The following is a 72,089-nucleotide window of genomic DNA, read 5'->3' as shown; positions in this document are numbered from 1 at the left end:
GTTTATCTTTGCAAGTCGCTTCGAATTATCAGTTTGGTTTGGCCTACTAGATTGATCTTTCTTGCAATGGAAGAAGTGCAAGCTTTGGGTTCAATCTTGCGGTGCTCTATCCCAGTGACAGAAAGGGAACGACACGTATTGTATTGTTGCCATCGAGGATAAAAATATGGGGTTTATATCATATTGCATCCCTTTACATTATGTCATCTTGCTTAAGGCGTTACTCTATTCTTATGAACTTAATACTCTAGATGCATGCTGGATAGCGGTCGATGTGTGGAGTAATACTAGTAGATGCAAGCAGGAGTCGGTCTACTTGTCACGGTCGTGATGCCTATATTGATCATACCTAGATATTCTCATAATTATTCTCTTTTCTATCAATTGCTCGATAGTAATTTGTTCACCCACCGTAATACTTATGCTATCTTGAGAGAAGCCACTAGTGAAACCTATGGCCCCCGGGTCTATTCTCCATCATACAAGTTTCCAATCTATTTTATTTTGCAATCTTTACTTTCAATCTATATCATAAAAATACCAAAAATATTTATCTTATTATTATTATCTCTATCAGATCTCACTCTTGCAAGTGGCTGTGAGGGGATTGACAACCCCTTTATCGCGTTGGTTGCGAGGTTCTTATTTGTTTGTGTAGATACGAGGTGACTCGCGCATGGTCTCCTACTGGATTGATACCTTGGTTCTCAAAACCGAGGGAAATACTTACACTGCTTTGCTGCATCACCCTTTCCTCTTCAAGGGAAAACCAACGCCGTGCTCAAGAGGTAGCAGAAACCAGCATGATCTAAGAAACTACGAATACCTTTTATATCTTTAGGACATGGCATTTTCTCAATTGCATCAACCTTAGCTTGATCCACTTCAATACCTCTTTCAGAAATTTTATGACCCATGGCAATGCCTTCATTAACCATAAAGTGGCACTTCTCCCAATTCAAGACAAGATTTGTTTATTCACATCTCTACAAAACTCGATCAAGATTGCTTAAACAATCATCAAAAGACTTCCCATAAACAGAAAAATCATCCACGAAAACCTCAACAATCTTTTCACAAAAGTCAGAGAATATAGCAGTCATACATCTTTGAAAGGCAGCAGGTGCATTACATAAACCAAAAGGCATACGTATATAAGCATAGGTTCCAAAGGGACAAGTAAAAGTGGTCTTTTCTTGATCAGGCTAAGAAACAGGTATTTGCAAAAAACCAGAATATCCATCAAGGAAGCGAAAATGTGTGTGCTTAGATAATCTTTCAAGCATTTGATCAATAAAAGGCAAAGGGTAATGATCTTTTCTAGTTGCTTTGTTTAATTTTCTAAAATCAATTACCATTCTATAGCCTGTGACAATTCTTTGTGGAATAAGTTCATTCTTATCATTAGGAACAACAGTTGTACCTCCTTTCTTAGGAACACAATGAACAGGACTTACCCATCTACTATCAGCTATAGGATAGATTATACCTGCTTCCAGAAGCTTTAATATTTTAGTTCTTACCACTTCTTTCATCTTCGGATTTAACCAACGTTGGTGATCAACAACGGGTTTAGCATCAGGTTCCATATTAATTTTGTGCTGACATAGAGTGGGACTAATGCCATTTAAATCATCAAGAGTATATCCAATAGTAGCTTAGTGCTTCTTTAGAACTTTTAATAATCTTTGTTCTTCATGTTCTGAAAGGTTAGCACTAATAATAATAGGATATATCTTCTTTTCATTAAGATAAGCGTATTTCAAAGTGTCTGACAATTGTTTTAATTCAAACACATGATCACCTTTAGGTGGAGGAGGACCTCCCATAGTTTCAATAGGTAAATTGTGTTTAAGTAGAGGACGTTGTTCAAAGAATTTTTTTATCTATTTCATTTCTTTCATGCATATGAAAATCATTCTCATGGTCTAGCAAATATTGTTCTAAAGGATCAGTAGGTGGTACAGCAATAGAAGCAAGAACGATTAATTCATCCTTACTAGGCAATTCTTTTTCATGAAGATTTCTACTAATAATGGAAAAATTAAACTCAAGAGACTCATCACCAAAGCTAACACCAACAGTTTGTTTCTTACAGTCTATCTTAGCATTAACTGTATTCAGGAAAGGTCTACCAAATATAATGCGACAAAAGTCATCTTGTGGGAAACCAACAACAAGAAAATCAGTACGGTATTTTATTTTCCCACACAAGACTTCAGGCGCGCCCAGGTGGGTTGTGCCCACCTGGTGGCCCCCCTCTAGTAGTTATTTGCTCCAATAATTCTTATATATTCCATAAAAATTCCCCGTGAAGTTTCAGCTTGTTTGGAGTTGTGGAGAATAGGTAGCGTGACGTAGCTTTTTCAGGTCCAGATTTCAGGCTACCGGAATTCTCCCTCTTGGTGTGTACCTTGCAAATTATGAGAGAAAAGGCATTAGAATTACTCCAAAAAGCATTATTATGGATAAAAACATTATAAATAACAGTAAGAAAACATGATGCAAAATGGACGTATCAGGGACACGGTGTTTTGTCTATGTATCCACATGTATCAAGTTTCTGGTTAATACAATTCTAGCATGAATAATAAACATTTATCACGATATAAGGAAATATAAAATAACAACTTTATTCTTGCCTCTAGGGCATATTTCCTTCAGTCTCCCACTTGCACTAGAGTCAATAATCTAGTTCACATCGCCATGTGATTTAACACCAATAGTTCACATATTTATGTGATTAATACCCATAGTTCACATCGCCATGTGACCAACACCCAAAGGGTTTACTAGAGTCAATAATCTAGTTCACATCGCTATGTGATTAACACCCAAAGAGTACTAAGCTGTGATCATGTTTTGCTTGTGAGAGAAGTTTTGTCAACGGGTCTGCCACACTCAAATCCGTATGTATTTTGCAAATTTTCTATGTCTACAGTGCTCTGCACGGAGCTACTCTAGCTAATTTCTCCCACTTTCAATATGTATCCAGATCAAGACTCAGAGTCATCTGGATTAGTGTCAAAACTTGCATCGACGTAACTCTTTACGATGAACTCTTTATCTTTATCACCTCCATAACCGAGAAATATTTCCTTAGTCCTCTTAGGTAACTAAGGATAACTTTGACCGCTATCAAGTGATCCACTCCTGGATCACTATCGTACCCCCTTACCAAACTCATGGTAAGGTACAAAATAGGTCTGGTACACAACATAGCATAATTTATAGAACCTATGGCAGAGGCATAGGGAATGACTTTCATTCTCTCTATATATTCTGTTGTGGTCGAGTTTTGAGTCTTACTCAACTTCACACCTTGTAACACAGGTAAGAACCCTTTCTTTGACTAGTCCATTTTGAACTCCTTCAAAATCTTGTCAAGGTATGTGCTTTGTGAAAGTCCTATCAAGCGTCTTGATCTATCTCTATAGATCTTGATGCTCAATATATAAGCAGCTTCACCGAGGTCTTTTATTGAAAAAATCTTATTCAAGTATCCTTTTATGTTATCTAGAAATTCTATATCATTCCCGATCAACAATATGTCATCCGCATATAATATATCAGAAATGCTACATAGCTCCCACTCACTTTCTTGTAAATACAGGCTTCTCTGAAAATCTATATAAAACTATATGCTTTGATCACCTCATCAAAGCGTATATTCCAATTCCGAGATGCTTGCACCTGTCCATAAATGGATCACTGGAGCTTGCACACTTTGTTAGCACCTTTAGGATCGACAAAACCTTCTGGTTGCATCATATACAACTCTTCTTTAAGATATCCATTAAGGAATGTTGTTTTGACATCCATGTGCCAGATTTCATAAAATGCGGCAATTGCTAACATGATTCATACATACATAAGCATCGCTACAAGTGAGAAAATCTCATCGTAGTCAACAGCTTGAACTTGTCGAAGACATTTTTTGCGACAAGTCGAACTTCGTATATAGTAAAACTATCATCAGCGTCTATCTTCCTCTTGAAGATCCATTTATATATTCTCAATGGCTTCCCGATCATCGGGCAAGTCCACCAAAGTCCACACTTTGTTCTCATACATGGATCCTATCTTAGATTTCATGGCCTCAAGCCATTTATCGGAATCTTGGCTCATCATCGCTTCCTCATAGTTCGTAGGTTCGTCATGGTTTAGTAATGACTTCCAGAACAAGATTACCGTACCACTCTGGTGTGAAACATGCTCTGGTTGACCTACGAGGTTTGGTAGTAACTTAATCTGATGTTTCATGATCATTATCATTACCTTCCTCTCTAGTTGGTGTAGGCATCACTGGAACTGATTTCTATGATGAGCTACTTTCCAATTCGAGAGAAGGTACAATTACCTCATCAACTTCTACTTTTCTCCCACTCACTTCTTTCGAGAGAAACTCCTTCTCTAGAAAGGATCCATTCTTAGCAACAAAAATCTTGCCTTCGGATCTATGATAGAAGGTGTACCCAACAGTTTCTTTTGGGTATCCTATGAAGACGCACTTCTCCGATTTGGATTCGAGCTTATCAGTTTGAAACCTTTTCATATAAGCATCGCAACCCCAAACTTTAAGAAACAACATCTTTGGTTTCTTGCCAAACCATAGTTCATACGGTGTCGTCTCAACGGATTTAGATGGTGCCCTATTTAACGTGAATGCAACTGTCTCTAATGCATAACCCGAAAACGATAGTGGTAAATCGGTAAGAGACATCATATATGGCACCATATCTAATAAAGTACGGTTACAACGTTCGAACACACCATTACGCTGTGGTGTTCCAGGTGGCGTGAGTTGTGAAACTATTCCACATTGTTTTAAATGAAGGCCAAAGTCGTAACTCAAATATTTGCCTCCGTGATCATATCGCAGAAATTTTATTTTTTTGTTACGATGATTCTCCACTTCACTCTGAAATTCTTTGAACTTTTTCAAATGTTTTAGACTTGTGTTTCATTAAGTAGATATACCCATATCTGCTCAAATCATCTGTGAAGGTCAGAAAATAATGATATCCGCCGCGAGCATCAACACTCATCAGACCACATACATCAATATGTATTATTTCCAATAAGTCAGTGGCTCGCTCTATTGTTCCGGAGAACGGAGTTTTAGTCATCTTGCCCATGAGGCATGGTTTGCAAGCATCAAATGATTCATAATCAAGTGATTCAAAAAGTCCATCCGCATGGAGTTTCTTCATGCGCTTTACACCAATATGATCTAAACGGCAGTGTCACAAATATGTTGCACTATCATTATCAACTTTTCATCTTTTGACATCAATATTATGAATATGTGTATCACTATGATCGAGATTCAATAACCATTTACACTGGGTGTATGACCATAGAAGGTTTTATTCATGTAACAACAATTATTCGCTGACTTAAATGAATAATCGTATTTGCAATAAACATGATCCAATCATATTCATGCTCAACGCAAACACCAAATAACATTTATTTAGGTTCAACACTAATCCCGAAGGTAGAGGGAGTGTGCGGTGGTGATCTTATCAACCTTGGAATCACTTCCAACACACATCGTCACCTCGCCCTTAACTAGTCTTTGTTCATTTTGCAACTCCTATTTTGAGTTAGTAATCTTAGCAACTGAAACGATATCCAATACCCTGGGGTTACTATGAACACTAGTAAAGTACACATCAATAACATGCATATCAAATATACCTTTGTTCACTTTTCCATCCTTCTTATCTGCCAAGTATTTGGGGTAGTTCCGCATCCAGTGACCATTCCCTTTGCAGTGGAAGCACACAGTTTTAGGCTTAGGTCTAGCTTTGGGTTTCTTCACGGGAGTGGCAACTTGCTTGTCATTCTTCTTGAAGTTCCCTTTATTTTCCTTTGCCCTTTTTCTTGAAACTAGTGGTCTTGTCAACCATCAACACTTGATGTTTTTTCTTGATTTCTACCTGCGCTAATTTCAGTATCGCGGAGAGCTCGGGAATCGTATTCATCATCCCTTGCATATTGTAGTTCATCACGAAGTTCTAGTAGCTTGGTGATAGTGACTAGAGAACTCTGTCAATCACTATCTTATTTGGAAGATTAACTCCCACTTGATTCAAGCGATTGTACTACCCAGACATTCTGATTACATGCTCACTGGTTGAGCCATTCTCCTCCATCTTGTAGGCAAAGTACTTGTCACTGGTCTCAAACCTCTAGACATGGGCATGAGTCTAAAATACTAATTTCAACTCTTGGAACATCTCATATTCTCCGTGGCGTTCAAAACATTTTTGAAGTCCTGGTTCTAAGCCGTAAAGCATGGTGCACTAAACTATCAAGTAGTCATCATACTGAGTTTGTCAAACATTCATAACGTCTACATTTGCTCATGTAATAGGTCTGTCACCTAGCGGTGCATCAAGGACATAATTCTTCTATGCAACAACGAGGATAATCCTCAGATCATGTTCCTTTATCCAGCAGGGAAAGGTGGTTTATCAATATAAGGAGAAGGAACAACTGGATCAACATTATAAAGTATAGCTTCTTCTTTAACTGGTATCGGTTGTTTAATTTCTTCTTAAATAGGAGGGTGATATTTAAACCACTTATCTTTAGGGAGTTCGACATGAATAGCAAATGATTCCCAAAAGGAGGCTACTATCTCAGAGTCAAGTCCATATTTAGTGCTAAACTTTTGAAAAGCATAGGTATCCATAAAAGATTTAACACAATCATATTCAAGTTTAATACCTGACTCTTTACCTTTGTCGAGTTCCCAATCTTCAGAGTTGCATTTAATTCTTTCCAAAAGATCCTACCAGAATTCAATAGTATTCTTCATAAAGGAATCAACACAAGAAGTATCAAGCATGGTTTGATCATTACGAGAAAGACGAGCATAAAAATTTTGGGTAATAATTTCTCTTGAGAGCTCATGATTGGGGCATGAATATAACATTGATTTAAGCCTCCCCCAAGCTAGAGTGATACTTTCTCCTTCACGAGGCCAAAAATTATATATATAATTCCGATCACGATGAACTAGATGCATAGAATAAAAAATTTGGTGGAACTCCGATGTCAAACGATTCCAATTCCATGATCCAATATCATCGCATAGCCTATACCATGCCAATGCTTTTCCCTTAAAAGATAAAGGGAAAACCTTCTTCATAACTCTATCTCCGGGCAAACCGGCAAGCTTAAACAATCCACAAATTTGTTCTACATATATCAAGTGCATATCAGGATGTTCGGTTCCATCTCCTGCATAAGGATTAGCTAGCAGTTGTTCTAACGCTCCAAGCAAAACACATATCATGTGGCGAATAAAAATATAGCTCCAAGTAAAGTTACCGATGAACGAAGAAGAAAGAGGGGATGCCTTCCGGGGCATCCCCAAGCTTAGGCTCTTGTTTGTCCTTGAATATTACCTTGGGGTGCCTTGGGCATCCCCAAGATTAGGCTCTTTCCACTCTTTATTCCGTAGTCCATCGAATCTTTACCCAAAACTTGAAAACTTCACAACATAAAACTTAACAGAAAACTCGTAAGCTCCGTTAGTATAAGAAAGTAAATCTCCATCATAAGGTACTGTAATGAACTCATTATTTATTTATATTTGTGTTAAACCTAATGTATTCCAACTTATGTATGGTTTATAAAATATTTTACTAGCCATAGATTCATCAAAATAAGTAAACAACACATGAAAAACAGAATCTGTCAAAAATAGAACAGTTTGTAGTAATCTGGATCAAACATATACTTCTGGAACTCATAAAATTCTCAAATAAATTGCTGGACGTGAGGAATTTATCTATTAATCATCTGCAAAAATAATTAACTAAATGGTACTCTCGAAATAAAAATGGCAGCAATTCTCGTGAGCGCTAAAGTTTCTGTTTTTTACAGCATGATCAACAAGACTTTCCCCAAGTCTTCCCAAAGGTTCTACTTGGCACAAACACTAATAAAAAGCATAAATCCATATCTAAACAGAGTATAGATGAATTATTTATTACTAAACAGGAACAAAAAGCAAGGAACTAAAATAAAATTGGGTTGCCTCCCAACAAGCGCTATCGTTTAATGCCCCTAGCTAGGCATGATGATTTAAATGATGCTCACATAAAGGATAAGAATTGAAATATAAAGAGAGCATCATGAAGAATATGACTAGCACATTTAAGTCTAAAATACTACCTATGCATAGGGATTTTGTGAGCAAACAACTTATGGGAACAAGAATCAACTTGCATAGGAAGGTAAAGCAAGCAAAACTTCAAAAATTTAAGCACATAGAGAGGAAACTTGATATTATTGCAATTCCTACAAGCATATATTCCTCCCTCATAATAATTTTCAGTAGCATCATGAATGAATTCAACAATATAACCAGCACCTAAAGCATTCTTTTCATGATCTACAAGCATAGAAATTTTATTACTCTCCACATAAGCAAAATTCTTCTCATTCGGGATAGTGGGAGTATCATAAGAGACTTGGATACTATAAATTGTTTCCACATTAAAAGAGTAATGTTCAAAAAAGGGGTAACCATAATCATGACAGGTTTTATAAATATAATCCTCACTACTTTTTATAGCATATGTATCATCACAATAATTATCATAAGTAGGAGGCATGTTATTATTATTATAAATTTGCATATCAAAACTTGGGATACTAAAAATATCATCTTCATTAAACATAGCATCCCCAAGCTTGGTACAAACATTAATTGCAGCAAATATATTCTCAAATATGTCATCCTCATCAAAATAGCTTCCCCAAGCTTGGGCCTTTTCATATCATAAGCATAATCACTCTTATCATTAATAGTATGGATAGCACCAATAGTATAGCAATTATCATATTCTTCCAAGTAAGTGCCAAAAAGATTTTGAAGATCATAAGAAGTATCATTATCTTCCATAATTATATTTTCATGAGGCACAATAGTAATAGGAGCACCATTATTTGGGAGGGATACCTTTTTACCTCTCTTCCTTTTTCTTTTCTTCTTCTTCACCACATCATGTGTGGGTTCAATCCTCTTTTTGGAGCTCCTTATTAATGATATTGGTTGAATAGGAGGCTCCTCCTCATTACCTAATTCATCATAAGAAATAATAGGAGGATATTGGGAAGTCTCTTCCCTTTCATTAGTATTCTCTTCATCTTCTATTTGTTTTCTTTTCTTTATGTAGTTGGCAATATAAGGATTTTCAATGCAATTCACCGCACAATACATATAAATTTCCTCTAGGTCAAAATGAAGAACTCTATCAAGGGAAAATTTTGGAATATCCTTAGTTATACGTTTGATTTCTTCATATCACATAAGCAAACTAAGTTCATTATAATGTGCAAGGGAAATCAAGTCATCACAATTTTTTCACACGATTAGATCATGAAACAATTTGCATCGGATAATTAAATGACCATGTTCATTACAAAGCTCACAAGTATGGCCAAGAAAATTTAAATTTTCAGCACAATCATCTAGCTCTTCTTGCAACAATTTAGTTTCTAAGTACTTATGCTTCTTGCAATATCTATCTTCTCTATTTGTTGTGTACTTACAAACCCAATGCACTCCACAAAAATTGACATGTTTATAGGAGACATTTTCATCATAACTAGTGCAATCATTATTAGTGTCATGGATATTCAAAGAATTCGTACTAACAACATTGCAATCATGCTCATCATTCAAATATTTAGTGCCAAACATTTTATAGATTTCTTCTTCTAGCACTTGAGCACAATTATCCTTTCCATCATACTCACGAAAGATATTAAAAAGGTGAAGCGTATGAGACAAACTCAATTCCATTCTTTATAGTTTTCTTTTATAAACTAAACTAGTGATAAAACAAGAAACTAAAAGACTCGATTGCAAGATCTAAAGATATACCTTCAAGCACTCACCTCCCCGGCAACAGCGCCAGAAAAGAGCTTGATGTCTACTACACAACCTTCTTCTTGTAGACGTTGTTGGGCCTCAAATGTAGAGGTTTGTAGGACAGTAGAAAATTTCCCTCAACTGGATGACCTAAGGTTTATCAATCTGTAGGAGGCGTAGGATGAAGATGGTCTCTCTCAAGCAACCCTGCAACCAAATAACAAAAAGTCTCGTGTGTCCCCAACACACCCAATACAATGGTAAATTGTATAGGTGCACTAGTTCGGCGAAGAGATGGTGATACAAGTGGTATATGGATAATAGATAAAGGTATTTGTAATCTTAAATTATAAAACAGCAAGGTAACGAATGATAAAAGTGAGCGTAAACGGTAATGCAATGCGTGGAAATAAGGTCTAGGGTTCATACTTTCGCAAGTGCAAGTTCCCTCAACAATACTAACATAGTTGGATCACATAACTATCCCTAAAAATGCAACAAAGAGTCACTCCAAAGTCACTAATAGCGGAGAACGAATGAAGAGATTATGGTAGGGTACGAAACCACCTCAAAGTTATTCTTTCCAATCAATCCGTTGGGCTATTCCTATAGGTATCACAAACAACCCTAGAGTTCGTACTAGAATAACACCTTAAGACACAAATCAACCAAAACCCTAATGTCACCTAGATACTCCAATGTCACCTCAAGTATCCGTGGGTATGATTATACGATATGCGTCACACAATCTCAGATTCATGTATTCAACCAACACAAAGGACCTCAAAGAGTGCCCCAAAGTTTCTACCGGAGAATCACAACGAAAACGTGTGCCAACCCCTATGCATAGGTTCATGGGCGGAACCCGCAAGTTGATCACCAAAACATTCATCAAGTGAATCACGTGGTATCCCATTGTCACCACAGATACGCACGGCAAGACATACATCAAGTGTTCTCAAATCTTTAAAGACTCAATCCGATAAGATAACTTCAAAGGGGAAACTCAATTCATTACAAGAGAGTAGAGGGGGGAGAAAACATCATAGGATCCAAACATAATAGCAAAGCTCGCGATACATCAAGATCGTATCATCTCAAGAACACGAGAGAGAGAGAGAGATCAAACAAATAGCTACTAGTACATACCCTCAGCCCCGAGGGAGAACTACTCCCTTCTCATCATGGAGAGCACCGGGATGATGAAGATGGACACCGGAGAGGGATTGCCCCCTCCGGCAGGGTGCCGGAATGGGTCTAGATTGGCTTTCGGTGGCTACGGAGGCTTCTGGTGGCGGAACTCCTGATATATTGTATGTTCTGGAAGTTTTAGGGTACGTGAGTATATATGGGTGCAGGAAGTACGTCGGTGGAGCTTCGGGGGCCCCATGAGGCAGGGGGCGCGCCCTAGGGGGGTGGGCGCGCCCCCCACCCTCATGGGCACCTCCCTTCTCTCCTTATGTGGGGTCCAAGTCCATCCGGTAGCTTTCCTTCCAAAAATAACTTCTCGAGTTGATTTCATTCCGTTTCGACTCCATTTGATATTCCTTTTCTTCGAAACACTGAAATAGGCCAAAAACAGCAATTCTAGGCTGGGCCTCCGGTTAATAGGTTAGTCCCCAAAATAATATAAAAGTGGATAATAAAGCCCAATATTGCCCAAAACAGTAGATAACATAGCATGGAGCAATCAAAAATTATAGATACGTTGGAGACGTATCATGCACCAACTGACAGCTCCACCGTTAAATGTAAACACGTATCCGGTTTGCGATTTAGAATCGTCCGGATCAGTGTCAAATCTTGCATCAACGTAACCGTTTACGATGAGCTCTTTGTCACCTCCATAAATGAGATACATATCCTTAGTCTTTTTTAGGTATTTCAGGATGTTCTTGACTGCTGTCCAGTGATCCACTCCTGGATTACTTTGGTACCTCCCTGCTAGACTTATAGCAAGGCACACATCAGGTCTGGTACACAGCATTGCATACATGATAGAACCTATGGCTGAAGCATAGGGAACATCTTTCATTTTCTCTCTATCTTCTGAAGTGGTCGGGCATTGAGTCTTACTCAACTTCACACCTTGTAACACAGGCAAGAACCCTTTCTTTGCTTGATTCATTTTGAACTTCTTCAAAACTTTGTCAAGGTATGTGCTTTGTGAAAGTCCAATTAAGCGTCTTGATCTATCTCTATAGATCTTGTTGCCCAATATATAAGCAGCTTCACCGAGGTCTTTCATTGAAAAACTCTTATTCAAGTATCCCTTTATGCTATCCACAAATTCTATATCATTTCCAATCAACAATATGTCATCCACATATAATATCAGAAATGCTACAGAGCTCCCACTCACTTTCTTGTAAATACAGGCTTCTCCAAAAGTCTGTACAAAACCAAATGCTTTGATCACACTATCAAAGCAATTATTCCAACTCCGAGAGGCTTGCACCAGTCCATAAATGGATCGCTGGAGCTTGCACACTTTGTTATCTCCCTTTGGATCGACAAAACCTTCCGGTTGCATCATATACAACTCTTCTTCCAAAAATCCATTCAGGAATGCAGTTTTGACATCCATTTGCCAAATTTCATAATCATAAAATGCGGCAATTGCTAACATGATTCGGACAGACTTAAGCATCGCTACGGGTGAGAAGGTCTCATCGTAGTCAATCCCTTGAAATTGTCAAAAACCTTCCGCAACAAGTCGAGCTTTATATACAGTAACATTACCGTCAGCGTCAGTCTTCTTCTTGAAGATCCATTTATTCTCAATTGCTTGTCGATCATCGGGCAAGTCAACCAAAGTCCACACTTTGTTCTCATACATGGATCCCATCTCAGATTTCATGGCCTCAATCCATTTTGCGGAATCTGGGCTCACCATCGCTTCTTCATAGTTCGTAGGTTCATCATGGTCTAGTAACATAACTTCCAGAATAGGATTTCCATACCACTCTAGTGCGGATCTTACTCTGGTTGACCTACGAGGTTCAGTAACAACTTGATCTGAAGTTCCATGATCATCATCATTGACTTCCTCACTAATTGGTGTAGGTGTCGCAGAAACCGGTTTCTACGATGAACTACTTTCCAATAGGGGAGCAGGTATAGTTACCTCATCAAGTTCTACTTTCCTCCCACTCACTTCTTTCGAGAGAAACTCCTTCTCCAGAAAGATTCCGAATTTAGCAACAAAAGTTTTGCCTTCGGATCTGTGATAGAAGGTGTACCCAACAGTCTCCTTTGGGTATCCTATGAATACACATTTCTCCGATTTGGGTTCGAGCTTATCAGGTTGAAGCTTTTTCACATAAGCGTCGCAGCCCCAAACTTTCAGAAACGACAACTTTTGTTTCTTGCCAAACCACAGTTCATAAGGCGTCATCTCAACGGATTTCGATGGTGCCCTATTTAACGTGAATGCGGCCATCTCTAAAGCATAACCCCAAAAGGATAGCGGTAAATTAGTAAGAGACATCATAGATCGCACTATATCTAGTAGAGTATGATTACGACGTTCGGACACACCATTACACTGTGGTGTTTCGGGCGGCGTGAGTTGCGAAACTATTCCGCATTGTTTCAAATGAAGACCAAACTCATAACTCAAATATTCTCCTCCACGATCAGATCGTAGAAACTTTATTTTCTTGTTACGGTGATTTTCAACTTCACTCTGAAATTCTTTGAACTTTTCAAACGTTTCAGACTTATGTTTCATTAAGTAGATATACCCATATCTGCTTAGATCATCTATGAAGGTGAGAAAATAACGATATCCCCCACGAGCCTCAACATTCATCGGACCACATACATTTGTATGTATGATTTCCAACAAATCTGTTGCACTCTCCATAGTTCCGGAGAACGGCGTTTTAGTCATCTTGCCCATGAGGCACGGTTTGCATGTACCAAGTGATTCCAAAAGTCCATCAGTATGGAGTTTCTTCATGCGCTTTACACTGATATGACCTAAACGACAGTGCCACAAATAAGTTGCACTATCATTATCAACTCTGCATCTTTTGGCTTCAATATTATGAATATGTGTATCACTACTATCGAGATTTAACAAAAATAGACCACTCTTCAAGGGTGCATGACCATAAAAGATATTACTCATATAAATAGAACAACCATTATTCTTTGATTTAAATGAATAACCGTCTCGCATCAAACAAGATCCAGATATAATGTTCATGCTCAACGCTGGCACCAAATAACAATTATTTAGGCCTAATACTAATCCCGAAGGTAGATGTAGAGGTAGCGTGCCGACCGCGATCACATTGACTTTGGAACCATTTCCCACGCGCATTGTCACCTCGTCCTTAACCAATCTTCGCTTAATCTATAGCCCCTGTTTCGAGTTGCAAATATTAGCAACAGAACTAGTATCAAATACCCAGGTGCTACTGCGAGCATTAGTAAGGTACACATCAATAACATGTATATCACATATGTGACGCCCCGGGACCGATGTGCCAGGTGTCTTCCAGTTATTCGTTGTTGTTGCCTTTTCATTTGCTTGCATGTCATGCATTTCATATCATGTCATCATGTGCATCTCTTTTGTATACGTGTTCGTCTCATGCATCCGAGCTTTTTCCCCGTTATCCGTTTTGCATTCCGGCGCTCCTATGTCCTCCGGTGTCCCTTTCTACCTCTTTTTGTGTGCGTGTGTTAAACATTCTCGGATTGGACTGAGACTTGCCAAGCGGCCTTGTTTTACTACTGGTAGACCCCTGTCAAGTTTCGTGCCATTTGGACTTCGTTTGATACTCCAACGGTTAACCGATGAACCATAAAGGCCTCGTGTGTGTTGCAGCCCAACACCTCTCCAAAGTGGCCCAAAACCCACCTAAACCCCCTCCATCATCTTGGTCATTCGATCACGATCGCGTGGCCAAAAACTGTGCTCAATTTGGAGTCTCCTAGCTCCCTCTACCTATAAATATGTGATCCCCTCCAAAATTCGCGGACGAAACCCTAAAAATCCTTCCCCTCGCGCCGCCAGACGCGTCCACGCCGCGCCCAGACATGTCCGCGCCGCCGCCACGTCGCCCGGACCAATCCCGTCCCACCACGTCATCACCGCCGCCTCCCCAACCAATCCCGAGCCGCCACCTCACCTCCCCTGCGCCCACTTCGCCGCCATCCTCCCGGGGCCCAAATCCGGCCCGCCCCGGGCCGAACCGGGCCGCGCCGGGCTCTCCCTGCGCCGCCGCACCTCGCGCCTCACCTCACCTGCGCCGTCGCCTCCCGCCGGCCTCGGCTTTCGCGCACGCGCCACCGCCGCCTCCCGCCGGCGACCACGCCGCCCCGTCTCCGCCGGCGACCGAGCTCCGGCCTCTCCTTCCCCGCACTTCCGGCCACTTCCCCGGCGAGCTCCCGACGAAGTCCGGCCAGATCCGCCGCCACCTCGTAATCCGTGACGGGTCAACCCTAGACTTGAGGGTGAGATTTTGTCTAAGTCTTTTGCATCTGCCATATTATCTAGCTCTGTTCTTCATGTCATAACTTCATCACCGTGGCTCCGTTTTGGGCGTATAGCATATCAAATTGTTCGTCTCGATGAGCACTTGATTTCATTCCATTGCACCATGTTCATTTGAGTTCATCTTGATGCCCTAAATTCTGTTGCAAGAGTGCTATGCAATGCTAGTTTCAGATTCTTATCAGTAATTGGACATTTGTCATTTTTGCCATGATTAATGTGTGCCTCCTATGAACTTGAGCCCTACATGTGTTTTGAAGTATACCATGCCATCTTTACAGGGGTGTATGCCATGTATTTTTGTGATCTCTGTGGTGACTAGCACAAGCATGCAAAGTAGCTCTCGTGATGTTGTTGATTTCAGGGACTTAGAATTTCACTAAGTCCTTTTCCTGCTATATATTATTTTTATGCCATGTATTCATGTTGCTACAGAGTGATCCATGCCTCTTTTGAGCATGTTCAGTAAGGATGATTTTGAGATAATGTTATGCTCTATCCATCCATGTCTTTTTTTTGCAATTATGGAGCACCCTAGCTTGACTCAATCGAGCTCTACTTTTGCTATAAAATGTTCCTGGCAGATTGTTTACATGTTAAGCAATTTTGCCGAGGTTTTTGTAGTTGATCCGTGCATGCTATGAGGTTGTTCTTGCCATGTTTAGCTTCTATGCCATGTCTACTTGCTGGGGGTATGCTTAGTTTGACATGCAATGCCTTGTGGTGAGTGCATAGAGCTTGTAAACATGCCTTCGTGAATCTGTTTTGCCATGTTCCAGTTTTCTACTAAGTCTAAATCTGTTAACGAAACTTGCTATGTTCACATGGTTGCCATTGTATTTTCTGATCCCCTTTGGCTTATGGTCAGTAAGGGACTTTTGTTTTATGCTTTGAGTAGCTTCATGCCATGCCTTGCTTTGCCATGATATGTTCCTGTAGCATGTTGTTATCTTACTCTAAACATTGCTTCCTGATGTTAAATTCCTGACATGTTATTTTCACTAAGTCTGTAACCTGTTATCTTTTGCACTTTTGCCATGCTTGTTTGAACCTGCTTTTGAGTGAATTAGCCGTAGCTCAGTGTTCATCTTTTTTCAAGCATCTTGAGTGGATCCCTGCCATGTGCTTTTTTGCTATGTTAGAGTGCAGTAGCTTATTTTTCTTGATGCATTTAGATGGCCTCGTGCTGTTAATCGCAGCTTTTTGTGCCATTATTGTTTTGCTCGCCATTTGCAAACTGTGCATCCGTTTCCGGTGATCTTTATATCGATTTCGACCGAAATCAACTCTTCTTTCCAGTGGCACTCTTGGGTTGCCAAGTTGATGCCTTGATGAATATTTTCCTTCCGGAGCTCGCATCACATCCCGCATATCATGCCATATTTTGCATCATGTTGTTTGTGCATTGCACCGTGGTTGATTGTGCCCCCCTTTGCTTGTGTTCTTGCTTTGGGTAGAGCCGGGAGACGAGTTCGTGATCGAGGATCAAGCTAACGTCAACTCGGAGAACTTTGCAGGCAAGATGACCATACCCTCGAAATCACTTCTATCTTTGCTTGCTAGATGCTCGCTCTATTGCTATGCCTATGCTAAGATACCTACCACTTGCTTATCATGCCTCCCATATTGCCATGTCAAACCTCTAACCCACCTTGTCCTAGCAAACAGTTGTTTGGCTATGTTACCACTTTGCTCAGCCCCTCTTATAGCGTTGCTAGTTGCAGGTGAAGATTGGAGCTTGTTCCTTGTTTGGAACATGTTTATTGTTGGGATATCATTATTATATCTCTTATTTAATTAATGCATCTATATACTTGGTAAAGGGTGGAAGGCTCGGCCTTATGCCTGGTGTTTTGTTCCACTCTTGCCACCCTAGTTTCCGTCATACCAGTGTTATGTTCCATGATTTTGCGTTCTTTACGCAGTTGGGTTATAATGGGAACCCCTTGACAGTTCGCCTTGAATAAAACTCCTCCAGCAAGGCCCAACCTTGGTTTTACCATTGCACTAACAACCTATCACCTTCCCTTGGGTTCTGCAAACTCAAGGGTCATCTTTATTTAACCCCCCCCCCGGGCCAGTGCTTCTCTAAGTGTTGGTCCGAAACGGGCAGCCTGCGGGGCCACCTCAGGGTGACTCGAGGGTTGGTTTTACTCGTAGCTTGACCTATCCAGTGTGCCCTGAGAATGAGATACGTGCGACTCCTATCGGGATTTGTCGGCACATCGGGCGGCTTTGCTGATCTTGTTTTACCATTGTCGAGATGTCTTGTAACCGGGATTCCGAGCCTGATCGGGTCTTCCTAGGAGAAGGAATATCCTTCGTTGACCGTGAGAGCTTGTGATGGGCTAAGTTGGGACACCCCTGCAGGGTTTTGAACTTTCGAAAGCCGTGCCCGCGGTTATGGACAGATGGGAATTTGTTAATGTCCGGTTGTACAGAACTTGACACTTAACTTAATTAAAATGCATCAACCGCGTGTGTAGCCGTGATGGTCTCTTTCCGGTGGATTCCGGGAAGTGAACACGGTGTTGGAGTTATGCTTGAACGTAAGTAGTTTCAGGATCACTTCTTGATCACTTCTAGTTCACGACCACGCTTTGCCTCCTCTTCTCGCTCTCATTTCGGTAAGTTAGCCACCATATATGCTAGTGCTTACTGCAGCTCCACCTCATACCTTTTCCCTACCCATAAGCTTAAATAGTCTTGATCGCGAGGGTGTGAGATTGCTGAGTCCCCCTGACTCACAGATTACTCCAAAACCAGTTTGCAGGTGCCGATGATACCGTACAAGTGACGCTACCGAGCTCAAGGAGGAGCTTGATGAAGATCTCGTTCATTGTGTTGTTTCATTTCAGTTGATCAGTAGTGGAGCCCAGTCGGGACGATCGGGGATCTGTAGCTTTAAGGGTAGTCTTCTTCTATTTTGGTTCCGTAGTCGGACCTTGATTGTATCTGGATGATTGTAATGTTATATTTATGCTATTGTGTGACGTGGCGATTGTAAGCCAACTATGTATCTCTTTCCTTTATTCAGTACATGGGTTGTGTGAAGATTACCCCACTTGCGACATTGCTTACAATGCGGTTATGCCTCTAAGTCATGCTTCTACACGTGGGAGATATAGCCGCATCATGGGCATTACAACATATACCTTTGTTCACCTTGCCATCCTTCTTATCCGCCAAATACTTGGGGTAGTTCCGCTTCCAGTGACCAGTCTGCTTGCAGTAGAAGCACTCACTCTCAGGCTTAGGTCCAGACTTGGGTTTCTTCTCCTGAGCAGCAACTTGCTTGTTGTTCTTCTTGAAGTTCCCCTTCTTCTTCCCTTTGCCCTTTTTCTTGAAACTGGTGGTTTTATTGACCATCAACACTTGATGCTCCTTCTTGATTTCTATCTCCGCTGCCTTTAGCATTGCGAAGAGCTCGGGAATTATCTTATCCATCCCTTGCATATTATAGTTCATCACGAAGCTCTTTTCGCTTGGTGGCAGTGATTGGAGAATTCTATCAATGACGCTATCATCTGGAAGATTAACTCCCAGTTGAATCAAGTGATTGCAGTACCCAGACATCTTGAGTATATGCTCACTGACAGAACTATTCTCCTCCATCTTACAGCTATAGAACTTATTGGAGACTTCATATCTCTTAATTCGGGCATTCTTTTGAAATATTAACTTCAACTCCTGGAACATCTCATATGCTCCATGACGTTCAAAATGTCGTTGAAGTCTCGGTTCTAAGCCGTAAAGCATGGCACACTGAACTATCGAGTAGTCATCAACACGTGACTGCCAGGCATTCACAATGTCTGCAGTTGCTGGCGCAGGTGGTACACCTGGCGGTGCTTCCAGGATGTAACTCTTCTGTGCAGCAATGAGGATAATCCTCAAGTTACGGACCCAGTCCGTGTAATTGCTACCATCATCTTTCAACTTTGCTTTCTCAAGGAACGCATTAAAATTCAACGGAACAACAGCACGGGCCATCTATCTACAATCAACATAGACAAGCAAGATACTATCAGGTACTAAGTTCATGATAAATTTAAGTTCAATTAATCATATTACTTAAGAACTCCCACTTAGATAGACATCCCTCTAATCCTCTAAGTGATCACGTGATCCGGATCAACTAAACCATGTCCGATCATCACGTGAGATGGAGTAGTTTCAATGGTGAACATCACTATGTTGATCATATCTACTATATGATTCACGCTCGACCTTTCGGTCTCCGTGTTCCGAGGCCATATCTGTTATATGCTAGGCTCGTCAATTTAACCTGAGTACTCCGCGTGTGCAACTTTTTTGCACCCGTTGTATTTGAACGTAGAGCCTATCACACCCGATCATCACGTGGTGTCTCAGCACGAAGAACTTTCGCAACGGTGCATACTCAGGGAGAACACTTATACTTTGATAATTTAGTGAGGGATCATCTTATAATGATACCGTCAATCAAAGTAAGATAATATGCATAATAGATAAACATCACATGCAATCAATATAAGTGATATGATATGGCCATCATCATCTTGTGCTTGTGATCTCCATCTCCGAAGCACCGTCATGATCACCATCGTAATCGGCGCGACACCTTGATCTCCATCGTAGCATCGTTGCCGTCTCGTCAATCTTATGCTTCTATGACTATCGCTACTACTTAGTGATAAAGTAAAGAATTACAGGGCGATTGCATTGCATACAATAAAACGACAACCATATGGCTCCTGCCAGTTGCCGATAACTCGGTTACAAAACATGATCATCTCATACAATAAAATTTAGCATCATGTCTTGACCATATCACATCACAACATGCCCTGCAAAAACAAGTTAGACATCCTCTATTTTATTGTTGCAAATTTTACGTGGCTGCTACGGGCTTAGCAAGAACCGTTCTTACCTACGCATCAAAACCACAACGATAGTTTGTCAAGTTGGTGTTGTTTTAACCTTCGCAAGGACCGGGCGTAGCCACACTTGGTTCAACTAAAGTTGGAGAAACTGACACCCGCCAACCACGTGTGTGCAAAGCACGTCGGGTAGAACCAGTCTCGTGTAAGCGTACGCGTAATGTCGGTCCGGGCCGCTTCATCCAACAATACCGCTGAACCAAAGTATGACATGCTGATAAGCAGTATGACTTATATCGCCCACAACTCTCTTGTGTTCTACTCATGCATATGACATCTACGCATAAAACCTGGCTCTGATACCACTGTTGGGGAACGTAGTAATTTCAAAAAAATTCCTACGCACACGCAAGATCATGGTAATGCATAGCAACGAGAGGGGAGAGTGTTGTCCACGTACCCTCGTAGACCGAAAGCGGAAGCGTTAGCACACAACGCGGTTGATGTAGTCGTACGTCTTCACGATCCGACCAATCAAGTACCGAATGCACGGCACCTCCGAGTTTAGCACACGTTCAGCCCGATGACGTCCCTCGAACTCCGATCCAGCCGAGTGTTGAGGGAGAGTTTCGTCAGCACGACGGCGTGGGGACGATGATGATGTTCTACCGACGCAGGGCTTCGCCTAAGCACCGCTACAGTATTATCGAGGTGGACTATGGTGGAGGGGGGCACCGCACACGGCTAAAAGATCAAGAGATCAATTGTTGTGTGTCTAGGGTACCCCCTGCCCCAGTATATAAAGGGGCAAGGGGGGAGGTGGGGCCGGCCTAGAGGGGGCGCGCCAGGAGGAGTCCTACTCCTACCGGGAGTAGGACTCCCTCATTTTTCCTTGATGGACTAGGAGAGGAGGGGAGAGGAAGGAAAGGGGGGCGCCGCCCCCCTCTCCTTGTCCTATTCGGACTAAGGGGGAGGGGCATGTGGTCCAGCCCTGGCCGCCTCTCCTCTTCTCCACAAGGCCCACTATGGCCCATTAAGCTCTCGGGGTGTTCCAGTAACCTCCTGGTACTCCGGTAAAATCTCGATTTCACCCGGAACATTTCCGATATCCAAACATAGGCTTCCAATATATAAATCTTCATGTATCGACCATTTAAAGACTCCTCGTCATGTCTGTGATCACATCCGGGACTCCGAACAACTTTTGGCACATCAAAACATATAAACTCATAATATAACTGTCATTAAAACGTTAAGCGTGCGGACCCTACGGGTTCGAGAACTATGTAGACATGACCGAGACACGTCTCTGGTCAATAACCAATAGCAGAACCTGGATGCTCATATTGGTTCCCACATATTCTACGAAGATCTTTATCGGTCAGACCGCATAACAACATACGTTGTTCCCTTTGTCATCGGTATGTTACTTGCCCGAGATTCGATCGTCGGTATCTCAATACCTAGTTCAATCTCGTTACCGGAAAGTCTCTTTACTCGTTCTGTAACACATCACCCCGCAACTAACTCATTAGTTGCAATGCTTGCAAGGCTTAAGTGATGTGCATTACCGAGAGGGCCCAGAGATACCTCTCCGACAATCGGAGTGACAAATCCTAATCTTGAAATACGCCAACCAACAAGTACCTTCTGAGACACCTGTAGAGCACCTTTATAATCACCCAGTTACGTTGTGACGTTTGGTAGCACACAAAGTGTTCCTCCGATAAACGGGAGTTGCATAATCTCATAGTCATAGGAACATGTATAAGTCATGAAGAAAGCAATAGTAATATACTAAACGATCGAGTGCAAAGCTAATGGAATGGGTCAAGTCAATCACATCATTCTCCTAATGATGTGATCTCATTAATCAAATGACAACTCTTTGTATATGGTTAGGAAACATAACCATCTTAGATCAATGAGCTAGTCAAGTAGAGGCATACTAGTGACACTCTGTTTGTCTATGTATTCACACATGTATCATGTTTCCGGTTAATACTTGTAACGCCCACGATGCGGCTATATCTCCCACGTGTCGAAGCATGACTTAGAGGCATAACCGCATTGTAAGCAATGTCGCAAGTGGGGTAATCTTCACACAACCCATGTAATAAAATAAGGAAAAGAGGTACATAGTTGGCTTACAATCGCCACATCACACAATAGCATAAATAACATTACATTCATCCAGATACAATCAAGGTCCGACTACGGAACCAAAATAAAGACAACCCCAAAATGCAACAATGTCCCCGATCGCCCCAAATGGGCGCCACTACTGATCGTTTGGAAAGGAAACGTAGTATCATCCTGAGTCCTCATCGAACTCCCACTTGAGCTCAGTCAAATCTCCTGGAGCGGTATCATCGGTCCCTGCATCTGGTTTTGAAGTAATCTGTGAGTCACGGGACTCAGCAATCTCACACCCTCGCGATCAAGACTATTTAAGCTTATAGGTAGGGAAAAGGTATGAGGTGGAGCTGCAGCAAGCACTAGCATATATGGTGGCCAACATACGCAAAAGAGAGCGAGAAGAGAAGGCAAAGGCACGGTCGAGAAACTATGATCAAGAAGTGATCCTAGAACAACCTACGTTCAAGCATAACACGAGACCGTGTTCTCTTCCCGGACTCCGCCAAAAAGAGACCATCACGGCCACACACTCTGTTGATTCATTTTAATTAAGTTAAGATTCGGGTTATCTACAACCGGACATTAACAAATTCCCATATGCCCATAACCACGGGCACGGCTTTCGAAAGTTCATAACCCTGCAGGGGTGTCCCAACTTAGCCCATCAAAAGCTCTCATGGTCAACGAAGGATATTCCTTCTCCCAAGACAATCCGATCAGACTCGGAATCCCGGTTACAAGACATCTAACCAGCAAAGCCGCCCGATGTGCCAACAAATCCCGATAGGAGTCGCACGTATCTCGTTCTCAGGGCACACCGGATAGGTCAAGCTACGAGTAAAACCAACTCTCGAGTTGCCCCGAGGTGGCCCCGCAGGCTGCCCATTTCGGACCAACACTCAGAGGAGCACTGGCCCGGGGGGGTTTAAAATAAAGATGACCCTCAGGCTCCGGAAACCCAAGGGAAAAGAGGCTAGGTGGCAAATGGTAAAACCAAGGTTGGGCATTGCTAGAAGAGTTTTATACAAGGCGAACTGTCAAGGGGTTCCCATTATAACCCAACCGTGTAAGGAACGCAAAATCAAGGAACATAACACCGGTATGACGGAAACTAGGGCGGCAGGAGTGGAAGAAAACACCAGGCATAAGGCCGAGCCTTCCACCCTTTACCAAGTATATAGGTGCATTAAAATAGACAAGATATAATAATGATATCCCAACAATAAACATGTTCCAACAAGGAACAAACTCCAATCTTCACCTGCAACTAGCAACGCTATAAGAGGAGCTGAGCAAAGCGGTAACATAGCCAAACAACGGTTTGCTAGGACAAGGTGGGTTAGAGGTTTGACATGGAAATATGGGAGGCATGATAAGCAAGTGGTAGGTATCGTAGCATAGGCATGGCAAAAGAGCGAGCATCTACCAAGCAAAGATAGAAGTGATTTCGAGGGTATGGTCATCTTGCCTGCAACGTTCTCCAAGTTGACGTTAACTTGATCCTCGTAAACGTACTCAACGGGCTCCTCGATCACGTACTCATCTCCCGGCTCTACCCAAGCAAGAACACAAGCAAAGGAAGACACAATCAACCACGTGCAATGCACAAACAACATGATGCAAAACATGGCATGATATGCGGTATGTGATATGCGATGCATATGCATGTTCCGGAAAGGAAAGATTGAACATGGCCTCAACTTGGGAAACCAAGAGTGCCGCTGGAAACATGAGTTGATTTTGGTCGAAATCGATATGAAGATCACCGGAATCGGATGCACGGTTAGCAAATGGCAAGCAAAACAAATTTGGCACTGATCTGCGATTAACAGCACGAGGCCACCTAAATGCATCAAGAACAACAAGCTACTGCACTCTAACATAGCAAAAAAATACATGGCAGTGATCCACTCAAGATGCTTGACAAAAGCTGAACACTGAGCTACGGCTAATTCACTCAATAGCAGGTTCAAACAAGCATGGCAAAAGTGCAAAAGATATCAGCTTACAGACTTAGTGAAATTAACATGTCAGGAATTTAACATCAGGAAGCAATGTTTAGAGCACGATAACTACATGCTACAGGAACATATCATGGCAAAGCAAGGCATGGCATGAAGATACTCAAAGCATACCACAAAAGTCCCTTACTGACCATAAGCCAAAAGGGATCAGAAAATACAATGGCAACCATGTGAACATAGCAACTTTCGTTAACAGGTTCAGACTTAGTATAAAACTGGAACATGGCAAAACAGATATTAAGTAGGCATGTTTACGAGCTCGATGCACTCACCACAAGGCATTGCATGACAAACTAAGCATACACCCAGCAAGTAGACATGGCATAGAATCTAAACATGGCAAGAACAACAACATAGCATGCACGGATCAACTACAACAAGCTCGGCAAAAATGTTGAACACGTAAACATTCTGCCAGGAACATTTTATAGCAAAACTAGAGCTCGATTGAGTCAAGCTAGGGTGCTCCATAATTGAAAAAAAAGACATGTATGGAAAGAGCACAACAATATCTACAAAACATCCATACTGATCATACTCAAAAGAGGCATCGATCACGCTGTATCAACATGAATACATGGCATAAAAAATATTAAGAGGGCAAAGACTTGGAAGATTTCTAAGTCCCTGAAATTAGCAACATTACGAGAGCTACTTTGCATGCTTGTGCTAGTCAGAACAGAAATCACAAAAATACATGGCATACACCCCTATATAGATGACATGACATACTTCAAAACTCATGTAGGGCTCAAGTTCATAGGAGGCACACATTAATCATGGCAAAAATGACAAAAGTCCAAATACTGACAAGAAACTGAAACTACCATTGCATAGCACTCTTGCAACAGCATTTAGGGCATCAAGATGAACTCAAATGAACATGGTGCAATGGAATGAAATGAAGTACTCACCGAGACGAACAATTTGATATGCTACACGCCCAAAACGGAGCCACGGATGCAGAGTTATGGCTTGATGAAAATATGCAAAAATTACTGAAAAGGGGCAAAATTAGGTCAACCGTTAGGGTTTTCAGATCCAGATCCGGTGGCACGCGGATCGAGGTTGGCTGGAGAGTCACCGGAATCAGCGCCGGAGACGAGGGAGAGGCGGTGGAGGCCGGAGAAGGTGAGGAGGGGCGACGTCGGCGAGGAGGAGCGGCGGCGCGGGGCGGCGCGGGGACTTGAGCGGTGGAGGAGCTCGGCTCCGGCCGGCGACGGGGAGCTGCGGCCGGCGCGGAACTTGCGGCGGCACGATGAGGTCGCGGCGAGGCGACGCGGAGGTGCGGTGGTCTCGGGCGGCGGGGAAACTCCCAGGCGGCGGGGCGCGGTGACGGGCTTCGGGGGCCTCCCACGGGCCGAGCGGGCCGGCGCGGCAGCGGGGTACCACGTGGTGCGACATCACTGGTGCAGGGTGGCGGCGCGGTGTGTCCGGCGAGAAACGGACATGTCCGCCGGTGGAGGAGCGGATTTTTAGGGTTTGGGGAGGAAGAGATCCGGGATTTTCGAGGGAGTGGCCTTTTATAGGTAGAGGGAGCTAGGAGGCTCCAAATTGAGCACGGTTTTCGGCCACGCGATCGTGATCGAACGACCTAGATGATGGAGGGGTCTTAGGTGGGTTTTGGCCCACTTTGGAGGGGTGTTGGGCTGCAACACACACGGGGCCTTTACGGTCCCTCGGTTAACCGTTGGAGTATCAAACGAAGTCCAAATGGCACGAAACTTGACAAGCGGTCTACCGGTAATAAACCAAGGCCGCTTGTCAAGTCTCGGTCCAATCCGAGAATGTTTAATACCCGCACACGAAAAGAGGTAGAAAGGGACACTGGAGGACATAGCAGCGCCGGAATGCAAAACGGACAACGGGGAAAATGCTCGGATGCATGAGACGAACACGTATGCAAATGCGATGCACATGATGACATGATATGAGATGCAATGACAAAGGCAAAAGCACACGGAGACAAAAACTCGACAACGAGGAAATATCATAACTTAGTGCCAAAAATGGCAAGAGTTGGAATACAAATATGGCAGGTTACAAACGGGGTGTTACAACACTCCACCACTACGAAAGGATCTTGTCCCGAGATCTAGGACTGGAAAAACGCCGGGTACTCAGAACGGAGGTGGTCCTCGCGTTCCCAGGTGGCTTCACGGTCGGAATGATGTGATCACTTGACTTTCAGGAATTTGATAGACTTGTTGCGAGTCTTGCGCTCAGTTTCTTCAATAATCGCAATGGGATGCTCATGATAAGACAGGTCTTCTTAGAGATCAATCTCTTTGAAGTTGACGGTGTGGTCAGGAGTCTTGAAACACTTGCGGAGTTGAGACACATGAAACACGTCGTGCACGTTTGCAAAGTTGGATGGAAGCTCAAGTTGATAGGCTAGATCGCCTCTTTTGCCAATGATCTTGAAAGGACCCACGTATCTAGGGGCAAGCTACCCTTTGATACCGAAGCGACGAGTACCTTTCATTGGAGAGACGCGGAGGTAGACATGGTCTCCGATCTCGAAAGCCAAGTCACGATGTTTGCTATCATAGTAACTCTTCTGGCGCGATTGCGCGGCTTTGAGATTTTCACGAATGACTTTGCACATTTCTTCAGCCTCTGTGATCAAGTCATTGCCAAGAAGTTGACGCTCGCCAGTCTCTGACCAGTTAAGAGGAGTACGGCACTTTCTGCCATAGAGAATCTCGAAAGGGACCTTGCCCGAACTCGCTTGGAAGCTGTTGTTGTAGGAGAACTCGGCATATGGAAGACAATCTTCCCACTTTATACCGAAAGAAATGACACATGCCCTGAGCATATCTTCAAGAATTTGATTTACTCGCTCGACTTGGCCACTAGTTTGAGGATGGAAGGTTGTGCTGAAGCGAATGTTGGTGCCCATGGCCTTTTGAAAGGAATCCCAGAACTTCAAGGTGAAGATGCTGCCACGATCTGAAGATATCAACTGCGGAATGCCGTGCAGAGAGACAATCCTGGAGGTATATAGCTCTGCCAACTAAGCTGCTATGATAGATTCTTTGATATGGAGAAAATGAGCCACTTTAGTGAGCTTGTCGATGACAACAAAGATAGCATCATTGCCATGCTTGGACTTCGGAAATCCCGTCACAAAGTCCATCTCAATATGGTCAAACCTCCATTCTGGAATGGCAAGAGGTTGGAGGAGACTAGCTGGTCGTTGGTGTTCTGCTTCCACTCTTCTGCAGACATCACATTCATTCACGAACTGAGCAATCTTGCGCTTCATCCGAGTCCACCAATACGACTGCTTGAGGTCCTGGTACATCTTTGTACTTCCAGGGTGGATAGAGAGGAGTGAATTGTGAGCCTCATTCATAATGACTTTACGAAGGTCACCCTTAGGAAAAACAATGTGATGCTCGAAGAATAGAGTATCCTTGTCATCAAGACGATAGCACTTGTACTTGGGTTGACTCTTGGCAATCCCAATCTTCACCTTCTTCACCATAGCATCAAGAAGTTGAGCCTCGTGAATCTGATCTTCCAAAGTAGGAGAGACTTGGAGGTTGGCAAGGAATCCTTGAAGAACAACTTGGAGATTGAGTTTGTGGAAAGCTTCACAAAGCTCCGGTTGGTAAGGCTTGATAATCAAACTGTTGCAGTAATCCTTTCTGCTCAATGCGTCAGCAATTACATTGGCCTTGCCTGGAGTATATTCGATACTCGGATTATACTCTTGAATCATCTCGACCCAACGAGTCTGCCGGAGGTTGAGGTTTGGTTGAGTGAAGATGTACTTGAGACTCTTGTGATCAATGAAGATGTCCACTTTTCTTCCCAACAAGAGATGTCTCCAAGTTAAAAGAGCATGGACAACTGCTGCCAACTCGAGGTCATGAGTGGGGTAGTTCTTTTCATTGGGCTTCAACTGGCGAGAGGTATAGGCCACAACTTTCTTCTCTTGCATCAACACTGCACCGAGACCTTCAAGGGAAGCATCACAGAAGACCTCAAATGGTTTGGATTCATCAGGAGGAGTCAGAACTAGAGCAGTGACTAACTTCTTTTTCAGGGTGTTGAAAGCGATGTCACATTTAGGCGACCAAACATACTTCACATGCTTCTGCAGGAGGTTGGAAAGAGGCTTCACGATCTTAGAGAAGTTCTCAACGAACCTTCGATAATAGCTTGCGAGCCCAAGGAAGCTGTGGAGTTGCTTCACATTCTGAGGTGGTTCCCAATTCACAATTGCAGACACCTTCTCAGGATTAACAGCTATGCCCTTGGCGGAGATGATATGTCCAAGGTAGAGAACCTCATCGAGCCAAAACTCGCACTTTGAAAACTTCGCATAGAACTGATGTTCTCTGAGTTTATCCAGCACCAATCTCAAGTGTTTGGCATGGTCCTCCTTGTTCTTGGAAAAGACCAAAATGTCATCGAGGTAGACCAAGACAAAGTCATTTGTGTAGGCGTTGAAGATGAAGTTCATCATGCGAGAGAATGTTGGAGGAGCGTTGACAAGGCCGAAAGACATGACAGTGTACTCATATGAACCATAGCTTGTTCTGAATGCTGTCTTAGGGATATCTTCTTCACGAATGCGAATCTGATGATAACCCATACGGAGATCAAGCTTGGAGAATACTTGAGCACCTTTGAGTTGTTCGAAAATCTCATTGATGTTGGGAAGTGGGTACTTGTTCTTTATGGTCTTCTTGTTCAATGGACGGTAGTCGACACAAAGTCAGTATGTTCCATCCTTCTTCTTGATGAAAAGAACACCACAACCCCATGGAGAAGAACTTGGTCGGATGAGACCCATACGCTCTTGAATATCGAGTTGCTTCTTCAGCTCCTTCAACTCTTCAAGTCCAAGCTTGTAAGGACGTTTGCAAACAGGTTCCCTGCCAGGCTCAAGATCGATGACGAATTCAACTGGCCGGTGAGGAGGCATTCCTAGAAGCTCTTCTGGAAAGACGTCTTGATATTCGCAAATGACTGGAATCTGCCTGGCAGCACAATCAAGCTGAGCCTTGTGCTTAGAAAGCCAATCCATTCCGAGAATAAGATCAATATCCGAGTTACCAAGGACCATTTGAGAAGACAGAAACTTATAGTTGACCAACGTGATCGAAACATCTGGAACCACCAAACTGGCACTCAAGCGTTTACCCGGAGAAACGATATCCATTGATTTTCCCAAATGAGAAGAAGCGAATTCATTCTTGGCAAAAAATGGCTTTGACATGAAACAATGTGATGCACCAGTATCAAAAAGGACTTTTGCAGGAATATCGTTAACAGGAAGGTTACCCATTATCACATCTGACGAGTCCTCTGCCTGAGCTGCGTTCAACAAGTTGACCTTGGCGTGCTTGGGATTATGCTTGACCACTGCGGTACTGGCAGATCTCACAGGAGGAGGAGGAAGACGCCTCTAATTGAAGCATTTGTTGGCATAGTGACCCTTCTGCTGACACTTGTCGCACGTGACCTCCGAGAGCGGACGGTGATACGGAGCACTTGATCTTGGAGCATGAGACGAAATCTTGTTCTGAAAGCCTGGGTTGGGTGGGTGGGAAGATCCGTTGCCACCTTTGCTCTTCAGGCTGACGGAACAGAGGAGGAGGCAACCAATACTTTTGCTGCTTAGTTACCACTTGAGTTGAAGAAGAAGAAGGAGTTGCATCCCTGACTCGTTTCTTGGAAGCATCGCACTTGAGCTGAGCAGTCTCTTGTTTCAGTGCCATGTTGTAAAACTCATCGTACTTCTGCGGCTCAAAAAGCACGAGAGCTAGTTGGAGATCTTCTCCGAGGCCACCTCTGAACTGATAAATCATGCTCTTCTCGTCGGGGACGTCTTGCTTAGCAAAATGAGCGAGCTTCTGGAACATGATGTTGTACTAGTAAACAGACAAGCTGCCTTGCTTCAGGTTGCGGAACTCCTCACGCTTGCTCTCAACAACACTCTGAGGAATGTGGTGAGCTTTGAAGTCTTGACGGAATTCATCCCAGGTAATCGCACGACCTCCTCTGGAATCTTTGTATTGCTGATACCACTCTACAGCTTGGTCTTTGAGTTGGAACGAAGCAAACTTGACAAAGTCCTCAGGCCTGACGTTGCTGCACTCGAAATGCTTGTAGATATCCACGAGCCAATCATCAGCGTTTGTTGCCTCGACACAGTTACTGAAGGTCTTTGGCTGGTTTGCGAGGAACTGGTTGAGTGTAGCAAACTGATTTTGAAAGTTTCCATGGCCTTGATTCCCTTGGTTGCGCTCTTGCAAGAGTTGCATAAGCATCTGCGTGTTGGTAGCGGCCATCACAGCTTTCCATGCCTCTGGAGGTGGAGGTGGTGGTGGTGGTTCAGGATTCTGGCGTGTTGGAGGAGCCATCCTGAAGAGCGTGACATCCGTTAGCATCTTGACAAACATATATTCAAGCTGGATCAAATGGATCGAAAATTGCAACATATAGTCTTAACATCCGAACAAAATGAACGAATGAATTCCAATTGAAATGGTCACACTTCCATAAATTGAGAAGCCACTTAGATAGAGGTAGAAGAATAAAACAACAAGGTACGGACAAGAACAAATACTTGGTAAGGATTACCCAATCACAAACCAAATATTCGCGGAAGAAATACTAGAGCTACAAGAATTCCCACCTATGAAACTCCTGAAATTTTCCCGGTTATGCAATCAGGTGTTGGGGATACAGGGGAAGCATAATATCTCACCCAAAGCTAGCAAATCCTACATCCAGCTGTATCCATCCTTCAACACATAGCCAAGAAACCTTCAGAAATCATTTACCTCAACCTTTGAAAAGCATCCGTTATACGAGTTATGGCAATACTCCCGAACTCCCGCCCCAGTACTGGGTGGCGTCGAGGTTATCTCACCAACAACTGCATAAAAGAGATTTTCGATGTCGGCGAAACTCAGGTATTCCAGAATTGCAACGATAAAATTCTGACGACAACACCTCAGAGCTCAACTCCTCGGGACACTGCCACAACCCCTAAATGTCAGGAGGCACCAAGAACAATGTTCTCGTCACAAAACCATCGGAACGATTCCAAGATACCCGCGTGATCCTAAAAAAAATTAGTGGAATTTGAGAAGAGAAGAGTCAAAACTCTACGTCAGGATGCCTCACCAGAGCGACAAAGGGACTGAGGAGTAAAAAGAATCCTACTCTCCGATATATATAATCCTAAATGACTCAAAACATTTTTCTAGACTCAACAATGCCAGCGATTCGATCAAGCAGGGAGGCTCCTAAGTCGGGGAAGGCTCTGATTACCAACTTGTAATGCCCATGATGCGGTTATATCTCCCACGTGTCAAAGCACGACTTAGAGGCATAACCGCATTGTAAGCAATGTCGCAAGTGGGGTAATCTTCACACAACCCATGTAATAAAATAAGGAAAAGAGGTACATAGTTGGCTTACAATCGCCACGTCACACAATAGCATAAATAACATTACACTCATCCAGATACAATCAAGGTCCGACTACGAAACCAAAATAAAGACAACCCCAAAATGCAACAATGTCCCCGATCGCCCCAACTGGGCACCACTACTGATCGTCTGGAAAGGAAATGTAGTATCGTCCTGAGTCCTCATCAAACTCCCACTTGAGCTCAGTCAAATCTCCTGGAGCAGTATCATCGGTCCCTGCATCTGGTTTTGAAGTAATCTGTGAGTCACGGGGACTCAGCAATCTCACACCCTCGCGATCAAGACTATTTAAGCTTATAGGTAGGGAAAAGGTATGAGGTGGAGCTGCAGCAAGCACTAGCATATATGGTGGCTAACATACGCAAAAGAGAGCGAGAAGAGAAGGCAAAGGCGCGGTCGAGAAACTGTGATCAAGAAGTGATCCTAGAACTGAAGGAAATATGCCCTAGAGGCAATAATAAAGTTATTATTTATTTCCTTATTTCATGATAAATGTTTATTATTCATGCTAGAATTGTATTAACCGGAAACATAATACATGTGTGAATACATAGACAAACAGAGTGTCACTAGTATGCCTCTACTTGACTAGCTCGTTGAATCAAAGATGGTTAAGTTTCCTAGCCATAGACATGAGTTATCATTTGATTAACGGGGTCACATCATTAGAGAATGATGTGATTGACTTGACCCATTATGTTAGCATAGCATTTGATCGTTTAGTTTGTTGCTATTGCTTTCTTCATGATTTATACATGTTCCTATGACTATGAGATTATGCAACTCCCGTTTACCGGAGGAACACTTTGTGTGCTTCCAAACGTCACAACGTAACTTGGTGATTATAAAGGTGCTCTACAGGTGTCTCCAAAGGTACTTGTTGGGTTGGCGTATTTTGAGATTAGGATTTCTCACTCCGATTGTCGGAGAGGTATCTCTGGGCCCTCTCGGTAATGCACATCACTTAAAGCCTTGCAAGCATTGCAACTAATGAGTTAGTTGCGGGATGATGTATTACGGAACGAGTAAAGAGGCTTGCCGGTAACGAGATTGAACTAGGTATTGAGATACCGACGATCGAATCTCGGGCAAGTAACATACCGATGACAAAGGGAACAACGTATGTTGTTATGCGGTTTGACCGATAAAGATCCATACAATATGTGGGAACCAATATGATCATCCAGGTTCCGCTATTGGTTATTGGCCGGAGACGTGTCTCAGTCATGTCTACATAGTTCTCGAACCCGTAGGGTCCTCACGCTTAAAGTTTTGGTGACGATTGTATTATGAGTTTATGTGATTTGATGTACCGAAGGTAGTTCGGAGTCCTGGATGAGATCGGGGACATGACGAGGAGTCTCGAAATGGTCGAGACGTAAAGATCCATATATTGGACGACTATATTCGGACATCGGAATGGTTCCGAGTGATTCGGGTATTTTGGGGGGTACCGGGGAGTTAAGGGAATACGAGGAAGAAGTAGTGGGCCTCATGGGCCAAGTGGTGGAAGAGAGGAGGCAGGGTGCGCGGCCCCCTAGCCCAAACCAAATTGGACTAGGGGGCCGGCCCCCCTTTCCTCTTTTTCCTCCCTCTCCTTCCTTCTCCTTCTCCTCCTTCCTTTACTCCTCCTAGTAGGAGTAGGAAAGGGGAGTCCTACTCCTACAAGGAGGAGGACTCCTCCTCATGGCGCGCCCATAGAGGGCCGGCCGGCCTCCCCCCCTTTGCTCCTTTATATACGGGGGCAGGGGGCACCTCTAGACACACAAGTTGATCTGTTGATCTCTCCCAGCCATGTGCGGAGCCCCCCTCCACCATATTCCATCTCGGTCATATCGTAGCGGTGCTTAGGCGAAGCCCTGCGTCTGTAGCAACATCATCACGCCGTCGTGCTGACGGAACTCTCCCGTGAAGCTCTGCTGGATCGGAGTTCGCGGGACGTCATCGAGCTGAACATGTGCTGAACTCGGAGGTGCTGTGCGTTCGGTACTTGGATCGGTTGGATCATGAAGACGTACGACTACATCAACCGCGTTGTGCTAACGCTTCCGCTTTCGGTCTACGAGGGTACGTGGACAACACTCTCCCCTCTCGTTGTTGTGCATCACCATGATCTTGCGTGTGCGTAGGAAATTTTTGAAATTACTACGTTCCCAACAGTGGCATCCGAGCCTGTTTTTATGCGTAGATGTCATATGCACGAGTAGAACACAAGTGAGTTGTGGGCGATATAAGTCATACTGCTTACCAGCATGTCATACTTTGGTTCGGCGGTATTGTTGGATGAAGCGGCCCGGACCGACATTACGCGTACGCTTACGCGAGACTGGTTCTACCTACGTGCTTTGCACACAGGTCACTGGCGGGTGTCAGTTTCTCCAACTTTAGTTGAACCGAGTGTGGCTACGCCCGGTCCTTGCGAAGGTTAAAACAGCACCAACTTGACAAACTATCGTTGTGGTTTTGATGCGTAGGTAAGAACGGTTCTTGCTAAGCCTAGTAGCAGCCACGTAAAACTTGCAACAACAAAGTAGAGGACTTCTAACTTGTTTTTGCAGGGCATGTTGTGATGTGATATGGTCAAGACGTGATGAGATATAAGTTGTTGTATGAGATGATCATGTTTTGTTGAAGTTATCGGCAACTGGCAAAAGCCTTATGGTTGTCTCTCTATTGCATAAAATGCAAGCGCCAAATAATTGCTTTACTTTATCGCTATGCGATAGCAATTGTTGCAAGAGCAATAGTTGGCGAGACGACCATGTGACGACACATTGATATAGATCAAGATGATGGAGATCATGGTGTCATGCCGGTGACGATGGAGATCATGATGATGCTTTGGAGATAGAGATCAAAGGCACAAGATGATGATGGCCATATCATGTCACATATTTTGATTGCATGAGATGTTTATCTTTTATACATCTTACTTTGCTTAGTTATGACGGTAGCATTATAAGATGATCTCTCACTAAATTTCAAGATAAAAGTGTTCTCCCTAAGTATGCACCGTTGCCAAAGTTCGTCATGCCCAGACACCATGTGATGATCGAGTGTGATAAGCTCTACGTCCATCTACAACGGGTGCAAGCCAGTTTTGCACACGTAGAATACTCAGGTTAAAATTGACGAGCCTAGCATATGCAGATATGGCCTCGGAACACTGAGACCGAAAGGTCGAGCGTGAATCATATAGTAGATATGATCAACATAGTGATGTTCACCATTGAAAACTACTCCATTTCACGTGATGATCGGTTATGGTTTAGTTGATTTGGATCACGTGATCACTTAGAAGATTAGAGGGATGTCTTTCTAAGTGGGAGTTCTTAAGTAATATGATTAATTGAACTTTAATTTATCATGAACTTAGTCCTGATAGTATTTGCATATCTATGTTCTAGATCAATAGCCCGTGTTATTGCTTCCCTATGTTTTATATGTGTTCCTAGAGAAAACTAAGTTGAAAGATGATAGTAGCAATGATGCGGACTGGGTCCGAGATCTGAGGTTTATCCTCATTGCTGCATAGAAGAATTATGTCCTTGATGCACCGCTAGGTGACTGACCTATTGCAGGAGCAGATGCAGACGTTATGAATGTTTGGCTAGCTCAATATGATGACTACTTGATAGTTTAGTGCACCATGCTTAACAGCTTAGAATGGGGACTTCAAAGACATTTTGAACGTCATGGACCATATGAGATGTTCCAGGAGTTGAAGTTAACACTACTGGAATCAGCTAGTTTGCCATCTGCCAGTTCTTTGCCGTCTGCTAGCGGACGGCAAAGAAGCTCTTTGCCATCAGCTTCCAAAAAGCAGGCGGCAAAGAACTGGCTGATGGCAAAGACCAAGTTTGCCATCAGCCAGTTCTTTGCCGTCTGCTAGCGGACGACAAAGATTCTTTACCGTCGGCTAGCGGACGGCAAAGAGGGAGGGGCCCCACTGACGAACTGCAAAAAAAAACCTAACGGGCCCCCTCTTTGCCGTCCGCTGGCGGACGGCAAAGAGCAAGAAGGCGGACGGCAAAGTGCCGCGGACGGCAAAGAGGGAGGCCCCACGTAACGTTAACGGGGCCGCGCCCCACACCCCTCTCTCTCTCTTTCTCTCCCACCTCTCGCCACCCCGTCGCACCACGCCCCGCCGCCGCCCCAGCGCCCCCCGCCGCCGCCCCGGCACCCCCCCGCCCCGTCGCCCCCGCCGCCCCCGCCGCCCTGCCATCTGGGCGCCGGCACCTCCGCGCCCCGCCGCCCCGGCCGGGCCCGGCGCCGCCGCCCCAGGCCGCCCCGCCCCCCTCCTCCGCCGCCCCAGGCCGCCCCGCCCCGCTCCTCCGCCGCCCCAGGCCGCACCGCCCCCCTCCTCCACCCTGCAGGTGAGCTTCTTCCTTTTTTTCCTTTTTTCTGTTTTTTTAGTTTTAGGTTTATGTTTAATTTAGATTTAGTTTTAGTTTTAGGATTAGTTTTTAGGTTTATAGGTTTAGTTTTAGTTTAGTTTTAGGTTTAGATTTAGTTTTTTTCTTTTTCTGTTTTTTTAATTTTAGGTTTAGGTTTAGTTTAGTTTTAGGAAAGAAGAAAAATAGGAAAAAGAAGAGATCAGGATAAGAAGAAGAAGAGGAGGAGGAGGAGAAGAAAAAAGAAGAAGAGGAAGAAGAAGAAGAAAAAAGAGGAGAGGAGGAGAAGAAGAAGAGGAAAAAGGAAAGGAGGAAGAAGAAGAAGAAAAAAGAGGAGAGGAGGAGAAGAAGAAGAGGAAAAAGGAAAGGAGGAGGAAGAAGAAGAAGAAGAAGAAGAAGAAGAAGAAGGAAAAAAGGAAGAAAAGGAAAAAGAGGAAGAAGAAGAAAAGGAAAAAAAAAACCGACCCGACACGGTACCCTGACCCCGACCCGGCACCCTGACACGACACCCCGACCCCGAGACCCCAACCCCGACAGCCCGACTCCGACCCCGACCCCGACCCCGACACCCCGACCCCGACCCCAACACCCCGACCCCCCAAGCCTGACCCGACACCCCGACCCCGACCCCGACACCCCGACCCCGACCCCGACCCCGACACCCCGACCCCGACCCCGACCCGACACGGTACCCAGACCCCGACCCAGCACCCCGACCCCGAGACCCCGACCCCGACCCGACCCCGACACCCCGACCCCGACACCCCGACCCCGACCCCGACACCCCGACCCCGACCCCGACACCCCGACCCCGACCCCGACCCCGACACCCCGACCCCGACCCCGACCCCCCAAGCCTGACCCGACACCCCGACCCCGACCCCGACACCCCGACCCCCCGAGCCTGACCCGACACCCCGACCCCGAGCCTGACCCGACACCACACCCCGACCCCAAAACAACACCCCGACACCGACACGGCACTACCCCGACATCGACACGACACCCCGACCCCCCGACCCCGAAACAGCACCCCGACCCCGACACGGCACCCCGACACCGACAGGACACCCCGACCACCGACACCTCCCGAAAAGGTGTTCTTTGGCCTTCCAGAGGCCGACGGGGTCATATATTTGTGAATTATTAGTTAGGTCATATATTTTTCGATTTTGTTATGAAAAACATCATATATAATTGTGTTGATCGTGTAGTTTTAAATGTGCAGTTGTTTCATCGCTGCGAGGTTTGGTGTTCGACGACCTCGCCGTGCGTTTGACGAGCTCTGCCCCTTCGTTCGTGGGTGAGCACAAATGACAAGTCCTCCTCCCCCATTAATTATTTGATCTATTCCTATGAAACTTGATAGCTAGCTATATATGTGTCTTGAATCATCAGTATGCGTAACCAATATGTGTCTCCCGTTCGAAAGCGTCATAGTTATAAATATGCATGCATTTGCATATTTATAACCTTGATTCTTTCGAATTGTCCAACGCTATACATGGACATCCCGAGTATGTGTAGATTGGGTTCGTTTTTCCATATGCTTTGCTCCGGATCCGACGCATATATTTCGTCAATGCCTCCCCTGTTGTTCTCCGGGTACACATCCTCTCTGTTTATTGCAGAGACGTGTATCAGGAGAATAGCGGGGAGGTGCTGCCGAAATTTTGCGTCGGATCCGGAGCATAGCATGGGGAAATAAACCCAATCTACACATACACGGGTGGGATTAGGACCTATCATTACCTATTAGAGTGTAGGTTGCATGGACGTAATAAAATTGACAAAGTAGATCAACTGATGAATATATACATGGTGAATTACATATATAATTGTTGTGTGTCCAGTAGCTCTGAAAGTCAAGATGAGTGACCGTGCTTGGATGTATACCGGTCACACTGGTCAGAACAAATGGAGCGCTGAATGGTTCACAAAAACTAAGGGGTTTGTGCAAGCCGCATTTGCAAATGGCCAAAAGAAAACCTGGTGCCCCTGTTTCCGGTGCGGCAATTGGGAAAAGAAGACAGAGGCTGAAATGGGCAAACACCTGCAGAAGAGTGGTTTTACGCCCGATTATACGGTGTGGACATTTCATGGTGAGTCTGCCCAACGTGACCGAGCTGAGGTGGATCGTCGTCGTACCGGGATGGAAAACATGGTGCAAGGCTATGATGATGCTCGGGATTTGGACGAGGAGATGGAGGAATCTACAAAGGCCTTCAATGAAATGTTGGAGTCTTCGAAACGTCCGCTCCACGAGCACACTGAGCTTTGTCAGTTGGATGCCATCTCACAAGTAATGGCTCTGAAGGCTCAGTTCAACTTGGGCAGAGAATGCTATGACGCAATTATGACAGTATTTGGACGCTTTCTACCCAAAGGCCATGTAATGCCTGCAAACCTGAACCAGTCGGACAAAATCCTCCGTGCACTGAAGATGCCCTATGAGAAGATACATGCCTGTGAGAAAGGATGTGCCTTATTTAGGCTTGACTATGCGGACTTGAACTATTGTCCCATTTGCAAGTCTTCCAGGTATATTGTGGTAGACAACGGTATGGGTGAGAAGACACAGACCAAAATCCCCGTTAGTGTTCTTCGGTATATGCCAATCGTACCAAGACTTCAACGTCTTTTCATGGTCGAAGAGACGGCCAGACAGATGACATGGCACAAAACAGGCAAAAGAACCGAACTAGATGCAGATGGGAATCTGATGATGGTACACACATCGGATGGTGTTGCGTGGAAAAAGTTTGATGAATTACATGCTGGCAAAGCGGCAGATCCGAGGCATCCTCGAGTCGGCATCAGCACGGATGGGTTCAGTGTGTTTAGTATGACGGCAGCCCAATACAGTTGTTGGCCCGTATTTGTCTTTCCACTCAATCTCCCCCCCCCCCCCCGAACAGATTATGCAAAGAAAGAACATTTTCCTGACGTTGATAATTCCAGGACCCAACTATCCGGGCAAAAATATGAATGTGTACATGCAGCCGCTTAAGGACGAATTGCAAGAAGCCTGGGATAATGGGTTCAAGACATACGACGCCTTTAGCAAACGGAACTTCATAATGCGTGTCTGGTACATGTACTCGACGCATGACTTGCCGGCGTATGCGCTATTCGTTGGCTGGTGTGTGCATGGAAGGTTCCCGTGCCCCACATGCAAGGGAGCTCTTGAGTTTTGTTGGCTTCAGGCCGGTCGCAAGTTTTCTTGCTTCGACATGCATAGACAGTTCCTGGATCCTCGCCATAAGTTCAGGAAAGACAAGAAGAACTTCATCAGGGGTAGAGTTGTCAAAAACTCTGCACCACCTGCATTGACAGGCCAACAGACCCTGGATCAGTTAAACGCTCTCGAGCTAGATCCACAACGTCCAGGGTACTTCAAGGGGTATAATACTAAGCATGCGTGGACTCACAAAACATGCTTATGGGATCTGCCTTACTTCAAAGACCTCCTTTTCCCACACAACATCGACGTGATGCACACTGAGAAGAATATCGCCGAGGCACTTTTTGGTACATTGTTCGGCATAGATGGGAAGTCAAAGGATAATACTAAGGCTAGAGTCGATCTGGAGGCGCTATGTGATAGGCCGTTACAAAACATGAAAGAACCGAAAGGAAAGCAGAACTGGACGAAGCCAAAGGCATGGTTCAATCTTGGAAGGCCAGCTATGAGGGAAATTCTCTTGTGGGTGCAACAGCAGTTGATGTTCCCCGATGGGTATGCAGCGAATCTAAAGAGGGGAGCGAATCTTGATAAACTGAAGATATTTGGTCTCAAGAGTCATGATTGGCACATATGGATTGAGCGGGTAATGCCGGTGATGTTGCGTGGCTTCATCCCTGAGGATGAATGGCTAGTACTGGCAGAACTCGGCTATTTCTTCCGTGTTCTTTGTGCGAAAGAACTATCGCCTGGCGTGCTAGAAGAAATGGAAGAGTTGGCGCCGGAGTTGATCTGCAAGTTAGAGAAGATCTTTCCACCGGGCTTCTTTAATCCAATGCAGCATTTGATTTTGCATCTCCCGACCGAGGCCACACCGCCGGGCCCTTCTTCGTCGACCGCGGTGCCCAGCAGGGGACGAGGTAGGAAGAGAGGAGGTGGGGCACGTGGTCGTGGGAGAGGAGGTAGGGTGACTGCTACGGCGCCTTCCTCGCCGCCACCCCCAGCCGTTTCACCCGAGCACGTGACTGCTAGGGTGGACTCGTCCGAGGAGGAGGCTACACGGACTCCGGTCCACGAGCCTCCGGTCCACGGGTCTTGGGCCCACGAGCCTCGGGTTGATTTTCCCTGATGGGGAGAGGTACGTAAGTGCATTTAATATTTTTGTACCTTGTGCATTCACGTTTTTTTTACCTTGTGCATTTAATATTTTTGTACCTTGTGCATTTAATATTTTTGTACCTTGTGCATTTAATATTTTTGTACCTTGTGCATTTAATATTTTTGTACCTTGTGCATTCACGTTTTTTCAAATAACTAATGCGTTGGCCTTGTCATGCTGCAGGGGTTGGGACCACCATCATAGTGTCCGCCGGCCCAACTCCGTCCTTGGAGTTCTTTGCCGGCAAAACTTCCCGGGGTTTGTCACGTTGCCTGGTGAGGGTCGGCTTCCAGAGCTTGGACTGAGCTGGGAGCACTACGTGGCTGCCCCGGCCCCGCCGGATGAGATTATCGACGGTGTCGTGTGCAATACGAGGGCAGACCTGGTGATCAGAAAGTTTTGGGTAATTTCTCCTTTACACATTTAAAAATCTTCAACTAGCTAGTTATTAATTGTACTAATCAATATTGTCTCATTTGATTGCAGATATTCTACAGGTGTGAGGAGGGATACGAGGAGGACGCGGCACATGTTATCGAGAACGTCTACAAGCGCCTACTCCAGAACTTACGGCACGAGGCTCGGGTGCAGGCTGTTCGAGACTACTACGCCTTGCGTGGTATCAAGAAGACCAAGCCGGCGTGCCGCGATAAGTTCCTGAGTAAGGAGCAGTACATGAAGGTAATTCTTAAGGCCTTCTCTACTTAAGTTCCTTCATTTAGTAATTCTTAGCCGTAGCGCTCAAGTTTCTATTTGCTAACTTAGGCGCCTCCGAGATGGTGTGCGGATCGGATGGATTGTTGGGAGGTGTTGGTCGATGAGTGGTGCTCACAACGATGGCTAGCCCTCCACAACGAGGCCAAGGACAAACGTGCCCAAATGGAAGGTGTGCCACACCATCAAGGCAGCTCCAACTTATATCAGTTCGGGCGCAACTGGGTATGTGGTTTGCTTCATGATTCATGCAATTCATTCATCATGCTAGCTTGAGCCCTTTAATTACTAATTTTCATTGTTTCTCTCTTTCAGGCACGCTACAATAAGGCGGATAAGGTGCCAGAGGTGTATGACCTGTATGCCATGGCCCACACTGCCTCTTTCAAGAAAGTCAAGGCTTTCTCTCAGTCTGACCTCCATGATGCAAACAACTTCACCAACATCTCCTCCCACAACAAGCTCGTGAGATATAGAGATGAGGGGAAGGCGAGGAAAGGGGAGGACTTTAACCCGAGCCAGGGTCCCATTGATCCAGAGCTGTTGATGATATCTGGTGGCGGGAGGTCCCATGGCTCCATAGCCATTGGAGATGGACTTATCCGTTGTCCTAGCACTCTCCCGGAGATCAAGGCGCGCCAGTCGAGCTCCGCTCCTAAGATAAGGCCTCATGAACGGCCAGTGCAACTCGCCATCAAGGTTAGTGATACGTACTCAGTTATCTTTCTCCATTACATTGTGTGCGCTTCCATCAATGATTACAAATGGTCATGTGAGTGGTGTTGCAGGCTGCTATACAGAGTGAGAGAGATAGAACGGAGAAACTTCTGGCGGAGGCGGCGGAGAGGCAGCGGGAGTTGGAGGAGAGGACGACAAAGATGATGGAGGAGGAGAGGGCACGGAATGACATGCAGGCAAGGGCCATGTACGAGCTCCTTGTGGTAAGTTTCTTCTGCAGATTAGCCAAAACATTCATGTAGTGTTTGTCTCATTACTAACTAGTATGACTGAGTCGTCAAAACCAAATGTGCAGCCTGTGTGCGAGAAGACAGGTCAGACCGCTCCGCCGATGCCGGTGATTGCTCCTGGGACCACGGTGAGTTTTATTGAATGGACATTACTTGCTAGTCTTAACATTTGAGTGTCATCATGCTAACAAGACATTGGAAATGATCTTTGGTGCAGCGTAACTCCAGACAAGCATCGCACGATCCTTCTCCAGCTACCGACACGAGCCACCCCGCTCCTACACCTCCTACATCTTGGTAAGTTTATCTAGTGTTTTGCTTAACACATGCATAAAGACCTAGACTTAGCTTTATTTCCTCCAATGCTTACCATAATGACCTAGACTTAGCTTCTTCACCTCCAAAATGACTTAACAAGCATACTGACCTCCAAAACCATCCATTTTAGCTAAGTTAGCTCTAAAACGATCTGTACTTAGCTTACTTATGTCAAAAATTGCATAATTAGCTTAGTTAGCTTATAGACGATCCATTTTACCTAAGTTAGCTCTAAAATGACCCATTTTACCTAGGTTAGCTTATAAATGATCCAGTTCATCCAAGTTAGCTCAAAAATGACCCATTTTACCTAGATTAGCTCCTAAATGATCCATTTTACCTACGTTAGCTTTAAAATGACCCATTTCACCTAGGTTAACTCCAAAATGACCAATCTTACCTAGGTTATCTCATAAATGATCCATTTCAATAATTTAGCGCATAAACGATCCATTTCACCTAGGTTACCTAAAAAACGATCCATTTCACCTAAATTAGCTCTTAAATGATCCATTTCACCTAAGTTAGCTCAAAAAGATCCATTTCAACTAAATTAGCTCATAAATGATCCATTTCACCTAAGTTAGCTCAAAAACGATCCATTTCAACTAAGTTAGCTCATAAATGATCCACTTCATCTAAGTTAGCTAAAAAAGATCCATTTCACCTTAGTTACCTGAAAAACGATCCATTTGACCTTAGTTAGCTCATAAACGACCCATTTCAACTAAGTTAGCTCATAAATGATCCATTTCACCTTAGCTAGCTCATAAACGACCCATTTCAACTTAGTTAGCTCATATATGATCCATTTCACGTAAGTTAGCTCATAAATGACATACTCTTCTTGTTCTAGTCTCCTTCTTGTTCTACTCTTCTTGTTCTAGTCTTCTTGTTCTACTCTTCTTGTTCTAACTTTCTTATTTTTCATTTTGCAGAGTTCATTCACTTGACGAAAGCTTGCATAGATGGAGTGCTCCTTATCCCTTTCTCTGTTTCTTTTGTATCGTTGAACTATGCATGTATCGTTGGATGAAACTATTGTAATATATATGGTTGGATGCCTCTATGTTGAACTTGTTATGTATGATGGAACTATGCATGTAATATATATGGTTGGATGATGAAGTTATGTGTTGGATATCTTATATGTTTGCTCTGTAATGGCCTGAAATATATCTATATATGTCATCTATATTTGTGATGAAAATTGTTGGATGTAATAAAAAACAGATAAAAGAGCCAATATGCAGGCTCTTTGCCGTCTGCCACCGATGGCAACGGGCTCTTTGCCGTCTGCCGCGGACGGCAAAGAAGGCACGTGGCATCCAGCTGTGCTTCCTGGGAGCTGACCCGTTTGGTCAGTTTGCCTACAGTGGCAGACGGCAAAGACTTTGCCATCAGTGGCAGACGGCAAAGAACCTGCCATGTAGTGACGTGTAGATGACATCATAAGGCGGACGGCAAAGACACTAGAAAGTTTGCCGTCAGCGGCGGACGGCAAAGGCCTGCCATTAGCCACTTAACGGACTGACAACGCAATTATTGCCGTCCGCCTTCTTTGCCGTCTGCCGCGCTCTCTTTGCCGTCTGCGGCGGACGGCAAAGACTTTGCCATCAGTAGCAGACGGCAAAGTAGCTGTTTACTGAAGCCTACTTTGCCGGAGCCTTTTGCCGTCCGCGGCTGACGGCAAAGGCCTTTGCCGTCCGCCGTTCATGCCTTTGCCGTCCGCCGTGGCAGACGGCAAAGAACCTGATTCCTGTAGTGTAATATTTCAAGTAAATACCCAAGTTGAGAGATATGAAGTCTCCAACAAGTTCTATAGCTAAAAGATGGAGGAGAATAGCTCAAGCAGTGAGCATGTGCTCAGATTATCTGGGTACTACAATCACTTGAATCAAGTGGGAGTTAATCTTCCAGATAAAATAGTGATTGACAGAATTCTCTAGTCACCATCACCAAGTTAGTAGAACTTCGTGATGAACTATAATATGCAAGGGATAACGGAAACGATTCCCAAGTTCTTCGTGATGCAAAAATCAGCGAAGGTAGAAATCAAGAAAAACATCAAGTGTTGATGGTTGACAAGACCACTAGTTTCAAGAGAAAGGGAAAAGGGAAGAAGGGGAACTTCAAGAAGAACGGCAAACAAGTTGATGCTCAAGTGAAGAAACCCAAGTCTAGACCTAAGCCTGAGACTAAGTGCTTCTACTGCAAAGGGACTGGTCACTAGAAGCGGAACTACCCCAAGTATTTGGTGGATAAGAAGGATGGCAAAGTGAACAAAGCTATATTTGATATACATGTTATTGATGTGTACTTTACTAGTGTTTATAGCAACCCCTCGGTATTTGATACTGGTTCAGTTGCTAAGAGTAGTAACTCGAAATGGGAGTTGCAAAATAAACAAAGACTAGTTAAGGGTGAAGTGACGATGTGTGTTGGAAGTGGTTCCAAGATTGATATGATCATCATCGCACACTCCCTATACTTTCGGGATTAGTGTTAAACCTGAATAAATGTTATTTGGTGTTTGCATTGAGCATAAATATGATTGGATCATGTTTATTGCAATACGGTTATTCATGTAAGTTAGAGAATAATTGTTGTTCTGTTTACATGAATAAAACCTTCTATGGTCATACACCCAATGAAAATGGTTTGTTGGATCTCGATCGTGGTGATACCCATTTTCATAATATTGAAGCCAAAAGATGCAAAGTTAATAATGATAGTGCAACTTATATGTGACACTGCCGTTTAGGTCATATTGGTGTAAAGCGCATGAACAAAATCCATGCTGATGGGCTTTTGGAATCACTTGATTATGAATCAGTTGATGCTTGCGAACCATGCCTCATGGGCAAGATGACTAAGACTCCGTTCTCCGGAACAATGGAGCGAGCAACAGATTTGTTGGAAATCATACATACTGATGTATGTGGTCCGATGAATATTGAGGCTCGCGGCAGGTATCATTATTTTCTGATCTTCACAGATGATTTGAGCAGATATAAGTATATCTACTTGATGAAACACAAGTCTGAAATATTTGAAAAGTTCAAAGAATTTCAGAGTGAAGTGGAGAATCATCGTAACAAAAATAAAATTTTCTACAATATGATCGCAGAAGTAAAATATTTGAGTTACGAGTTTGGCCTTCAGTTAAAACAATGTGAAATAGTTTCACTACTCACGCCACCTGGAACACCACAGTGTAATGGTGTGTCCGAACGTCGTAACCGTGATTTATTAGATATGGTGCAATCTATGATGTATCTTACCGATTACCACTATCGTTTTGGGGTTATGCATTAGAGATAGCTACATTCACGTTAAATAGGGCACCATCTAAATCCGTTGAGACGACACCGTATGAACTGTGGTTTGGCGAGAAACCTAAGCTGTCGTTTCTTAAAGTTTGGGACTGCGATGCTTATATGAAAAAGTTTCAACATGATAAGCTCGAACCCAAATCGGAGAAGTAAATCTTCATAGGATACCCAAAAGAAAATGTCGGGTACACCTTCTATCACAGATCCAAAGGAAAGATATCAGGAGTTTCTCTCAAAAGAAGTGAGTGGGAGGAAAGTGGAACTTGATAAGGTAATTGTACCTTCTCCCTTATTGGAAAGTAGTTCATCACAGAAATCTGTTCCTGTGACTACTACACCAATTAGTGAGGAAGCTAATGATGATGATCATGTAAGTTCAGATCAAGTTACTACCGAACCTTGTAGGTAAACCAGAGTGAGATCCGCACCAGAGTGGTACGGTAATCTTGTTCTGGAGGTCATGTTACTTGACCATGATGAACCTACGAACTATGAGGAAGCGATGATGAGCCCAGATTCCGCAAAATGGCTTGAGGCCATGAAATCTGAGATGAGATCCATGTATGAGAACAAAGTATGGACTTTGATTGACTTGCCCAATGATCGGTGAGCCATTGAGATTAAATGGATCTTCAAGAGGAAGACAAACGCTGATAGTAGTGTTACTATCTACAAAGCTAGAATTGTCGCAAAAAGGTTTTCGACAAGTTCAAGGTGTTGACTACGATGAGAGTTTCTCACTCGTATCTATGCTTAAGTCTATCCGAATCATGTTAGCAATTACCGCATTTTATGAAATCTGGCAAATAGATAAACAAAACTGCATTCCTTAATGGATTTATGAAAGAAGAGTTGTATATGATGCAACCAGAAGGTTTTGTCAATCCTAAAGGTGCTAACAAAATATGCAAGCTCCAGCGATCCATCTATGGACTGGTGCAAGCATCTCGGAGTTGGAATATACGCTTTGATAAGTTGATCAAAGCATATAGTTTTATACAGACTTGAGGCGAAGCCTGTATTTACAAGAAAGTGAGTGGGAGCACTACAGCATTTCTGATAAGTATATGTGTATGACATATTGTTGATCAGAGATAATGTAGAATTTTTCTGCAAAGCATAAAGGAATGTTTGAAAGGAGTTTTTCAAAGAAAGACCTCGGTGAAGCTTCTTACATATTGAGCATCAAGATCTATAGAGATAGATCAAGACGCTTGATAAGTTTTTCAATGAGTACATACCTTGATAAGATTTTGAAGTAGTTCAAAATGGAACAGTCAAAGAAGGATTTCCTGCCTGTGTTACAAAGGTGTGAAGTTGAGTAAGACTCAAAACCCGACCACGGCAGAAGATAGAGAGAGAATGAAAGTCATTCCCTATGCCTCAGCCATAGGTTCTATAAAGTATGCCATGATGTGTACCAGACCTATTGTATACCCCGCCCTGAGTTTGGCAAGGGAGTACAATAGTGATCTAGGAGTAGATCACTGGACATTGGTCAAAATTATCCTTAGTGAAATAAGGATATAGTTCTCGATTATGGAGGTGACAAAAGGTTCGTCGTAAAAGGTTACGGCGATGCAAGTTTTGAAACTGATCCAGATGACTCAAAGTCTCAATCTGGATACATATTGAAAGTGGGATCAATTAGCTAGAGTATCTTAGTGCAGAGCATTGTTGACATAGAAATTTGCAAAATACTTACGGATCTGAATGTGGCAGACCCGTTGACTAAACTTCTCTCACAAGCAAAATATGAACACACCTTAGTACTCTTTGGGCGTTAATCACATAGCGATGTGAACTAGATTATTGAATCTAGTAAACCCTTTGGGTGTTGGTCACATGACGATGTGAACTATGGATGTTAATCACATGGTGATGTGAACTATTGATGTTAAATCACATGGCGATGTGAACTAGATTATTGACTCTGGTGCAAGTGGGAGACTGAAGGAAATATGCCCTAGAGGCAATAATAAAGTTATTATTTATTTCCTTATTTCATGATAAATGTTTATTATTCATGCTAGAATTGTATTAACCAGAAACATAATACATGTGTGAATACATAGACAAACAGAGTGTCACTAGTATGCCTCTACTTGACTAGCTCGTTGAATCAAAGATGGTTAAGTTTCCTAGCCATAGACATGAGTTATCATTTGATTAACGGGGTCACATCATTAGAGAATGATGTGATTGACTTGACCCATTCCGTTAGCATAGGACTTGATCGTTTAGTTTGTTGTTATTGCTTTCTTCATGACTTATACATGTTCCTATGACTATGAGATTATGCAACTCCCATTTACCGGAGGAACACTTTGTGTGCTACCAAACGTCACAACATAACTGGGTGATTATAAAGGTGCTCTACAAGTGTCTTCAAAGGTACTTGTTGGGTTGGCGTATTTCGAGATTAGGATTTGTCACTCCGATTATCGGAGAGGTATTTCCGGGCCCTCTCGGTAATGCACATCACTTAAAGCCTTGCAAGCATTGCAACTAATGAGTTAGTTGCGGGATGATGTATTACGGAACGATTAAAGAGACTTGCCGGTAACGAGATTGAACTAGGTATTGAGATACCGACGATCGAATCTCGGGCAAGTAACATACTGATGACAAAGGGAACAACGTATGTTGTTATGTGGTTTGACCGATAAAGATCTTCGTAGAATATGTGGGAACCAATATGAGCATCCAGGTTCCCCTATTGGTTATTGGCCGGAGACGTGTCTCGGTCATGTCTACATAGTTCTCGAACCCGTAGGGTCCGCACGCTTAAAGTTTCGGTGACGATTGTATTATGAGTTTATGTGATTTGATGTACCGAAGGTAGTTCGGAGTCCCGGCTGAGATCGGGGACATGACGAGGAGTCTCGAAATGGTTGAGACATAAAGATCGATATATTGGACGACTATATTCGGACATCGAAAAGGTTCCGAGTGATTCGGGTATTTTCGGGGGTACCGGGGAGTTATGGGAATACGAGGAAGAAGTAATGAGCCTCATGGGCCAAGTGGTGGAAGAGAGGAGGCAGGGCGCGCGGCCCCCCTAGCCCAAACTGAATTGGACTAGGGGGTCGGCCCCCCTTTCCTCTTTTTCCTCCCTCTCCTTCCTTCTCCTTCTCCTCCTTCCTTTCCTCCTCCTAGTAGGAGTCGGAAAGGGGAGTCCTACTCCTATTAGGAGGAGGACTCCTCCTCCTGGCGCACCCATAGAGGGTCGGCCGGCCTCCCCCCTTGCTCCTTTATATACGGGGGCAGGGGGCACCTCTAGACACACAAGTTGATCTGTTGATCTCTCCCAGCCGTGTGCGGTGCCCCCCTCCACCATATTCCACCTCGGTCATATCGTAGCGGTGCTTAGGCGAAGCCCTGCATCGGTAGCAACATCATCACCGTCATCACGCCGTCGTGCTGACGGAACTCTCCCGTGAAGCTCTGCTGGATCGGAGTTCGCGGGACGTCATCGAGCTGAACGTGTGCTGAACTCGGAGGTGACGTGCGTTCGGTACTTGGATCGGTCGGATCGTGAAGACGTACGACTACATCAACCGCGTTGTGCTAACGCTTCCGCTTTCGGTCTACGAGGGTACGTGGACAACACTCTCCCCTCTCGTTGTTGTGCATCACCATGATCTTGCGTGTGCGTAGGAAAATTTTGAAATTACTACGTTCCCAACAAGAACAACCTACGTTCAAGCATAACACGAGACCGTGTTCTCTTCCCGGACTCCGCCGAAAAGAGACCATCACGGCCACACACTTTGTTAATTCATTTTAATTAAGTTAAGTTTCGGGTTATCTAACCGGACATTAACAAATTCCCATCTGCCCATAACTGCGGGCACGGCTTTCGAAAGTTCATAACCCTGCAGGGGTGTCCCAACTTATCCCATCACAAGCTCTCACGGTCAACGAAGGATATTCCTTCTCCCAAGACAATCCGATCAGACTCGAAATCCCGGTTACAAGACATCTCAACAATGGTAAAACTAAACCAGCAAAGCTGCCCGATGTGCCGATAAATCTCGATAGGAGTCGCACGTATCTCGTTCTCAGGGCACACCGGATAGGTCAAGCTACGAGTAAAACCAACCCTCGAGTTGCCCCGAGGTGGCCCCGCAGGCTGCCCATTTCGGACCAACACTCAGAGGAGCACTGGCCCGGGGGGTTTAAAATAAAGATGACCCTCGGGCTCTGGAAACCCAAGGGAAAAGAGGCTAGGTGGCAAATGGTAAAACCAAGGTTGGGCATTGCTGGAAGAGTTTTATTTAAGGCAAACTGTCAAGGGGTTCCCATTATAACCCAACCGTGTAAGGAACGCAAAATCAAGGAACATAACACCGGTATGACGGAAACTAGGGCGGCAAGAGTGGAACAAACACCAGGCATAAGGCCGAGCCTTCCACCCTTTACCAAGTATATAGGTGCATTAAAATAGACAAGATATAATAATGATATCCCAACAATAAACATGTTCCAACAAGGAACAAACTCCAATCTTCACCTGCAACTAGCAACGCTATAAGAGGAGCTGAGCAAAGCGGTAACATAGCCAAACAACGGTTTGCTAGGACAAGGTGGGTTAGAGGTTTGACATGGAAATATGGGAGGCATGATAAGCAAGTGGTAGGTATCGTAGCATAGGCATGGCAAAAGAGCGAGCATCTACCAAGCAAAGATAGAAGTGATTTCGAGGGTATGGTCATCTTGCCTGCAACGTTCTCCAAGTTGACGTTAACTTGATCCTCGTAAACGTACTCAACGGGCTCCTCGATCACGTACTCGTCTCCCGGCTCTACCCAAGCAAGAACACAAGCAAAGGAAGACACAATCAACCACGTGCAATGCACAAACAACATGATGCAAAACATGGCATGATATGCGGGATGTGATATGCGATGCATATGCATGTTCCGGAAAGGAAAGATTGAACCTGGCCTCAACTTGGAAAACCAAGAGTGCCGCTGGAAACATCAGTTGATTTCGGTCGAAATCGATATAAAGATCACCGGAATCGGATGCACGGTTAGCAAATAGCAAGCAAAACAAATATGACACCGATCCGCGATTAACAGCACGAGGCCACCTAAATGCATCAAGAACAACAAGCTACTGCACTCTAACATAGCAACAAAATACATGGCAGTGATCCACTCAAGATGCGTGACAAAAGATGAACACTGAGCTACGGCTAATTCACTCAATAGCATGTTCAAACAAGCATGGCAAAAGTGCAAAAGATATCAGGTTACAGACTTAGTGAAATTAACATGTCAGGAATTTAACATCAGGAAGCAATGTTTAGAGCACGATAACTACATGCTACAGGAACATATCATGGCAAAGAAAGGCATGGCATGAAGCTACTCAAAGCATACAACAAAAGTCACTTACTGACCATAAGCCAAAAGGGATCAGAAAATACAATGGCAACCATGTGAATATAGCAACTTTCGTTAACAGATTCAGACTTAGTAGAAAACTGGAACATGGCAAAACAGATATTAAGTAGGCATGTTTACGAGCTCGATGCACTCACCACAAGGCATTGCATGACAAACTAAGCATACACCCAGCAAGTAGACATGCATAGAAGCTAAACATGGCAAGAACAACAACATAGCATGCACGGATCAACTACAACAAGCTCGGCAAAAATGCTTAACACGTAAACATTCTGCCAGGAACATTTTATAGCAAAAGTAGAGCTCGATTGAGTCAAGCTAGGGTGCTCCATAATTGCAAACAAAGACATGGATGGAAATAGCACAACAATATCTACAAAACATCCTTACTGATCATGCTCAAAAGAGGCATGGATCACTCTGTATCAACATGAATACATGGCATAAAAAATATTAATAGGGCAAAGACTTAGAAGATGTCTAAGTCCCTGAAATTAGCAACATTACGAGAGCTACTTTGCATGCTTGTGCTAGTCACCACAGAGATCACAAAAATACATGGCATACACCCCTATAAAGATGACATGACATACTTCAAAACTCATGTAGGGCTCAAGTTCATAGCAGGCACACATTAATCATGGCAAAAATGACAAAAGTCCAATTACTGACAAGAAACTAAAACTAACATTGCATAGCACTCTTGCAACAATATTTATGGCATCAATATGAACTCAAATGAATATGGTGCACTGGAATGAAATGAAGTACTCGTCGAGACGAACAATTTGATATGCTACACGCCCAAAACGGAGCCACGGATGCAGAGTTATGGCATGATGAAAATATGCAAAAATTACTGAAACGTGGCAAAATTAGGTCAACCGTTAGGGTTTTCAGATCCAGATCCGGCGGCACGCGGATCGAGGTTGGCTGGAGAGTCGCCGGAATCAGCGCCGGAGACGAGGGAGAGGCGGTGGAGGCCGGAGAAGGTGAGGAGGGGCGACGTCGGCGAGGAGGAGCGGCGGCTCGGGGCGGCGCGGGGACTTGAGCGACGGAGGAGCTCGGCTCCGGCCGGCGACGGGGAGCTGCGGCCGGTGCGGAACTTGCGGCGGCGTGGCGAGGTCGCGGCGAGGCGGCGCGGAGGCGCGGTGGTCTCGGGCGGCGGGGAAACTCCCAGGCGGCGGGGCGCGGGGACGGGCTTCGGGGGCCTCCTGCGGGCCGAGCGGGCCGGCGCGGCGGCGAGAGGCGGGGTGCCACATGGCGCGACGTCATTGGTGCGGGGCGGAGGCGCGGTGTGTCCGGCAAGAAACGGACATGTCCGGTCGGCGGAGGAGCAGATTTTTAGGGTTTGGGGAGGAAGAGATCCGGGATTTTCAGGGGAGTGGCCTTTTTATAGGTAGAGGGAGCTAGGAGGCTCCAAATTGAGTACGGTTTTCGGCCACGCGATCGTGATCGAATGACCTAGATGATGAAGGGGTCTTAGGTGGGTTTTGGCCCACTTTGGAGGGGTGTTGGGCTGCAACACACACGAGGCCTTTATGGTCCCTCGGTTAACCGTTGGAGTATCAAACGAAGTCCAAATGGTACGAAACTTGATAGGCGGTCTACCGGTAGTAAACCAAGGCCGCTTGGCAAGTCTCGGTCCAATCCAAAAACGTTTAATACCCACACACGAAAAGAGGTAGAAAGGGACACCGGAGGACATAGGAGTGCTGGAATGCAAAACGGACAACGGGGAAAATGCTCGGATGCATGATACGAACACGTATGCAAATGCGATGCACATGATGACATGATATGAGATGCAATGATAAAGGCAAAAGCACAAGGAGACAAAAAAACCCGACAACGAGGAAATATCATAACTTAGTGCCGAAAATGGCAAGAGTTGGAATACAAATATGGCAGGTTACAAACGGGGTGTTACAATACAATTCTAGCATGAATAATAAACATTTATCATGATATAAGGAAATAAATAATAACTTTATTATTGACTCTAGGGCATATTTTCTTCACAAATATATAGTGGGCTCTTGGGTTTAGAATAAAGAGGAGTAAAAGGCTCGGTTAGACATTTTAAATTAGAAATATTTGTTGTTATAAATAGCTAAAGGGCTCGCGTATTTAATGGTTCGAGTATTAAACAGACTCCGAATACGACAAAACTTGAAAGGTGGCCTACCTATAATATAACATGGTCACACGCAAAGTTTCAACCCATTCCGGCTTCTTCAAACACCCGTTAGGAAAATAGCTCCACTTTCTATATGAAATGGGGTTCTACATTTGAATGATATTTAGGTTTGTGCAAACTTAATGAATTAAGTTGGGTAACTCCCAAATGTCACAATGAGATCATGTCGGATGGTTCGTGGTTAAGCCTCGATCTGAAATGCAGGAGAGCGAAGGATTTATCTATTCACCATTTGCAAAATGGCAAAAATAATCCAAGGTAATTGTTAATTAATGAAATCAAATTTTAACTGGGGAAAAGTTCTAGTGCGTTACACTAGCCTCTCACATACTCTCGCAAGCATATCATATGGATTGTACACTAAAAGAATTTATACACTAAGATAACTGACTTTAAATAACATACCATGACATGCAATTATCAAAAAAGCATACACAAGTTCAATTCGCATCTGCATTCAATTACAAAATTACTAGCTATTGGGGGCAACAAAGCAATCAAGCATACCAGTATATATACACTAACATATACAAAATTATCAATCCATACAAATCATATCAATCAGATTACTAATACTTAAAAAATTACACTAAGCATATCAATCGGATTCTACACTGAAATAATTAGACATTAACTGATTTTAAGTAACATACCATGGCATGGCCAACAAGATTGGTCCTTATCAGACAGCTCACGAATGGCACCCTAATGTAGTCCTCACATGACGGAAGTATGTCGAAGAGGTGGTCGGTCTCATCATCGTTGAGCCTCATTCTTTGGGCGAAGACGGCATTGTCAAATGGGTCGTCATCATTGTCATCAGTGTTGACAAAGATAATAAAAATCCTGGGTCTTTATCCTCTTAAGGAGAAAGACATCATTTCACCCCCAGTGAGATGATTGTGGGTGATGAAACGATCACATCCTTCTCCTCCCATGTGGGTCATTTTGGTCCTTTCTTGAGCTCAATAGTGTAGGGCCCTGGGACTCTAAGATCATGCTATTTTCTATAAGCTAGTTGGATTCCAACCTTACGTAGCATGGGATGATCTGTGTGACAAAAAACACATCATAAATTAATGTTAAAAGCACTAAAAGAAAAATGAATAAATGACATAACCTGTTGGAGAAGAATCTTTGTTACCACTGAACGTACAAAACCCTGTCTGAAATAGACATAGAACAATGTCAGTTGTAAAGCTGATGGCACACCTTGACTTGCAAACTTGACATGCCACCATTTTCCTATTACAGAAGAAAGTACAATGGTGCATCAAGCTGTTTGTTTACACACATCCATGCATCGCAAGATTAATTTCTAACTAAAAGTAGCTTGAACGATTCATTACTCCTAACAAGCTCTAAGTATCAATCCAACTTTTCTACACTAAACATATCAATCAGATTTTACACTAAGCATTTCAATCCACACAAAGCAAATCATCCATGGTGGCAACTATATCAATCAATCATTACGTACTTAAAAAATTGTGCACAAAAAAATTCTACACAATCAATCCATGGTGGCATATCATCCATGGTGGCAAATCATCCCCGGTGGCAAATCGTATTCTACCACACTAAAAATTCCATGGATTCTACACTAAAAAATCCATCGGATTCTACACTAAAAATTCCATTGGGTTCTACACTAAAAATTGGATTCATTCCTATAACATACCCAAAAACAATTCTTCCTAGACTATATAAATCGGATTCTACACTAAAAAAATCGTCCTAGACTATATACATCGGATTCTACACTAAAAATGCTTTCCGTCGGATTGTAGACGAGGGTGGCGCGAGGGGAAGGAGAGGGGCTTTTGTCGAACCTTCCACGGCGACGAGTGAAGGGGTCTGACAAGGGCGGCGCACGGGGCGAGCTCCAGCAATGGTAATGCGGGGGCGAGCTCCAGCGATGGTACTGCGGGGGCAAGCTCCGGCGGCGGCGGGTCGACAAGGAGGGAGAGGAGTGAGTGGAGATAGAGTGAGTAGTGTGAGGCTAAGCCCTAGCTAGATAAATATTGTCGATGTACCAGCATGCGAAAGGCAACCCACACCATAGATATTCAGCCTTCACGTAGTAACACAAGCACGGCCACACACTGGAGGGCCGCGACAATCACTCGCCACAGCTCCGTCGCGACGACCCCGCATGACGCCGCCCAAGACCTAGACAGACGCCGCACACCACTTCGCCTGAATTTCCAGCGACCACCACAAAGTTGAGACCACTCCGCCTAGTAGCACGCCGCCCCGGCAGGCAACAACCAGCCAACCGATGACTTCACTCAGATCCAAATCACTGAGCACGACGCTGTTGTCTCTTGCGTGCTGGTCGCCGCCGATACTCACAAACCGTTCGGAGAAACAGCTCTCTTTTTTTCAAAAAAAAGGACGGGTAAGGAGGTACATTCGAGTCAACGCACAAACGTAAAATTACTTGCATCCCATTGTTTGTTTTTTTAGGGGTACTTGCATCCCATTGTAATTTTACAACCTGGAACTGCTGGCCTATTTCCCAAACGCAAAACGATGGCCTGGTTGGACGGACGAAACATCTGGCTCGCTCAATCGACCAGGGTGAAGAATAAGTAATTCCTCACTCTAGGTATTAAATAGACTTTATATATATATATATATATACATAAACACTATTCTGATCACGGGATCAGAATAATATTCTGATTACAACATGAACTTCCCGAGTAACGCGCCTGACCTTCCCCGAGTACTAGGTTGAACTTCAGCTAAAAGGTGTCCAAATGGGGCTTGCGATATACCGTTGGATAGCTATGGACATCAGTATCATGACCCAAGTTAAAATTTTGGCAAAATGTAAGCGGTTTAAGAGCAGTTTTGAAAACCATTTTTTCTTCATACAAAAACGTGAATCGTATTTTTGATCGCATTTTTAAACCGTTTATCGGAATAAGGCAAATAATATGGCGTTGTAAAGCTGCTGCAAAACCGCTCCTTCCACATGTTGAAAGTTTTCTCTAGTTCCCTACGGTTAAAGAGTAATTTGGAAAATCGTAAAATTTCGTAAACCGAACACCCGAGTTCGTATTTTTGACGTCATTTCTAAACGGCTAATCCAATTGAGGCAAATAATATGGCGTTGGAAAGCTTATGAAAATGCGCTACTTTTTTATGTTAAAAGTTTTTTCTAATTTTGAATGGTTTAAAAGTAATTTAGAAAATGGTACAAGTTCCACCGAGTTCGTATTTTTGAGCTAATTTTTTAACCGTACGTCCAAATGCAGCAAATGATATGGCGTTGGAAAGCTTGAAGAAATGCGAAACTTTTTTGTATATACTGTTTCTCCTTATTCACTACGGTTTTATGTCAGTTTTGACATTGGTTAAAAACGTATTTTTGCCGTAATTTCTACAAACTTTATCGGAATGGGGCAAATAATATACCGCTGAAAAGCTACGGAAAATGCGAAACTTTTTCATGTTGATGGTTTTCTCTGATTCCTAGCCGTTTTCAAGTAATTTCGAAAACGGCCGGATCATGCGTTCTGCCTTTATCGCGAAACAGATTCTTCGAAAATGCACCGCGTGAAGAACCTGGACTTCTCGGCGCGTGTACCTGAACTTCACTCTGTTTTCACATGATTTTTTTGCTCGTAGGTCTTTATCCACTGCTCGTAACTCTCCATCCATTCACCGGAATTGAGCAAGTGATTGTCGGCGTACTGATCCACGGGCACCTATGGGACCGGCGGACCGGGTCCCTTTCGGTTCAGCGGGGGCGGAGATCGTGCAAAGAGCGGATCGAGGCGATGCACGCGAGCGATTTACCCAGGTTCGGGCCGCACGGATGCGTAAAACCCTACTCCTGCTTTGTGGTTTGTATTGATTTCTTGCTCGGGAGCGCGGAGTGCTACAGTACACACCCGCAGCTAACAAGACCGAGCGTGAGAGTTCGAACTAGCTAACCCCCCTCCATGTTGCACAGGGCCTCCTTTTATATGCTCAAGAGGTTACCGACAGGTGGCAACGGAGGTAAAGGGCAAAAATGGAAAGGTGCTGTGGTAGGCACAGCTACCTGCTACAGTGTATCATACCTAACCCTGACGGCAGGGGACAAGGGCCTTAAATGCCCGTCTGTGTCGCCTAAATAGTGCGAAAAGGGACCGCCAGGGACGCCACCGTTCGCCACGACGGCGATCTTGTCAGCGCCGCTTGCCACCGCATGCCGCTGGCTACACAGCCTCCCGCCACGTACGCCTGGAAGGGCCCCAGAGCGACACGTTGGTGGACGTGCTGGAGCGCGGGCCCAGGGAGGTTGCTTGCCGCGGCAAGCGCCTTGCCGCTGTCGTTGTCTTGTCGAGTCCGGGAGCTTGTCGCTCACCGGGCCTTGCCGGGGCGCGTGGTGCGCCGTGGCAAGTTCCTTGCAATGCCTTGGGTGGCCTTCCCGGCAAGCTCCTCTTGCCGGGGTCTTGGGATGCTTTCGTTAGCCTTCCCGGCAAGCTCCTCTTGCCGGGGTCTTGTCTTCTTGGCTTGGACACTTTGTTCTTGAATGGCTCCAAAGGAACCACGGAGGACCTTGGCGGTCACCCGGCAAGCCTTGCCGCGGGATGCTGCGACTGCCCGTGCACAAGTTCGGGATACTAGGGTACCCCTACTCTAGTACACCAACAGGAGCCCCCGGGCCTGGGCCATACACGGTGCCGAGCGCTATTGGGCCAGGCCCAAAACAGGGCACGGGCACGCGCGGCCTAGGTTACGCCGTATCTTACTCCGTATCCACCGCGCCCTCCCCGAACGGCACGCGTTGAATGCGGCGTCGTGGGCGAGATCGTGGGTGGTTATTTTATTCGGAAATGCGGAACGTCCGCCCCCTCCCCCTTTATAAGCAGGGGAAACAGGGGCAGTTCGCACATTTGCCCGTTGCTGCTTCCAATCTCAGAAATCTCCGCCGCTCCCTCGCCTTCCCAGAGCAGAGAGAGAGCAGCGCCCCGCCCCCCATCGCCGCCAGCATCACCAACACCGTCGACCTCCTCCACTGCTTCCGCCATGGCTCCAAAAGCCGACAAGGGGAAGGCCGTGAAGTCGACCGAGGCGCAGCGGCTCGCGGTGCTGCGGAAGGAGCGGGCAGTTTCCCCCCCAAGCTTGCCGCGAAGGAGCTGAGGGAGAACTACTACCTCTTCTGGTCGGCGGAGACACGAGCGCATCCGCGCACAAAGGTACTCCCCGCCGTCGCTTGGAAGAAGGCCCCGAATGGATACCCCTTCTTCGCTCTGTTCTTCTACTGCGGGCTCTGCCCGCCTTTCTCTGATTTCTTCTGTGACATTATGAATACCTATGGATTCCATCTCCTTGACTTCACCCCCAATGTCGTCCTGACCATGGCAGTTTTCGCACATCTCTGCGAAAACTTTGTCGGAGTCCTTCCCAACGTAGCCCTCTTCCGCCATTTCTTCATACCCCGAGTAGAGAGAGGAGAGCCTCTATCCGGCGGAATAGCCTGGATCTCAAGGGCCGGCAAGAAGGAAACCTATCTGGAGGGAGAGTTCCGCGGCAAGTGGGAGGAGTGGAGAGCAGATTGGTGCTGGATTGACGAGGAGAATCCGTAGCCATTCACCACCCGGCGCCAAACCCCAGTAGCACGCGGCAGCGATTGGAGCGACGTGGCCCCGGAAGACGACAGGCTGAGGATTGCTGTCACCAGGATCTTGCGCCTCAGGCTTGCCGGGCTTACTGTTGGCGCTGTTGGCGCAGACTTCCTTCGCCGCCGCATCGCCCCCCTGCAGGAACGGGGGAGGCCCACTTGGGAATTCAAGAACGCGGCAGACATTATGAGGCTGCGGCCGGGCCTCAACTACAACTTCACAGTCCTGGAGCTCAACGCAATGCTGCAGGAGCTGTTCAAATATGACCCCCAACATCCCGAGGTGTTTAGGTTGCCGGGGGGCGTCGTCCCATTGTGCAACAATTCCGCGCTCGACCGCATCCGTGCAATGATGCCGGAGTGCGACTCGCACGGGATTGTGCCAACTTGGCAGGAGCCTGCCGACGAGGTCGTGCAGCAGTTCTTCGACGACTTGGTGGAAGTGCCAGTCCACCCCGACGAGAAGGACGGCCTCACCCGCGACACCACAGATGCGGAGTTGGCGCTCATCGCCACTAGGCTGGAGGAGGCAGCGGCAGCCGCAGCCGCGGGCGAGTTCGGATTCACTGTGGAGGAGGCTGATGCAGCGGAAGTGGCAGGCTGTGCCGAGCGAGGGGAGCCCGCCGGCAAGAAGGAGCTTGCCGGACGTGACGCCGAGCCGAGCGAGCCCGCCAAGGACACAAGTGGCTCGTTGGAAATCAACTCTTCTTCCTCATCATCTTCGAGCAGCTTGCCGCAAGCAGAGCCTCCGTCCCCACCAAGAAGGCGTCTCCGCAAAGCCGGTGATGTGGCGGAGCGGCAAGCGGGTCAACAGTCGCCGCGTCGCGTGACACGCTCTACCGCGGCAAACACCATTGCCGCGGGAGCGCCTCATGCTGCGACGGTAACTGGAGCGGAGTCTAGCCGGACCACCGCTTCAGTCCCTGCCGCTACTCACGCTGCGCCGACAGCCGGAGCGGGGTCGTCTCAGCCCACCGCCACCGCTCCCGCCAAGCGGCCAAGGGAAGCTACCCCTCCGCCTCCTCACGCCGGGCGTGCGCCGGACTTCGACTTCTCCGCGTTCAGCTCCGACGAGGAAGAAGAAGAAGAAGAGTAAGCTTCTCTTGTTGTACCTATAGTTCTTCAATTCTTGTTGTTTTGTCTTGTTTCTCACTTGCTTTTCCCTGAACCTGTTCCTCTTCAGGACTCTGGCCCAGAGAGCGGCTAAGAGAGCTAAGGCCCCGGTGATCATCATCGAGGACGAGCCCACTGCAATAGCAGGTGGCGCGCCCGAGACAACCTTGCCGAACCCGGCGACTTTTCTCCAGGGCAGCCCCCAGCGTAAGTGTATGATTTACTTTCTGCTGCGAGGCGCGCTTGGGTACTTGTCTTTGCTGATATCTGCTTGTTGACTTGTGTAGGAGCCGAGCAGCCTCACCAGGAACCAAGGGAGAATCCCCTGACAAGGGAGAATTCTCCGGCAAGGGAGGGCTTTCCGGCAAGGGACAGCACCAGCGGCCCCCCGACGGCGGAGACCACAACTGCAGAACCTGGTGCAGGTACTCCTCTTGCTTCAAAACTTCCCTTGGGTTCTTATTCTGATCTTCTTGAGTTTTTGCTGGATTTTGTTTGACTCTTCCCCCTTTTCCGGCCGTCAGATCCATCCGCTGCAGAGCAGATGGAGACCGAGGTCGCCGCCGACGAAGCAGCCGGTGGTGGCGATGCCGCCGGCGCAGGGGCCGGCAAGGCTGCCGACGCGGCAACTGGCGAGGGATCTGGCGATCGTACTGACGGCCCAGAGGCCGCAGGAGCGCCAGGCGCTACGCCGACCGCCGACCCGTCCGTCAAAGGGCGTCTACTTGAAGGCCGGCGATGACGTCTTCATCAATCTTCCCTGGGCATCAAGCTCCAGAGCGCCGGTCGAGGGGGAAATCTTCGATGGAGAAGTGCTTGCCTCCGCGGGGCTGACGCTGGTCGACGCGCCAAGCAGCAGCAGCAACGAGCCTGAAGAAGAGCGGCTGCTGCGGAAGTTGGTGTCGCTCTACCGCGCGCGACATGCCAAGCTGGAGTCCCGCGAGGCACTTGTCGCGAAGGCGGGAGCAGACATTGAAAAGCGCGCGGAAGAGCTCGGGGGTTTCCACCGGGAAGCCCTCCGATCCCTGGCGGAGGAGCGGGAGCAGCTCGTTGAAGCGCGGAAGGCCTTTCTCCTCGAGAAGGCCGAAGCCGAAGAGCGCCAGCGACTTGCCGCTGTGAAGCTAGCCGCGGAGGAGGGCGAGCTGGCGCAGCGGAAGGTCAATCTTGACGCCCACGAGGAGGAGCTTGCCTCGCGCGAGGAGAAGCTCGGCGGAGCCCTCAAACAAGCGGAGGACGCTGCCGCCGCCGCCGAGGCCGCCAAGGAGGAGTTGAAGACGAAGGTGGCGCGGCTGGAGGCCGATCTCTCCGAGAAGGGCAAGGAGCTCAGCGCCGCCAAGGTCTCCAACGTGGATCTTGAGTTGAAGCTAACCACTTTGACCAAGACTCTGGACAGCGCCAAGAAGCGGGAGGCGGCCTTGAAGGAGGAAATCATGGCCGACAAGGCGCTGCTGGAGAGTGCTGCCACCGCCCAGAATGCCTTCAGGGAGACCGTGACGCACTGGACGGAGAGCCTTGTGAACGCCGCCACGGACATCGACAAGGAGCTGGCGCAACTGGGGATGGAGGATCTCGGGTATCCCTCCGACGACAACCTCCAACCCAGCGCCAAGCTCATTCTGTTCTTCAAGGGCGTGGCGACGGCCCTTCAGCGACTCCGGGAGAGGATCCCCAAGCAACTGGCTGACGAGTCGCGCAGGGTCTGCGCAGGGGCCCTCCAGAAAGTGCTGATGAAGGTGGCCTTCCGCAATCCGGGCCCCCGCCTCACCAACATCCTCAGGACCTTGCTGCCAGAAGCTGACCTAGAGGAGCTCAAAGCCCTTGTCGCACCCATTGTGGACAAGGTGAGCGGGATCAAGAGGGTTGAAGGCGATCGTGTAGATTAGGCCGCCCATTTCTTCTTCCCTTGCCGCTGTTTATCTTGTCATGAAAACAATCTATTAGAGCTGCGACAAGCTGTCTTTGTAATATAACTTTATTCTGGGTATTATTTGCAATGTTATTCCCTTTACTTGACTCTTTGCTTTGTATGCTTTTACCCTACGCTTTTAGGGAATTTGCCGGTGTAGGCACCAGAGCCGCGAGCGCTGAGTGCGGAACGTCGGCAACCTGCTGGTGGTGCCGCTACCGGCAAGAAACCTTGTCGCGACTAGTTGCAGCTCACTTAAGTTGTCGAGCGGACTCGAAACAAAGTAAGGGCGCTAGCAGCTCACTTAATTTGTTGAGCGGACTCGAAACAAAGTAAGGGCGCTAGCAGCTCACTTAAGTTGTTGAGCGGACTCAAAACAAAGTAAGGCGCAACTAGCTACGAGTTGGTTCCTCCGCGCACAGGTTTTCCATACAAAGTGCGGTCGTTCAAGGGAGATAACTTTAAAAATTAAAAAAATTGATTGCTCAAACTTTGGCAACTTAGCTTTTCTATTGTTTGCTCCCCGGCAAGGCGAAACTTTCTTGAACGACGCCTGGTCCCCGCTTTCCTATTTAGGGTCGAGAGTGGCACTGATGGTGAAGGTACCACCAGTGCCGTCCTCCTTGGCGGACACCTTCTTCGTCTCTGGCGGAGCTGCCATCGTCTTCTTGCACTTGCTGGTGGAGCTCGATGGTGCGTTCTCGACGGCAGCGCAGCACTCCGAAGAGGTGCGCTTGCCGGAGCGGGCACCAGAACTCTTGCCGGACTTGGTCTTCTTCCCCCCGGGAGCTTCAGCGGCAAGTGACTCGCGCTCTGCTGCGGCTGCTGCTTCCCGGTAGATCTTGTCGGCACAGATAAGAGCATCTTTCTTGTCGCCAGGGACAGAGATGACGCTTATCGGGCCTGGCATCTTCAGCATGTTATATGCGTAGTGAGAGGCTGCCATGAACTTGGCGAGTGCTGGACGGCCAAGTATCCCATTGTAAGGCAATGGAATATCGGCAACGTCAAATGTGACCCTCTCAGTCCTGAAGTTCAGCTCGCTGCCAAATGTTACGGGCAGCGTGACTTTCCCCTTCGGCTTGCTCCTTCCCGGGTTGATTCCTTGGAATGTGCCGGTCTCTTCGAGCTCGCTGTCAGGGATTTGGAGTTTCTGGAGTACAGCGGAGGAGATCAGGTTCAAGCCGGCCCCGCCGTCAACTAACATCTTGGTGACCTTGAGGTTGCGGATAGTTGGTGAAACCAACATCGGCAAGCACCCGACCGCAGTTGTGCGATCGGGGTGGTCCTCAATGTCAAAGATGATAGGCGTGCTGGACCATTTCAGAAGTTTGCGTGATTCGACAGGTGGTTCCGCTGCATTGACTTCCCGCACCCACTGCTTGAGCTGGCGGTGCGAAGTATGCAGAGAAGCACCACCGTCAACGCACAAGACCTCTGTGGCTTTCTAGAACTCCTGCTCACTGGTCTCAACATCATCCATGTCTTCGTCGTCGTCGTCGTCTTCATCGTTGTCGCGGCCGCGGGGAGGTCTGTCTCCTTGCCGCTGCTTGGCCTTACCACGGCGTCCTCCCCGGCCGGTGCGCTTCTTGCCAGATTCTCCAGCACCTCCTTGGGCCCTCTCCTTGTCACGTCGCTCGTACTCAGCCTTTTGCTGCTGGACAAGCTGCTCGACCTTCTTGCAGCTCTGGAGGTCATGGCCCTTGGTGCGGTGAATCTTGCAGTATTGCTTGTCGGAGTCGTCCTGCTTGTCGGCGACTGCCACAGCCTGGCAGTTGGTGCACGCGGCAATCTCCTTGCCGGAGCTACCAACTTTGGCCTTCTTGGTGCCACCTTCGTTGCCGGACTGCTCAACGACTAACACCTGTTTGCCTTTCTTCTTCCTGTTCCGCCGCCGCTTTTTCTTTGCCGGGGCAGCATCCTCACTGTCAGATCCTTCTGCTCCGGTCTTCTCTCCGGGGAGTTTCCTCCCTTCCTCAGCACGTGCACACTTGTCGGCCAGGGCATACAGCTCACTGACGTCTCTGATCCTGCGCATCGCCATCTCCTCCCGCATCCTGCGGTTACGCACGTTCTGATGGAACGCGCTGATGACCGCGGCGGGGTGGAGGTCTGGGATGTTATACTGTACATGGCTGAACCTCTGAATGTACTTGCGCAGGGGCTCTCCTTCCTTCTGGGCGAGCAGATGAAGGTCACTCTCTTGGCCAGGAGGTTTGTGGCCGCCTGTAAAGGCGCCGACAAACTGATGGCATAGATCAGCCCAGGAAGATATGGAGTTGTCCGGCAAGTGCATGAGCCAGGACCTGACGTTGGGTTTGAGCACCAGCGGGAATTAGTTGGCAAGGATCTTGTCGTCCCGCCCCCCGGTAGCCTACACCGCGATGGTGTAGATGCTGAGGAACTCCGACGGATGCGTCTTGCCGTCGTACTTCTCTGGTACATCTGGTTTGAAATTCTTTGTGCTGGGCCACTGGACTTGCCGCAGCTCATGAGTAAACGCAGGGCAACCTACCGCGTACGGCAAGTCGCCTGGTTCCCCTGGCGCATGCATGTCAACAGAGGGCCCAGCGCGCTGGTCTGATTGACGTCATGCTTCCCTTCGGCGCTCGATGCGAGTACGAGCATCTTCTTGTTGTCGTTCTTGAAGAACTTGGCGCTGATCGCGACGAGCTCGCGGATCTGACGACGCGGTGGAGTCGCTGTCGAGGTGGATCCGGCGAGTCGGCGATCTCGGCCTTCGGGGCGGAGAGTGCACAGTAGTTGCACCCCCACCAGTCTTGTCGTCTCCGGCTCGTGCCTGGCTGGCTTGCCGCGGCTGCGACGTGCTCGGTTGCCGTGGAGTGTCGCCGTTGGCGAAGCCGATGAGACTCTGGATGGTTGCCCTCCAATCGTCGATCTTGTCCGCTGTTGGAGGGTAGTCTAGGAGCAGCTGGGCTCACGCCAAAGCTTCTGCTGCAGTGGCGGGCGGTGGTGGCGAACGGTGCGAGGAGCGGGATATGCTCGGACTTCTAATCACGTTAGAAGGAGCAATATCCTGTCCAGGCGACCGTGCGTCGCTCGTGCCAGCATGTTGGCGTGCATGGTGGTCCTGAGCGCTCTGAGATCCACCAGCCCGATCTTGGTCTAGCAAATGCATGGTACTGTGAGTACTATGACGCTGCCGGTCCCGCGCCTCCTGAGACAGGCGCGGTGCATGTACGGACGCCGAGGTCTTGGAGTGCGCCCGGTCGTTGTGGGAGCCGGCTACACCGCCGATGGGCAGCGCGGCCTCGCCCTTGGACCTGGCAGCACCATGAGCTCCCTCGTCCACGCCCGTTCTTCCGCCGGCGCCCGCCCCATCAGCCGTTTGTCTCGGCGGTGGTGGGTAAGGCGCGGACGGAGCAGCCGCCTCCGAAACCTTCTTCTTCGGCGGCATGTTGATGAAGATGATGAAGATCTAGCTCGCGAGAACGCTGGATCTGGTTCACACAACTTCGACGCCCCTACCTGGCGCGCCAAAGATGCCGGGGTACTGATCCACGGGCACCTATGGGACCGGCGGACCGGGTCCCTTTCGGTTCAGCGGGGGCGGAGATCGTGCAAAGAGCGGATCGAGGCGATGCACGCGAGCGATTTACCCAGGTTTGGGCCGCACGGATGCGTAAAACCCTACTCCTGCTTTGTGGTTTGTATCGATTTCTTGCTCGGGAGCGCGGAGTGCTACAGTACACACCCGCAACTAACAAGACCGAGCGTGAGAGTTCGAACTAGCTAACCCCCCTCCATGTTGCACACGGGCCTCCTTTTATATGCTCAAGGGGTTACCGACAGGTGGCAATAGAGGTAAAGGGCAAAAATGGAAAGGTGCTGTGGTAGGCACAGCTACCTGCTACAGTGTATCATACCTAACCCTGACGGCAGGGGACAAGGGCCTTAAATGCCCGTCTGTGTCGCCTAAACAGTGCGAAAAGGGACCGCCAGGGACGCCACCGTTCGCCACGATGGCGATCTTGTCAGCGCCGCTTGCCACCGCATGCCGCTGGCTACATAGCCTCCCGCCACGTACGCCTGGAAGGGCCCCAGAGCGACACGTTGGTGGACGTGTTGGAGCGCGGGCCCAGGGAGGTGGCTTGCCGCGGCAAGCGCCTTGCCGCTGTCGTTGTCTTGTCGCGTCCGGGAGCTTGTCGCTCATCGGGCCTTGCCGGGGCGCGTGGTGCGCCGCGGCAAGTTCCTTGCAATGCCTTGGGTGGCCTTCCCGGCAAGCTCCTCTTGCCGGGGTCTTGGGATGCTTTCGTTAGCCTTCCCGGTAAGCTCCTCTTGCCGGGGTCTTGTCTTCTTGGCTTGGACACTTTGTTCTTGAATGGCTCCAAAGGAACCACGGAGGACCTTGGCGGTCACCCGGCAAGCCTTGCCGCGGGATGCTGCGACTGCCCGTGCACAAGTTCGGGATACTAGGGTACCCCTACTCTAGTACACCGACAGTGATATACGGATGGAAAGCTGCTGTAAGCACGCAAGTTTCTCATGTTGATCATCTTTTCATACTCGCGACGATTTTAAATGTTTTTAATCTAAAATTCATTCAGCATAGTAGTTGAACTTCCAGCTGTTTTCACGTTGAACTTCTGTGACGTATTTTTGTTTGTAATTTTCTCATCCATTCGTTAGTGTTACACAAATAATATTCCTTTTGTACAACATCTCTCACAATAATTTTTTTAACTTTCTCCGACCGAGGACTTGAACTTATAACAAAAAAATTGGACCTTGCCTTTTAATTCATTTTTCTCATATCAAACACACACCATGTATTACATGAACTTTTTCCATTTTTATAATTTGAATTGTTTTTATTTCTTTTTGAAATCAAATTGCTCCCAAATAGTAATTGAACTTATTTGTGGATTGAGAGAATTATTTTAAAAAACAGATTTTTTTTTCTTTTTTGTCTTTTCGAACATGGAAATACAAGGTGAACCTCTCTCGCAAGAATTTTTGAACTTCCCCGGACAGAGCACTTGAACTTCTTGCAACAAACCTTTTAAGCCTTTTGTTTTCTATTCTTATATTCTTATGTGAAACGCATTCAATGTGGTAGTTGAACTTCCCGCTCTTTTCACCTTGAACTTCTGTCACGTTTTTTTGTTCAACCTCTCTCACACGAATTTTGGAATTTTCTCGGGCTAAGCACTTGAACTTGTAGCAACAAAACTTTCAGCGTTTGCTTTTTCATTCTTTTTTTAATACAAAATGCACACCATGTAGTACGTGAACTTCTGGCAGTTATGTGAAAATATCTGATTTTTTTATGAATTTTAATCTGAATTTCTTAATCCTTTTTTATGAATTTTGAAGCGCTCTATTTTTAAAAGTTAAACTTCTTGTTATTTAATTTTTGAACTTCTTGGTTTAATCTTTAGTATCGAGGAAAATCCAAACTTTTAAAAAACAGGGAAAATCTTTTTAAAACTTTTTTTGTTGTTTTATTATTTTAATTTGAAATTATTAGTTATTCTTTAGAACGAGAATCTGAGATTTTTATCAAGTTTTAACTTCTCTGTTATTTTAATTTGAACTTCTTAGTTTTATTCTTTAGTAACGAGGAAACTCAAGTTTTTTTAACCTCTTTGTTTTAAAATTTTGAACTTCTTGTCTTTTTAATAATGTGAAAAATCTGAATGTTTTATAGACATCGAACTTCACCATTTTTAAATTTGAACTTCTTAGTTTTATTGGTTAGTAACGGGGAAAATGCTTTTTTATATAAAACAATGATACCGCACCGTTACTTTAATTTGAACTTCTAGTCTTTATAGAATGGGGAAAATCAGTTTTTATACAATCTTTTGAAATGCTCCTCTTTTTAACTTGAACTTCTCTGATATTTTTACAAACGGGGAAAATCCCTTATAAAGATTTTTGAACTACTCTTTTTTAACTTCTCGCTCAAAAAATTTGAACTTCCAAATTTATCTTTATGATACTAAAACTTCATTTTTTTAACATTGACCTGCTTCGGTTTTTAAATTTGAACTTCTTATAGAATTTTGTCGCGACATTTTATGCATTTTTTGCTTTTCGGTGAAACCGGTTAGGCGGTCCCTTTTTTCATTTGATCATTTTTCTTCTATACGTGGTACACGTGAACTTTGAAATTTTCTGAAACATGAACTTCGCGTGCTACTAATTTTTTTCATGAAACTCCATAGTTTTTAATCTTTGAATTCACATGGTATCTGCCATTCGAACAGTAATTTAAATTTAAAAACATGGCTCTGACTTGTTCATGGCAATCTCATGTAACCAGTATCTAACAATCCAACGCCTTATATGAGAGAAAAACAAATAAAGCTATCTTAATTTTACCTGAACAGAAAATCTACTGTTAATGCTGTCAAGGAGGAAGTAGGATCAGTTTCAGGAAACATGCTGATCACTACTACTATAATTAAGCAAGATAAGTATGCATGCATCCTACTATATATGTCAGGATTTTTTAGTTGCTTACAATGGTGAAGTGATGAATCTACATAGAGAAACGACGTGATGCATCATGCATCCCTTCCAATACATACAGTCTGGAAAAAAAACAGTCATGTGAAAAAACAAAACACCAGGTGATACCTTAGATTACACTACTTGATATTATATATCAGATCAGATTCCCCACTAAACTAGCTGGTACTAGCTAGAATTTTGCACTCAAAAGCAAAAGCTACAATCTGAATGGAGGACTGATGAGAGAAGAGAGATACATATGTTTACAATAGGGAAAAGAACAGAAATGGATGCCTTTTTCATAGTTGGACACTCCGCTAAATTTTCATAGATCGTTTAGTTCCAGATTCAAAAGGGATCCAAAATCCTTTTCAAGTTGTAAAGCTCTGTTTGGATGAAACATCAAACGGTAGAAACAAACCGTCAGCACTCGGTTACAGCAAAAGTCGAGAGAGCTGTCGTAGAGCTCGCTATGAGCTCAGATTCAGAGCTGTTTGCATGGACAAATGTAGATTGCTTTGGGTTTGGGTTTGAGTTTGGCACCTTTTCTGGCCCTCATCTGAGGCGCTGGAAACACGACACAACCCATATCTATGGAAATAGCTTTCGGGGCTATCATGCTTGGAAGTTTGTGGAAAACGAAGGACAAAATCTGGATAAAGGTTCTCGAATTCCAGCGAATCTTATTCCAGCTGAACTTGCTCTGTAGAGGTATTACCACAAGAACTGATATAATACACATGTATGAATATTCGTTGCTCACAATAATTTGGGCAAAGGACAAAAGCTGATGTTAGTTATCAGAGACATAACCACAAACATGTTGAGGGCATCAAATCAGCACAACTTTCACGAAACTTGTGCAAAAAAATTCTCCAAAGAAACAGGGGACTAGGGGAGTAGCCGCTCACACATGCAGCAATCACAGGAGGGGATGCACAGAAAAGGCAGAACCTGAACGGGGACTAACAGTGTAGTTGGACTGATGCCAAGCCGTCCTAGGTGTGAGCCAGTGTAATGGCCTGGCTTATTAGGGATGATAGACTACTCATATCAATAAGGAATTCCTTCTTTTCTGGGAGCCCATTCGGATAGAACTCCAAAGTTAAGCATGCTCAGCTTGGAGTAGTGTCAGGATGGGTGACCGACCGGGAAGTTGCTACCGGATGCGCACGAGTGAGGACAAAGTGCGCAGAAAAGACTAGTATTGATTTGTGGGGGCCGGACAGCGTCCGCCCAGCCCCGCCGCTGCCACGTGGCGCCGCGCCACTCGCCCGCCGCCGCGCGGCCCGGGGAGCCCGGAGCCGGCCCCCGAGGCCCATCGCCCCGCGCCGCCGCCGACGTCCCGCGCCGCCGCCTCCACGCCGCGCTGCCGCCCGCTGCCGCGCGCCGGCCGCTGCCCGGCCGCCGCCTCCGCCCCGGCCCCGACCGCTCCGGCCGGCCTCCCTCCTCTCCGGCGAGACCCCGACCCCGGCGACCTCAGACCCGCCTCCCGTGAACAGTGCTCGATCCGGAGCTACAGTAAACCCTAGATCCAGATCCAGAGGTTGATTTTTTTTTCCTAAGTCCCCAGGATTTAGTCCAAGTTGCTCTGTTCGGGGCCCCGTAACTTTGCATCTATAGCTCCAATTCATGAAAATAGCATATCAAAATGTTCATCTCGGAGAGTACATCATTTCATTCCATTGCATCATTTTCATTTGAGTTCATCTTGATGCCCGAAATGCTGTTAGAAGAGGGCTTCGTGAGTTAATTGTCAGATCTGCTAGTTCATCTTAGACTTTTGTCATTTTTGCCATGATTATTGTGTGCATGATATGCCCATGAGTCCTTCATATGTTTTGTTAAGGGTTTTGTCATCTATCCAGAGGTGCAACCCATGTATTTTTAGGATGTGTATGGTGACTTGTGCAAGCTTGCAAAGTGAGGCACCCGGTAATTCTGTTTTCAGGGACTTAGTGATTTCACTAAGTCCTGGGATTGTTTATCTCACGATGCCTTATGTTCGTGTTGTTTCCTAGTGATCCGTGCCTCTTTTGAGGATGATCAGTAAGGGAGTTTTGTTAATATTGTAGTGCTCTATCCATCCATGTCTTTGTTTGCAATTATGGAGCAACCTAGCATGAGTCAATTGAGCTCTACTTTTGCTTCGTTCTGAATCTGGGCAGATCGTCAACTTGTTTGCGATTTTGCCGATGTTATTGTAGTTGATCCGTGCATACTATGCCATTGTTCTTGCCATGTCTAGCTTGTATTTTGTGCCTTCTTTATGGGTGTATGCTTGCCTTGCCATGACTTGCACCGTAGTGACTGCATCGAGCTCGTAAACATGCCTTCGTGAGTTATGTTTCAGCATGTCCCAGTTTTTCACTAAGTCTGAAACTGATTATGTTTTTGCTATGTTCGTGTGCTTGTTAGTATATTTTGTGATCCCTTTTGTCTCAAGGTCACTAAGGGACTTTTGTTAAGCTTGTTGAGTAGCTCCATCCCATTTCTTTCCTTGTCATGTTCAGGCCCTGTAGCATGTTGTTTTGTTGCTCCGAAGTGGGCTATATGATCTGAAATTCCAGACAAGTGTTAATTTCACTAAGTCTGAGATCTGTTTTCCATTTGCGTTTTTGCCATGCTTGTTTGAACCTCCTAATGGATGAATTGGCCGTAGCTCAGTGCTACACTTTTGTTAAGCATCTTGTGTGCATCCCTGCCATGTATTTTGTTGTCATGTTTGGTGGCTGTAACATGTTCATTTCGTTGCATTTAGAGGCCTACTTGCTGTAAATCGCAGTCCGGTGTCATTCTTAAATCGCTTGCCATTTCCAAACCGTAACTCCGATTCCGGCATTCTTTATATCGTTTTCAAGCGATTTCATCTCATTTTTCCAGTGGCACCCTTGGATTTCCAAGTTGAGGCCAGGTTCATGCATTTCCTGTCATATCTTGCATTTTGCATCCCGCATCGCATCCCGCATAGCATATCATCATTGCATCATATCGCTTGATCCTTTCACGTGGTTGATTGTGTACTTGTTGCTTGTCTGTCTTGTTTGGGTAGAGCCGGGAGACGAGTTCGCTAACGAGGAGCCCGTTGAGTTTGCTTTTGAGGATCCAGTCAACTCTGACAACTGTGCAGGCAAGATGATCATACCCTCGAAATCACTACTATCTTTGCTATGCTAGTTCGCTCGCTCTTTTGCTATGCCATTTGCTACGATGCCTACCACTTGCTTGCAAGCCTCCCAAATTGCCATGTCAAACCTCTAACCCACCATTGTCCTAGCAAACCGTTGATTGGCTATGTTACCGCTTTGCTCAGCCTCTCTTATAGCGTTGCTAGTTGCAGGTGAAGATTGGAGGCCGTTCCTTATTGGAACATCTTTTACTTAATTGT

Source organism: Triticum urartu, chromosome 5A (genome assembly GCF_056163025.1).
Source record: "Triticum urartu cultivar PI428250 chromosome 5A, HENAU_Tu73, whole genome shotgun sequence".
Lineage (NCBI taxonomy): Eukaryota > Viridiplantae > Streptophyta > Magnoliopsida > Poales > Poaceae > Triticum > Triticum urartu.
The sequence above is the reverse complement of the archived record's forward strand: the minus strand, read 5'-3'. Positions refer to the sequence as shown.